Source organism: Vanellus vanellus (assembly GCF_965231255.1).
Source record: "Vanellus vanellus genome assembly, chromosome: 8".
NCBI classification, from domain to species: domain Eukaryota; kingdom Metazoa; phylum Chordata; class Aves; order Charadriiformes; family Charadriidae; genus Vanellus; species Vanellus vanellus.
This window is the reverse complement of record NC_138913.1, coordinates 18,258,571-18,330,659: the sequence shown is the minus strand read 5'-3', so window position 1 is coordinate 18,330,659 and position 72,089 is coordinate 18,258,571. Positions and strand designations below refer to the sequence as shown.

Here is a 72,089-nt window from a genome sequence, read left to right as displayed (position 1 = left end):
GGAAAAGACTAAAATTTAAACTGTTCTCTTCCTTTCTTCAAATTTCTGTTTTGATAAATATAGCAGAGATTTATGTGTTTCTTCCCCCTCCTTGTATATGTGTTTCTTCCCCCTTAAATATCACTGCTGACTACTTGTGAAATGTGTTTGCTGCTGCTATAAAATGGTAACATTTAAGTGGGTTTTGAGTCTCGGGGGTTATGAGATTAGGTTTAGATTCCTGCTTCTCAGCCTGTTCTTTCGTTATGAATCGTAAGAAAGCTTTCGGGATTGTTTTAAGATTAGGTCCCAGTTTTGATGAAATTCCATGTGAAAAACAGCTCTCAATTCTGAATTGGAATGGTTTGACATATCGGAGGAACAATAGGTTTCTAGACTTCTTTCAGATTGAGCTGGATCTGCTCAATAACAGCTCAAAATATTTCAGTGCTACTAATTTAGAATGTTGAAGTTTAATTCTTGTTCACAGTAACCCTATCCACAATCTTTCCCTTCAGTCTGAAGGGAAGCTGTTTGTTGGTCCATCTCTTATTTTCTATTAAATCATGGTCCTGCAGTCTTTTTGGTCTGTGATTATGGTCTTGCTTTCTCTGTTCTTGAGAAACATGAGTACTGTATAAAAGCACAGTGTTCTTCTGTATGGTGTGACTTACTGAAAGTTTTGTGGAAAACACACATGGAAGAGACTGAAGTTACTTGACTATTTCTTTTGAAAAAACAACTATGGAAGGAGAAACGCAAGAGGAAGGAAAGAGAGATGGTCTGAAAGGAGCTGCCTCGAGACATGTTTATGATCACAGAATTGTGACTTGTCTTGGTCAGATTTATCCAGTTCCCGTATGATGCTAAGTTGAAGCAAAGTAATGTCTTATCAGAAAGACCATACTGTGCTGTCAGGGTACACTTTGATGGTGGTATGACTCATCAGTTCTTCAAGGCATTAGTGCCCCAGCTTCATCTCAGTAAATATAAGAATGTGTATTGCTTCCCAGAAGTACATTAAAAAAAAAAGAAATCCAGAAGCTTATTTAGTGTCTGTGTTCACTAACCTGCAGTGAACTCTGTGTGCATCTTTTTGTACCAAACTTCCTCTACTGCTTTCAACCCCTCCTCTCCCTTCCAGGTTTCACGATATTCGGAGGCCTGATGGGTTCTGTGGTCCGTATTTGAGCACTTGTCCTCATTTCTGAACAGAGCAGTAACTGTATATAAACATGTGGTACTGTCAGGGTATCTTTCAATATTAAATTTTACTTAGATAAATTCAATGCAAACGGTACAAATTACCTGTGGAACAATATCAGCTGCTGCAGTGCCCATACTGCTCCTTTGTACTTTCGTGGGTTTAGTGAGGGAAGCAACAGTTTGTTTTTAACCTTTTCTTTTGTTTTTAGCCTGGCTGATATTTCTGTTCTTATCTCATTTCTGCTTCTCAACCAAATGGAAGATTTTGCTCTATATCCCTAAAAGTAAAAAAAAAAAAAAAAAAAAAAAGGAAAACAAACTGAATTTAATTTTCTGCCCATTAGGCTTATGTTGCAATTGATGCTAAGGTGTTCCCTCTTGCACACATTATTTACAGTAGACTATATGTCATAATGTGTAGTGGTGTGAGCTAAAGTTTACAGGGAGACCTGATTCAGATATTCTGTGCCTAAAGTTGCAAAAATTAGAGGAGTTACCCAAACCCCATAAAATAAAATTCATCTGTTGAGCTGTGCTTTTTACAAATATAATTGGCCCAAATGAGGTCTATTTTTAGTTACCTTTATCTAACTGTTTTGCTTTGGAGTGAATCTCTGTCGCTACTTGTGTTCTGGTAGCAGAAATGATGACTATCTTGAATAACCTTTGGTGGGATTTTGCACAAACGTAAGTTTTCATTTTATATCGTAATACTACTAATACATCATTCCCAGTATTTAAAAAAAAAATATAAAAGGGGTTCAAGCAACTTCTGGCGTAGTTATCACTGTTAGCTGAGTCTGCTAAATCTATAAAATAAGATATAGCATCAGATGCAGCAAGAAATGTTGGGTCTGCTGAAATAATGCTCTTTCAATTGAAACCTCATACCCTCAGTCATGTAACAGCGCAGCAGAAAGTGTACAGGGAGGTTGACCTCCTCTCTTCCCTCCCAGGTGGATCAGCTCCCTAGAGAGAGGCAACAGGAGCTATTTCGAACACTGTCCCCCAGGGGGAACGTGCCAGGCCTGGCCTGGGAAGGAAGCAGGCAGATTCCCCTCTCAGAGTGGTCCCTTCTTCTCTTGGAGAAGGGTCCATTAGTGCTGTATATAGTAGTAGTCTTTATTCAGAGAGCATTTTTCAGTTAGGAAATATGAAGTTGTTCTTTTACCTGAATGCATTTAATCTACTAATTGTAACTTTCATATTTTTTACTTTCTTACAATGGTTTTAAGAGTTTTTCTTGGCTCTTGATGGTATTACTTCCTTCCAGAAACCAACAGGGAGTACAGGTCAGCTACCAGCTTGATGAGAATTTTCTCATTGGCAGCAGACCCCTGTGTTGGACCGGTTATAACCACTGAACGGGGAGGGAATTGGTGATTGACTGATTTTTGTCTTTTTTTTTAATCTTTTCTAATTGTTTGCTAGTTGTGTTTACAGGACAAAGCTAACAACGTAGTCTTCAACAGGAAAAACATTAATATGGAAGAAGAAAGCAAGCTAACATTAATTTAAAAAGAAACCACTTTTAGGTAGAAATCGCACAGACTTTTCACCTTTGAAGAGCATATTTAAGACAGTTTTTCCCATATGCTAAGACGTTTAAAGACAGATATAGTCCATATGCTAAAAGAGAGTTATACCTCGGAGTTCTTAGGTTAAAAAATATATCAATTATACAGAGTTACTAGACACAAAATATATCAATTGTATTACCAATAATTTTTAAGAATTATAGACTAGTCTGTTTAATTGTATGCATTTCATTACTGACACTGAATAGTAAATCTGTCTGTATGTTTGCAATAGGCTGGGACAAATGGTTATATGGCTCCAGAAATCCTGAAGGAAGAAGATTACAGCTATCCTGTGGACTGGTTTGCTATGGGATGTAGTATTTATGAGATGGTTGCTGGGCGAACACCATTCAAGGATTTCAAAGAAAAGGTCGGTAAAGATGAGGTTAAAAGAAGAACTCTGGAAGATGAGGTGAAATTTGAACATGCCAACTTTACAGAGGAAGCAAAAGATATTTGCCGACTTTTTTTGGCTAAGAAAACAGAAAATCGTTTAGGAAGCAGGTATGCCTTACTTCTCAAACTCAGTAAAAGCCAGATTAAAGCTGCAAACAATGTTATTATTTTACATGTTACACAAAATGAGGTTAGATCTTGGCTTTCTGCAGAGTACTGAATTTTCCCTTTCACTTCTAGGGAGAAAGGTGGAAAGTTTTGAAGATAATATGGAAATAAGGAATTTTGTTGCAATAGGGTGATTGTCCATCCTCACCTACTCGTAGAAGTTCCCTTCTTGGTATTTTGTGGGGTTAGACTGTATAGTTTTGGGAGAAGACAGCAGCCCATTTCTCTTGCGTTTTCTTTCGTAAAGGATATTCAAGTACATACCTGCTTCTTATGCTAATGCAGACTGAATTGCACAATCTTAGGCTGTATCACTTACTGGAATTATGTGGGCAAAAATCCAAATCTGCAATGTGGATTCTCTTCCCTGCAGATATCTAACTTGCAAGGCTGCGTCATTGGCTTCTTACTGAAGAAGACCTTAACCCCACTGCATTACTCAAGGGCTTAAAAAAAATCTTCTGGGCTTCCTGAGTCATCCGAGGGAGAAATGGGAGTAAAAGAATATTTGCCACAAATTCTTACAAAGCAAAATATTTCGGGGGACTTCAGAGGTGGCTTTGGGTTGATGCAGACTGATGGATGCGTCCCTCACTTAGCAATTTCAAGTAAATGTTTAACAAGAAGAAAATCGGAAAGCTAAGCATTGTAATATTTGGCTGGTAATATCTCTGATCCCTCTGATATGTGTAGTGTGTGTGTATATATATATAAATAATTTAGTCCATTTCTGAGACAGATTGGGTGTCTTATGTTTGCAATATAGACAAAAGAAATAAAATAAAAATGTAAAAAATGAGTATGAAACTGATAGTACCTATCTTTAGAATACAGCGTGATTTGAACCACCTGTGGATATGAATATATGTATCAGGTGTTTTTCTAGTCTAAAGGTGGAACAGACACAGGGACTTAATGAAAATACAGTCTTCTAAATTTGTTTCATAACAACGTGGAACACTTTTGCAAAATGTTGGCCATGCATTTTCCTGAAAGAATTAACTATAGTGAATGGTAATATATCATTAATATACATATTCTTATTATTCTAGTGCTAAATGAAGACAACTACTCTTTGTGCCTGATGAGTTTTCTCAACAACTCTGCAAGGCTGCAGAAAAAAATATATTTTCAACAGCACATAGAGTATGTTTGATAAAAAAAAATCTGTATTATTTTTAATGCATTTGAAAAGCTTATTTTAAAAATAAATTTAATACAAAAACACTTAGAGCATTCTACCTCACCAGTCAGCATGCTTTGCAGACATTTAGTCTTACAGCATTTTGTGAAATAAACAAATTTCAGAGTAGGGGAAAATGAAATTTAAAGATTCTAAGTGACTTGGTCAAGTTCATTCAGCAAGTCTGAAGTCAAACCAGCAACAGACTATTCACTTACTGTAACCACATTCCCTTTGCCAAGGGAATCATTTACAATCATTCTGTCTGCTTACTGTTACATTATTTCTCAGCAATGGGAGAAATGTACACAGAAAGGTAACTGCACAGATTATTTTTAATTTTCTGCTATTTAAGGTATTCTTACTCTTATGTGCTGTACTTAGAGAAGGAAAACAATAGGATGTATATCGTGCCTGGGCATGATGCAGGCTTTTATTTTGTATGTACTTTTTAAACAGGGCGATACTATTCAGGACAGCTCATCCTTATGTAAAGATTAGCAGTGTAATTCTACTAAGGACAAGAAGACCTTGGGTTATCTACATAAGTGCCTGTTGCATAAGTTAAAGCTGCTCAAGGACAGCTTTACTTTGTACACCTGACCTTTTTAAATAGTCTGCTCTTTTATTGAAGACTCAGTGTCACTGGCTAACTCAGGAAACATTTAAACCTTTTTCTCCAGTCAAGCTGTTTGGCATTGATATCTCAAATACCAAATCGGTAAAGTGATTTTTTTTTTTTTTTTTTTTAATGAAGGAGTGCAAAATTGATGGAGTTTAGATGAGTTCATTTGCTCTTTCTATTTAAGTTACGTAAACATGCAGTTCAGACAGGAAGAGCTCAAGTTCATCTCCAGCTAGTTGGAAGATGCCTCAGCTGGTTCCAGTAGATGGCGTTCCTGTAGCTTTAAGTTTTTTAACTTTTTATGGTTTTGGTGGTGTCAGAAAATACATTAGGAGGAGAAACACTGCAGCAATCCATTCTGGAGCCTTCACCAGCTTCTAGTGCTTTTTGGTTTAAGTTACAGAAAGGAATAGCAAAATAAAATGAAAATTTTGTGAGTGCACGTGCCCAGTAGGATTGTCAGCACTACTAGTCCACTAGTGTCCCAGGACAGTAATTAATTTGAACAGCAACTCTAATGCGCTTCAAGCTAACAGTGAATGTAAATAAATCACATCAGGCTCAAGGGCTGCTCATCTACTTGTTTATCACCAGTTAATTTAGGAGATGATTTTGCAAGACTCTGTATATGCAGAGTTCATGATCCCTGTTGGCTTAATTTATACATTCATAATTGTGTTCATATGGGTCTTTTGGGTTGAAAATGTCATTTTTTCATTGCCCAGGGTGCCTGGATGGCAGCATCTATTGTTCTTCAGGCTGTGATTTAGCATCCTGGTCATGGTGGTGTGCAGTGGTTAGTGGCTGGTGGTGACCTGCTCAGAAGCAGAGGCACAAAATTACAATTTTCTAATGAGGGAGTTGAAAAGGGCAGCTGGTAGTTTCGTCTCAGCTGTGCCTGGATAGCAGCAAGGCAGGCTAGAAGCATGGGAGGGCAGCATGTAAGGAACTCGCAGTAGTGACCGGCTGGAGGAGCTGCTCTGCATACATGGTATAAGGTCTTAAAAAAAGGAAGATTTTCTGTAGTCACACAAACCTGCTATTTCTATATGGTGCTTCTACACCATAAAGATAAAAAGAGTTGTTAAAGGTTTGCGTTACATTTTGTTCATAGAACATTATCTAGAAATACAAGAGGGCTTACACTTTGCTAATATGATTTTGAAAGAAAGTGGGAAAAGAAAAAAGCAACAAGTGAGCAACTACCATTTTCTGAGGCTAAAACCGTTTTCTCGACCAGTCCATCCATAAATACATAAAAAGAGAATGCGTAGGTGTAGAAAATACAGTGGTCCTCTCTGCTCTTCCTTTCACTAGAATTCAAAACAAACTTTGCATGCCTTGACGTTAGAGGCGCAGTTCAAAAGATGTGGTCCTTGGTTTTGCTTTAACGAGCATACATTTGGGGTTCAGGTTATTCTTATAATCAGAATATTCTGCAAGTCCCTCTGTGTGTCTATAATGAAACAATTCACTGCTGCTTTTACAGCAAAAGTTCTCCCTGATGTCTGCAGTTGTTTTTCTTAAGATGTATTTAAAATACTTATTTACAATTATTTTAGGTCTTTCTGGCTTCTGTTCTTGGGTTTTAATAATATTCATAAAGGATTGTGTTTGTAGCTGGCACACGTACTTTTGCTACTGCCATAATTTATGAATCTCGTGCTTTAAATTTTTGTTCATTTGTAAGAGTAGTTCATTTGAATGGGCAGACTCACTAAAGCTGGGAGTGTATTACAGCAACATAACTGAGTTTTATCATGTAAATGTATAGCTGCTTTGAATTAAGACAAAACCAGAAATGTAATTTGTCACCAGTTTTGTATTCAGACTGTTGTTCCTCAGGGTCAATTCCTAGATGTATTAACCCAATGTACCCCAGTCTAGAGTTTAATAGATATTCTTATCCTAGTTAATATGGAGTCAGCCATTGGGCTTCCATCATTGGACAGTAAATTCAATATTTGCCCTCTCCATCCTGCTGTATCTTCCGTTCTGGTTAAAGTGTGTCTTTGGATAAGAGTGTCTCTGTGCGCTGCCAGAAGCAGTGCTGCAACTCTTGCCTGGCAGCTCACCCAGATTAATTTACCCTGAGAGGTAAAGTAATGAATAATGGGATCAGGATGTTTTCTGCTTCTCAGCTTCACTCTATTGTGCAATGCAGTGGGTTTTGGTTATGAAAAAAGGAATTGCATTGCATTGTGTGTGTATATATCTTCTTACTTTAAAATACTCTTGTGCATACGACAGAAAGACACACCTGAGAGCAAAACATCGTATTGATTAACAAATTTTTGCTTTATTGCAGAAATGAAGATGATGACCCAAGAAAACATAGTTTCTTCAAAACAATAAATTTCCACAGGCTAGAGGCAAACCTTATCGACCCTCCATTTGTGCCAGATCCGTCAGTTGTCTATGCCAAAGATCTTGCAGACATTGCTGACTTCTCTGAAATACGAGGAATTGAGTTTGATGACAAAGATAAGAAGTTCTTCAAAAAGTTTGCGACAGGTGCTGTCCCTATAGCCTGGCAGGAAGAAATTATTGAAACGGGACTGTTTGAAGAACTGAACGATCCTAACAGGGTAGATTCTGGGGGATACGCAAATGGAGGTGAAGCTAAGTCAGGAGTTTGTTTGTTGTTGTAAATATCACATCATTAACAAAAAGAGTAGAAACCACCCCAGAACTTTCCATATTGTGACACTGTTTCAGAAACTCAGTGCATCTGTTTAAGAAGAACCAGTCAGTGTAATATGGCATTGACAGGTTATGTAGGACCACCAACTGTGTAGACTATATTATTTCCTTTGCTCTAGCAAAGGAGATAATATTATCAAGATGAAGAACCATATCTCTCTAACAAACTTAGAATGATAGAAATTCTGAAATACAAAATGCAATAATAGAGTGAAGAGGCAACACCTTTTGAAAATGACTGACTACCGTTTTGAATACAATAATTTGTTGGTTTTCTTTCTATTTTCTTGTTATTTCTACTAACATTTCCTCTTTGTTCTACAGTTTCCAGGAAAGATTTTTTAATTTTTAAGTAATATTCCCAGTTAGACAAGAGAGCTCATATACCATGTCAAACTTGGAATCTTATTGGTTAGCCAGTCTGTCTGTTGTTTTCTTAATTTCTGTTAGTTTTTGAATGGTTTCGTTGTAATATGTTCAAATTGTCATAAAATGTAAGAGAAGGCTCTGCATATCACTAGGAAATAGGACCAACAGGATCAAACTCTTTTTAAAGTTGATTTTAACAAAGTGAAGATAAGATTGCACCAAATGAATTGAATAAAGCATTTATTTATTATTATTAAGTGTATTCTTTTAAGTGATAATACCATATACAAAGAAAATGTATTTATAAGTTCTTTTTGACAATCAATTTTAAACTTTTATCAAATTTCCCGATCATTTTTCTGTATTTCTGTGGTGAAGTAAGCTACAAATAGACCAAAGCAATTTGTAACTGGCTTTTTACAAGACATTTATTTCAATGCAGTTGTAGTTGCAAAGTACATTATACTATTAAGTGCTGTAGTGCTGGAAAGATTACATGTGCAAGTTGACACCACCTTCAAAAGTTCATTCTCATGCAAATTTTGATGTGTTTTATTTTTCAATTTTATGACAACCTAAATTGAATTAATTGGAAACATTTCTGCGAATGCTTGCTACCGCTGTATTACTCGTGAGATGCATCCTACTGATTATCTCTGGTAAGAAAATAGGCAGTAGTTGCTTGCAACAACTTTTAAAACTGATTCTGCATGCTGTTTACTGTCATCTGTCCAGCCATAATTTCCATTGACTGAAGTGGAAGTTGAAACTGCTCCATTCCTTGGAGTCCTGGAGGCTGCTAATACCCCGTTTCTTAGTTTTCGTAGAGCAAACCTCCTGCTGAACTCAAAGAGTTCTTTTGTATAGACACTGGGGTTGAACTCTCACGTCTGTTTTAGAAGAGGAAAACCAATAGATGCAATGTTTTCTATAGTCAGGTCTGTCATGTGTAACACAGAGCTTTAGTGTTTATTTATAATCTAATAGCTCATCCCAAACATTGTAGTAATCAAAAACTCCTTAGTTGTAAATACTTTAAGTGATTTAGTCACAGGTAAGTAATACATTTGTAATAGTTTGTGTTGTTCTAAGTGGAAAAAGGATTGTTCCTTTCTTTCCTTTTAAATTTGCTTGTCCAGTGCTTTATATAGTTAATTTTCAAGTGAAAATCATGAAGAACAGTGTTACTTAGGATTGGTGGATAATTCTGGATAATTGTCTGCTTTTTGAGGGGAGGCTTTCTGTCAAATAGTTTAAAACAATATAAGCTGAATTCTGACTTGGGCTTCTAATTGACAAGGATGATCCTGAAAGATTGTGAAAAGCAGAGGAGGTCGAGAGGAAAGAGTCGTGTGGTACTGTCACAGCATTGGGAGAATGCTTCTACTCCTGACATCCAGTGATTTTATTTCTCATTGGTCCCATCTGTAGAAGACTCTCACACAGTGGTTTTAGGCCAACACATTTAAGAAACACAGGCAGAAAACTTTATTATATATACAATTAAAAAGACCCCCGACCTTATTACAGCTAGGAGAGACCTATTAGTGCTAGTGGTATCAAACTTCTGTCCTGAATTGGTACACCTCAAATCCACAGAAATGCCATTTCACAAATCCTCCAGAGCCATAAAGCAGTACTCTGAAATGGCTGTAGATTTTCTAGTGCATAACTAATTTTTCAGTATAGACATGTTCCCATATGGAAGGAGGTTATGAATAGACAGAACCAGAATGTAATGTCATGTTAGAGTTGTATATACTGAATGATACCAGGTGTTGCAAGTGTGGGTTTTTCAAAATGTATTGCAATGCTGAGATCTGTGAATTCAGGACATCATATGCGCATAACATCAGGTTATTTAGTTTTAGAAATGTTAGTGTCAATAAATCCCAGCAGGATGTATATCAGTGAGGTATTGTAATGTTAAGTGTTCCATGAATCATTCAAAGCAGCACATCAGTAGTCTGATAATGCACAATTTGGCATAGTGTATGACAGAAAAATGTTAGTTTGAAATAATTAATTTTAATTTTCAAAAATTCTCTTATTTCAGAACATGGACAACTTGTGTTTGTACTATGAAGAGATAGAGCAGAGCAAAGAGTACTTCTGTATTTCTGTTAGCGTTTTCAGTGCATCTTTTAAAAATTACTTTCACCTTCTTTTAAGGAATCTGTGAATTGCTGCGTTCTTTTCTTCTTCCTGCCACGGTAAATTTCCTTGTTAAACTTTCAGGAGCAAAGTTATTTTAACATCCTGCTTCACCTTAACAAAACAAAGCTGTCAATCCTAAAAGATTTACAAGTTTGATGAATTGTCTTATTGCAGCCAATGATGCTACTCATGTGAGTAAACTTAGAATGTATACATGAGTGTGCAAGCTCTGGGACCAAGTCATTGGATGTTTATGATAGAAAATGAGGGATGAAGTTGTGGGAGGAAAATAACCTTGTGGTTGTGGAATACTTAAGTTCTTGTGGCAAGAGAAAATGGTGTAATTTGAAACTGCTATTTTTTTCTTCTAGCTGTTTCTCTTTTCCTCCTTTGCCAGCTTTGTGGCATCTCACTTGCCTGCCTCTTTCTCAGGCAGATAAGGCATTCAAGTGTTAATCTAATCCAAAAAACTAAATTGTGAACTCTATTGCATTAAATGCCATCTGTGAAAGGTTACTGAGTGCCCTGGCCACTCTGCAGGGATAGTACTAACAGTGCTGTCTTTCCTGCACTGTTTTCTTAGTGCTGCTATTAGAACTACTGGATAATTTTAACTGAAGAAGGCTGAAATGTGAGATTCGTAATGACTTGAAATCTGTTCTTATAAGAACTTCACTCAAAGTACCGTAGACAACACTGAAGAAAGGCTGCTGGCACCGAGGGCATAAAAGGAAAAGCTTTCCCTTGGTATCTCCAGTCCAAATTTTTGTTAATACCATCCCTGTTACCCCCACCATTACCCCACCAATTTCACTGAGCACCAAGAGACAAAATGAGGTTTAGTATTAACCTAATGAAATCATTGTTCACAGAGGTTATTTCTTAGTGGCAATAAAGCTCTAGCTGTGTACCTTCAGTTATATCATGCAAAGGCTCAATTCGGTAATAAACACTTTGTGTTGCAGAAGTAGTTCACTTTTCTATTCCAATATGAAATAGATTTAGTAATTGGAACTTGCGTGCAATTTCCAGTCTATCAAGTAGCACCAGCATCAGGGAAGGCAACTTTAAGTTAAGAGCCTCTTGGCAAACGTAATACTTGAGATAGTTATTTCTGCAACCATAAACAAATGTACATACAGAAAGCAAAATGGAACTAAGATGAGATCTCTGGTTAGAGCAGATGCCTGTAATTGTGCAGTGTAGCTATAAAGTGATATACTTTTAATATCAGCATTGATTTTTTAGAAATAAAATGCTTGTAATACTGTATTTAAAATACTATTGCTTTCACAGCTTTTAGTGACATATATGTAATATTTCTCTGATCTGAATATCCACATCTGTGATTAAGATAATTGAGTATCACAGAATCACAGAATTATCAGAGTTGGAAGGGACCTCTAGAGATCATCTAGTCCAACTCCCCTGCTAAGGCAGGAATTGCCCAGAGCACATTACTCAGGACTGCATCCAGGCGGGTCTTGAAAATCTCCAGGGAAGGGGACTCCACAACCTCCCTGGGCAGCCTGTGCCAGTGCTCTGTCACCCTCACCGTAAGGAAGTGTTTCCGTGTATTTGAACGGAACTTCCTGTGTTCTAACTTGTGCCCATTGCCCCTCGTCCTGTCACTGGGAACCATTGAAAAGAGCCTGGCTCCATCCTCCTTCAACCCACCCTTTAGATACTTGTATGCCAAGTATGCTCATGTCATTTACCTTAAAAAGTATAAATTGCTTCTTTTACGCTAGGGTAATAATTTGTATCTTTTTATAATTAGATTTTTAATACCCAAAGATTTAAATTCCTTTAATCTATTTATGCAGTAATTAATTGTAAACAAAATTATTTTAATTATGCACAGTGTTTTTTCTCTGTAATAGGATTTAAATTAAGAATTAAGATCTTGGCAACTGGTCATAGCACCACAGAAGTACTGAAAATCCTACCAGTTCTGGGTTTTTTTCTAAAAGCAAAGCATACATTTTTTCAAGTGACAAACCCATCAATTTTGAAATCTACGGGTAGCAGAAATTACTGGCTTTTTATGGTATGAGACCTACCACTTCTAATGTTGTGGGTAAAGGTCATCTGTGATCATTGTGGCTTAGGAAGTACATTTGAAACACTGCATTATGATAGCCTGAGGGAGCTTCAGAGACTCATTAAGGAATGCATGGAAGAAACTGAAAACAAATTCAATTAAGCATATGACTTTTTGTAATTAGGCATTGTAAGTAACTCTAAATCTAGTATTTAATTTAAAAAATAGACCACAGGATTAATGTTTCTTTGGAAATAATTGTTTGGTACTTCTCTTGACTTTCATTTATATAGTTGTCCGAACCTGAGCAGAGCTAGTATAAAATTCTTGCCAGTTAGCTCTCTGTTTGCAAAAGCATGAATAAATACTCAGTGTTCATAAGGGAGTGTAAATCTTTTAGGTACCTGGAAGAGAGGAAGAGCAAGAACCCAGGGGTGTCACTGTGTCTCTTACAATGCAAGTACCTTCATTTGTGGGAAAATATATCTGGTGGCATCTGTAAGTAGCACCATTCACACCATTCTCTTGAGTTCATTTCCTTTCTATGGCACAGTATATTGTTCTTACATTGATCCCACATCTGTACCTTCTTCTGTCACCTCCAGAAGGCTGGCACAATTCTGGACAAAGCCACTTTAACTTTCAGGGAAACTTAATGTTAATTCTGTAGCTTGGACAGACAAAAAGTGCCATAAAGAACAGCTGTCAAGACTGTTTCAGTCAAGTGTTACTGCGAGTGGTGAAAGGCTGGGCAGGGGGGTCATGGAAAGCCTTTTGAAAAGGCTTCTGGATATGTTAGTTCTGTTGCTTTTCCTCCGACTACTTTGGTGCAGCTGAAGTGGTTAATTCCTCCCTTTCCTGTTGACCAAGTGTTCTAGTAGTTATTTTATCCTGTTTGTGCTCTTTATCCATGCTTTTCAATGTCTGAGCTTTGTTAGTTGGCCAATTTCTTCCAAGTGTTTTTTTTTCTGATTAATGTACACCAACATGGTGCTATTGCAATGTTTGGTAGAATGACTTATGAAGAAAGAAAATTTTCATTTTTCTTCTGCGCCCAAGCATTACTAAAAGCTAAACATAACTAATTAATTTTGACATGTGTTTTATCAGAGTTCTTCTTTACCAAACCTACGTGTTGGCCTGTATGATTCATTCAAGTTGTTCTGACAGTTACATTTTACAGAGTGGAAAGATACAGCAAGGCTGAATGACACACTGTATACATGTCCTTATGATGGGAGTTCCTCATGATGAATGTTTCTGTGATTCATGTTTTTATAAAGAATGCCAAAGGGATGACTATGGATATATCAGTTGTCATAACTTGTAGTTCAGTTAACAATAGTGGAGTAACTGTTTAAAAAAGCAGCTATTGTACAGGAATGCTCAGTTCTGTTTTCTTTGCAAGACTTCATGCAAGCATGACATGGGATCTGCTAGACATGTCTCGTGACTTTTGAGTCGCTGGGGTAAAAGGTCTGCTGCAAGCAAGAACAGATTTGTTGTTAATCAGTCCTGCCTGCAAGCATTCCTACAGTAATATATGCGATTCTGCCTGAACACCTTTTGAACAGCGGTGAAAACTTTAACTACATTGCTAGCCTGCAGTGCTTAGTTCCATGTCCGTCTATGGAAATACATTGATGGAACTACAAAGAGATAAATTGTTCTAATATCCTGGGTGTCTCAGGAGGATGTAGAGCAGAGCATGTTACCATAGTGGTTGCATCTGAGGGCTTGAGCCTGCTTCTGTCACCACCAGCACATAAGGCAGAAGTGGCTTTAGTAATACAAAAGCGGAGGAAGAGAAGTCCGGTTGCGTGGTGCATTGAGTCAGTCAGTCAAACTGTTAGGAACTGCTTCTCTAGATCAAATGACACTTGAGCTATTTCTTGATAGAAAGGGATGATCAGAGTAGAACCGGTGAGATGATGTCTGCAACAATACCAAACAGGGAGGTCTCTAAAGTATTCCTGTCTGTGCACTTCCTTGTATGAAGGAATTAAATTCATAGTAAGAAGTATGGATGACTTTTGTCATGATCAGTAATAACATCATGACTATAAAGAACCATTAGTACCGATTACCAATTTAGTCTGTTCCTCTGTAGTGAACTGTCAGATGCCTGATTTACAAACAAGCCAAAAAGAATTGTGCTTCTATTCCCAAAACATAATACCAACAGGATATCATGAACAACAGGAGGAAGCTCTCTGTTGAAATCGTACAGACGGACAGTTGACAGAATAGTAATCTCAAATAGGGTATCTGGCTTGTAAATCTATTTTATTCTATCCTAGTTATGCAAGAACTATGAAGCTCGTTCAAAAACAGTCATTAGGTGAAGGAATTTATTCTGATGAATACAGGAAATTTTTTCTTTTTGTTCTTTTTGAGGTGTCTGTTTCCTCCCTTCCTCCAGACTGACTTCTATACTGTCTCCCATTAGGACTTGATATATTAATGCATTTCTGCAAACTGATAAGAGACTATTTTTGACTGCAAAACGATCACGGAGTTGGTAAAAACAGAGCTACCCCGAAAATGTAATGAGAGATCAGCAGTTAAACGGTAGGACTGGTGTCCAAAGAGATGAAAAATATGAAATCAACATATATTGAAAAATAGGCTATAGTTTAAGGAATATTTTCTTAAGCAAAGAGGGGCTGATTTTAACTCACATCAGTTCCTTTGTTCAATTACTATGTACAAATTACTTTGTACAATTACTATGCATGTCTCTAAACTGTATCACTGGTACAGGCTATTTTAATCAGCATCCACAAAGAAATATCCTAATATTAAGTAAGGTTTGAGAAGACTGATTTAAATATCTTGCTGCCCAGAGTGAAGGCAAAGACTTAATTCTGGATATTTGATTAAGACAGCTCAGCTGTGCTGCCAACACTATGTACAAGTATGTAAACTTTTTGTTTCCCACGCTAACATACTGAAAGTGAGAAATGGTAGTGCTGAAATCTGGAACCTAGCATCAAACTAATGAGCTGTCAGAGCACGCTTGCATAAAAAAATTTAAGATACTGCATTAAAAGGGACGAACTCTCTGAGAGGCTCTGAAAAGGTTGTGTAAGGATTAGATTATTTATGCACCTGTTGGTACACAGATCTGGTTTTATTTGATAAATAGTAAAAGCAGCAATATTCTCAGCACTTTTTTAAGAAACGTGGGCAGCTATTTTCTATATTGCACAACTGCATCTTTTCCTCTTATACAGAGGAAGAAATTAGAAAATGTGTGCTGTACTAAATGGTAAGGATGCTTTGTATGTTGCTTAAAATAATCTGATAATGACACAGTCCGATACAATCTAAGAATCAATAGTTTCTCATGCTTTCGTCTTAGTATAAGACATCACATAATGAGAATTCCTTTCTATTAAATCAAGCAATGGACAAATATTCAGATACTGTTTTGTTTGAATTCCCCCCAAGGTGATTTTTCTCATTTATGCAGCTCTGTGGTGAACGTGTTTTTGCTTCTCTCGCCATTGTTCCATGTCAACACTGAATCAAAATGTTATATTCTTTTTGATGTGACTGAAAACATGGTGACAGATGCTGGGTGAAAAGTCCTGTAATTCATGAATTCATAGTCCTAATCCAGGATCTACTACCCACGAGAACTAAAGCTGAATATGTACTCTGATATTCGGTCCTCCTAAAGACTCTTACGTTGCACCAGTTCCAGGCAGGGAAAGGCATAAAGAAATGGATAATCTCTTCAGAATTTTCCGTGTGCCTTGTACAGGGAATAGTGGATCAAGTGTTTTAAACAAAGGAAGGAAGGAAACTTTGATTTCTTGCCAAGAGATTGAAACCTCCTGATCTCTTACCAAGCGAGGTTATTTTGCTGCCAACAAACAGTTTCCTTACCTTAAACAGCTCCTTTTCATCTGCAAAACTACCAGCAGTGAGGGAAACAGGCTCTGCAGAGTGGCAACACTGTAAGAATCTGCCCTAGTTAATGTAGGGACTGATTCACATTCAAATTTAGATATGCACCAGAAAACGCACACAGTTCCAGGTGTGAGGGGTCCTCAGATGGTTCCTAACCAAATTTTACTTTTTTTCTCTAAGTACATGAAAGTTGCTGACTTTGCAGATGTTGATCTCCTACTGCACAAAAATTAATTAACTTCCTTTGCTATTGAATACAATACGACCCCAATTTTCAGGATTCCATATATTCTGTTTTTTAAAAAAATGTTGAGATTTACCAAATTTAAGAAACTGAACTCCTTTGAAATGAACTGGATGCATCAGTTCTGAAACTTGGCCTCGCTCAAAACTGGTGAGTTAGTTATGATGCAGTTTACACCGTATCCTTAGTGTTTATGTTAGTGATTTCAGAGCAGTCTCAAAGCAGCTGTGGACCATGAGTTCTTAGATATTTTGCTTATCTTCTTTCAGTGAGAAGGAGAAGATGAAGATGTTTGGTACAGTCAGAAGTCAAAGGCTGCCGTGGGTACCATACAACGAGGTGTTTGGTTTTATTATGCTAATAAACCCGAGACCAGATGTGTGATGAAATTATCTTCTGTGTAGCAATGGAGCTTAAATCCTGCACATCCCTTCAGCCTTTTGTCCAAATCATATTTATGCAGGGCTAATTAATTGAGGGATTAATCAGCCACAGGTATCTGTTTAGTCCTAAGTTTAGAACTGAAATAGAGGGAAGGTTTTTAATTTGAGAATTATAAATTAAAACAATAATGGAAATTATTACTTTTGAGAGGAGAAAGTTGTAATTAGTGAGCTGCATTATCAAACATCTTCCAGTTTTTGTCTGGATGGACACAGGTATAACTTGTTATTCTGAGATCCATGAAACGGCTGCTGCTCCAAACTATAAATTGTTGTTCTGAAATTACCATGATCTTGACATTATCTGAAAAATAACCATTTTAAAATCAGTTTAAGACAGGATATACAGGGCTTTAAATCTTCATTTTAATCGGGAACAGTAGCAAATACATTAATTGTGTTTTGTTCCTGCAGTTTTCCGGTAAGGAAAAAACCAGACTCATTCTATAAAAGCTATTATTTTAAATGAACAATGATTTTTTTTTTATTTTTTTTTTTTTACAATAGCAAGAGAGGAAATGCTGTTTGACTTTTTTTTTTCCTCGCAAATAATTCTAATTCATAGTAAACCAAATGAACTATCCTCTATTAATTTGTTTTTTCCTGTATATAGCTGGTAGACTGCAATTAATGCTTCTACCAGCAGAACTAATAAATAAGAGAATGAAGTAATAATGTTTCAGACTTTGACATATATGTTTGGGTCACCTAGATGATATGAAAATATGTGGACTGTCCAGAAGAAATTATTTTCCAACAATAAGTGGAAACCACTTACATAGCCTACAACCATCAGGGTAAAACTACTCCATCTAAGTTACCCATGCATACTAAGCTAATTGCAATGAAGTTTTGTGTATTCATCTCTAGAGGGATGGTTTACTTACCAGTTTCTCAGTTGTTCCATGTACGATTTAAAGATTATTGCATAGCCCTTTGTATAGTTCTCTGTTTCTAGTGAAAACATACATGTTTTCGTCAACTTAAAGGGCTTTTATTTCATTAAAGAAACAAAGCAATGGGGAGAGAGCCACAGAAGGAGACACTTGAACAGCTTGAGAGCACAGTATATGTGCTCAGTAGAACTCAATTAAAAAAATCTTATTACAAGAGTCTCTGTGGTCACAGATGCTTCTCTGTGTAATTCTAAGTGATACCCTAAGGATTTTTTTTAAGGCTGTTCTGCTGCTTTGAGTTCAGACAGTAGTGTTTTTATTTACTTTGTGTTTAATATAAACCCTCTTTAGAGCAGGAATAAGTCTTACAAAAGACAAAGTTAAAAAGAAATATTTTAAACTGTACGGTAGGAAATGTCTTTAGGATTGCACATACCCTTATGAAAAAACATAGTCCCTCTTTTCTTATTTAAGCAACAGTCATGAGGTCCAGTGAAGGAATACTTCATATTTCCAGATGCCAAAAGGATTTATTCTGAAATAAATTGTTTAAAAATGGAAAAAAAGAAGTGTACTGAACCCAGCACTACTTGACTCAAATTGCACACAAACGTAGAAAAGTAAGTAATATGAAAGAAGGATTTTTTAAATTAATAGGAACTAGAATCAGCTAATTGTTTCTAGAAACTGATTTATTATGTATGATTTGACCCAAAAGAGGGGGAAATCATATGTCTAGGAAACAGCAGAGTATGTATGTCACAATGGAATTTTATATTTGGTGTTACAGAAACCAAGTTAGAAAATAAAATATTCTAATTTTTTTTTTTTTTTTTTTAGAGTTTACAATTCTAACATTAAAAACAGGGAAAGTTTCTGTATGATTAACAATAGAGGTTGTATTTGACTATTCAAGACACCCGTTGTGGGAATTTATCTCCTGGGTTTAGATTTTAAATGAGCCTTGCTGCATTTTTCCTGCTGCTAAACCGTGCTGTTGAAGAACAATGCAAATAACAGAGGTCGTACTGAAATAGAAAAGAAAAAACGGCAGCTGAAGAATTATGGCTAAATTAATTTTGGGAATTAAATTTACTCTTATAGGGAATATATATCATAATACATCTCATCATTTTTTGCTGACTTATATTTACATATTCATATATATCATTTTCATATAATGTATCATATATATATTTATCACTTTTAGCTGACAGACGCCTGAGTCACCAAAGGCTTTAAAGCAGACCTGCTCAGTCTTTTTTTTGTTTTGTTTTGTTTTTTTAAAGTGAGCATGCTGAAAGAAACCAAAAGTTTCCTGTCCCTAAAGTGAGATGGTATTAGCACGCAAAATAGCAAACAACAGCAAGAGAGTTCTTTAGAGAGGCTTAACACTGGAGTCTGATTAAAGAGTTTGCAAATAACCTCCTGCCCAGTGTGCCTTACGGGATGAATCCCTCTACTCAATTTTGCCCTCCATTTGGGCAACTTTCAGCAGCCTCCTAATCCGTATGTAATTTACACAGCTCCCCATTAGGTTCCTATAGAAACACCCTTATTCCTGGGTTGGAGCCTTTTCCCTGCTGCAAGCAAACCCTTTTGTTCGTTCCAGGTTTCCTGCCCACTGTTCCCCGCTTGCTGTGCCTCTGCCTGCCCTTCCCACCCTCTGCTCCAGAGCTGCTTCCCCACAAAGGTCAGTCCTTCTCCAGGCAGCTCTCCACTCCTTGGAAAGCTGCAACCAGAATAAGGGAAATGTAGTCTACCACTCCGATCTCTATACCATTTAGATAATATATACACGTAGAACCTATACATAAGCCAGAAACAAATCAGTAAAAGAAATACAATCTTTGTCCTATCGTTAACTCTTCGGTGTTATTTTTCCACCTGCATGTCAATCACAGCATAAGAAATCTGCCCCAAATATAATTAAAATGGAAAGATGACAACGATAAAAATAGTAGAATACTCACAGCTTTGTAAATAAATGCAATGCAGGAAATTCAAATTAAATGATGATTTTTGCACAAAGATAAAACTTTTTCAAAGTTAACAGCTGAGGATTGCAAATGAGGTTTTGTGTCTTTCCACTTTAAAAATGGCACTAATGGCAATACCTGAATCCCCACTGGCTTCCCCTGAGTCCAGGGGTCTGTGTTCAAGAACACTGTTTAACAATAGTTACTGACTGTTCCTTATGCCACATAAAGAATTCCTCCTCCCATCTAAATACAGAGTTGCCAATTTGTGGCTTATTTGTCTCCTAGTTTACTTAAGGGTATGTATATGTAAGATCAGCATATGTGGATAAGATGAACTGGGTTTGTATCTTGGTAATTTGAATTCTTAATTATTAAGTGAAGAAGCCTAATTTAATATAAAAATTTGAAATTAAGCCTCCTTCTAAGAATGTTTTAAAATACAGAATGCGTATTCACAAGACGTATATTATAGCTACCGTACCTAGACTTCACTGTGGGTATTGACATAATGACTGAGGATACTAACAAAAACATCTGCCCTAATTGAGATCATCTCAACCACTTGACAATTACCCAAGTGGAGGGAACAGGAATAATTGTATTTCATGGTCAAACTTTAGGCAGATGTTTAGTATTTCCTGGTGTAGTCTTTATTTGAACACTGTTTTGGGCAGTATATAATGGATTTGAGAAATCTGCTGTATAGCATAAATTGTGTTAAGAATATGAATTCGTGGCCTGCTGTCCTCTGAAACAGCTTGTGCAAATAACCATTTCCTCTTCGGTGACTTCAATGTTTTAAATGTGATGAACTCTGTTTTTCAGCTGTAGTTATACAGGGCAACAGCAGTCATTCCTCTCAAGTATTGGCTAATAACCTTTAATAACCCTGTTAATGACTTTTTTCTATGTGCCAAATTTCAGTAGTTCAACTTGACGTGAAGTGCAAGGATAGTAGCTTTACAGCAGGCCTAACACTATAGGTGTGGTCAATGCAGTGACTAACTATGTTTAGTATGTGTTTAAATGCTAAGAACACAGCACTAGTCTTTATAGCACATATGAAGTACAGTTCCTTCATCAGCTTCATCAGTCATCTTCCACACAGGGAAACTGCACTGTGATTTATGCCAGAAATCACAACCAGATTTGCTCCTTAGGATGACTGTAAGTACTTTGTTTTATTCGTATTATGGAATTATTAAAAAAAATCCAATTTCTGTGGCCCCAGATTTGTTAACAAATAGATCTCTTGGATATAATCGATACATTCAGACTGAATGTTAGAACGTGCAATTATGTTTGCACAAATCTATGCAGATGGGCTTCTATTATAAATTATCTTCTCTTTCCTCTGTTAGCAAACAATTTAGCAAATAAATAAAAAATGAAGATTGATTATATTATAACAACAAAATACCCATTACCATTAAAGCAGCAGAGAACTGCAATAAAAAGTATGTAGCACATTTCAGTCTATTTTTTAATACTCGGGGTGGGGGTGTTGCAGTTTAAGATTTTATTTTCTCATAGGCTCTGTGATTATAACAGACCACGTTTTGACAGGGTTTTCTCTCAGATTTTCAGTGGACTAAATCCTGCTCCTTCTACTCAAATACTTCCATTCCTGTACGGGAAGTATTCCATTCCTGCATGGGTATTATCTCCCCATGCACAGGGGAACAGTATGGGAAGAAGACACAGCAGCATTACTTATTATGTGAGCACTTGAGTGTGGATTTTTGTTGGTTTTATCTGCAGTATGAATCTGAAAAAAAACCCCAAAACTTTCCCCAAGGCACTATGTATTTTAAAATTTGCATTTTATCTGGTAGTAACCACTGTTGCCCTTTAAGTACATAGAGCTCTGTTAAATGCACTGGCTTAAGTATAGTTTTCTTTCAAAGGATTGCATCTGGCAGTAGGAGGTAGAAGGAACATTTTAAAATTGTATTATGATTAGGGAGCAATGGAAAGGGAGGCCTGTTGTATGTGGTTGTTCAAATATGAGAGAAATTGGAAAATACAATTTAAAAATAATTAAAAACCTTTATTGGTGGCACTTTTGGGAAAATCTAGTAGCATTTACTGGGAATGAAACTGCAGGAGCCTGCAGAATCAAAAGAACTGGGCATATGGATCCTATGTAGCTCTGATCCTCTTTTATATTATTCCTATAGTATTTGTTTATAAAACTATTATTATAAATACAAAGTGTATCTACTGCTCTTTCAAAACCACAAATAGTTAAAAATCAACAAAAATCAGTTGCTAACAGGTTATAATTTTGTTTAAAATGATTTAATAATTGGCTGTAAGGGTAGTATAATCTTACAAAAAATGCTGAAAAAAGTCAGACTTGAGTAATGGTGGGATTCCCACACATTCAGACTAGAAAAAAAATGCTGACTGTCATTTTCCATTTTCAAAAGTTCTCTTTTTTTCCAACTTCCTCTTTCAAAATTGTATAAACAAACAGACTGACTGCGTAACATAAAAAGTTGACATAATCTCAATTTGTGAGCCTTGTGACTTTGTGTGGCCAATCCACAATTGTACTATCTATAGGGGTACACCCTACGAATGAATCTATCAGGAACAGATGGATATAGGACGTCACTGAAAAAACACTGAGCATCTTCCCTACCATTCGTGGTCAATGAGAGATGAAGGTGGTTAGCCTTTTAACAAATCTAGCTCTCATGGAGTGGCAGAAGTATTCAGAAAGAGTTAGTAAATAACCTCAGATGAATGTATCAGTCAAGAAGCTGTTCCTGTATACCAGCTGGTTAAATATTTTCGGATTCCAGTTCAGAGCACTGGAACAGGCTGCCCAGGGAGGTTGTGGAGACCCTTTCTCTGGAGATTTTCAAGACCCGCCTGGATGCAGTCCTGAGTAATGTGCTCTGGGCAATCCTGCTCTAGCAGGGGAGTTGGACTAGATGATCTCTAGAGGTCCCTTCCAACTCTGATAATTCTGTGATTCTGTGATTTTTATAACTTCAGTTTGATGCCACCATCACTAAGGTATATAACATACGCACTATTCGGATTAGGAAGTAAAATGAAACATACCCAAACCAAGTAGGTTACAATATATTTTTTTAACAGTTAAGGAGAACTACATGGTAATGGTTTATATAATACAGTGAACTTTCTGCTAAACAGTACATAAAAGCTAGCTTGCTGTATTTTTTTTTTAACTAATGTATGCTCAGAAGGACTAATAATAGGCCTTATGAGTCACAAGCATTCATTAAGGAAGCCACTAGAGTTTTAAAAAACATAACAGTTGAGAGCTAGTCTGTTTGAAGTGAACAAGTAAATTAATATGTTTTAAAAAACAGTGACTCTTTTAAAAGCACTATGATAATATACTTCTAAATATTTAAGATCCTTTATTCTGTGCAAAACCAGCATGTTAATTACTGGATTAGCAAAAATGTCTTTCAAGACCAAACTTGAACCCATCTTCTAGGTTTTGAAATGCATTTGGAATGCCTGACTCCCTCATGATGGTCCCAAGGGAAAATGTGTTAGTCTCACCCATGTTTGTTTACTTAGGAAGGCACAGTTTAGGCATAGCATTTGGTTTTCAATGAAGAGCTGCTTTTTACTTTAGTTATCCAGCTGGCTTGATACGGGTACAATTAAATCAAATTATTTGTTCGAGACCACTAAGGGAATCGGTAACTCGACTGGGAGAAGAAAGTTGGACTGGGAAAACTGAAAATTCTAGTTCCCATCGCAGAACAATTTCTCGGTAGCGTTTAAGTAAATTAGAGCGGCAACCTATTGTATTTCAGTCATCTGCGCAAGCTACCAGCATTGTACAGACTAAATTTTCCTCAGTAGGGAAATGTAGATGCAGAAGGAAAACTGAATGAAAAACAAATTAACACTTTCATGTGACAGATCTAAACAGACACACCGGATAAAAAACAGGAAAATTTAAATGAAAATTTGTCCTCCAAAGCTATTTGGTTTTGTAGGTATCACTTTTAGGGGAGATGTTTGGCTGTCTAATGAGTCTTTCTTGCTTGTCTTTAGTAATTTATTAACCAGTCTATATGAACTGTAATTCTAGGATTTTTCTAATTTAAAGGTGTTCAAAGTTCCTTTGTGGTTTTTTTTTTTTTTTTACTTAATTATCTTTTCCTTTTCCCGTATTTTAACAAACTAGACATGTCAGTGCTATCATGGCACCATCAAGTTGGTATGATACTGCTGCTTTTATCAATAAGGTTAGATTACTTTAGCCTGTTGCAGGCATTCATTACTGATAAGAGTAATAAGTTGTCATTGTCTGTGATAACAGAAGACAATGAGACGTGCACATTGGCTTATAATTGGCATCACAAAATTTGGTGGTAAAGGAATAGTGAAATTTAGCATTTTCTAATTTAGTTTCAGGGGCAGGACATGATGCTTCAGCAAGGACAGAGACTCCTGCAATTGCTTTCCACCCTCTCCTTCCTTCCAAACCCTACCTCATTTCTCCAGGCCTTTCATTCCCTCCAACATCAATTTTTCAACAGTTTTCTTTCTTCATGGGCTCTTCATTTCAGCCTCAGTCTCCTGGCTTAGCCAGTGCTGGCTTTCTCCTCGGCTTGCTGCCCGAGTCCCCTGGTGAACTCAGGATGTGGTTCTGCCAATCTAATTGTGGGCTGCTACTGAAAGGGGTAGTCCCATTCCTCCTACCGTCTGCCCTAGTCTCCCTTGTGAACCAAGTCAGGGAACTAAACTTGTAAGATTCATTTTCTTTCAGTTCAACTCTCTGAATCAGGTCATCTTGGGGTAAAATGAAAACCAATGCTAAAAATCACAACCAGGGTTGGAAGGGGCAGTGGAATAGGGAGAGGAGGGACCATCTCTTTCAGCAGCACTTCACGATTAACGTGAGTTTCCTCATTAAACTTCATTTTCAGCCCCAAACTCCTCACCCTGCCTTTCCTGTTCTTCGTCTTCCCTCTTTAGCTCCTCTTCCTAATGGAAGGGCATTCCTAAATGCCCTTTCTGCTCCCATCCCAGAGTTACCCATCGGCTAACGCCAGCTGTCTTGCCCAGCTCCTTTATCTGCTTCAGTCCTTGTACTTCACTGGTCTGCCGCGGACAGACCCTATCAGTAACAGTGCCTGTGGGCCCTCACTCAATTGCTGTTTACAAAGTGTTAGCTCAAAATGGGAGAAAAATGCTTCAGCAATTAAGACAGATACGTTATTTTTCTAAACTCGTCTCAAACCAGCTTTAATTAAGAAGCTCTTTTACTTGTCAACAAAAAAAAACTGAAACTTAACTCTGACTGCATGTGTTACAGAATGGATAAAAACCCTAATAGTTATGAAGTAAAATTCCTACAAATTGAGCTTTCCTCCCTTTGAGCCCTTTGCATTAAAAATAAGCAGTGAAATAGTTTTCAACAATATTTAGAGGCTCTTTTTCCTACTGTAAACAAATGCTAAATATCTGGGCAGAAGTCTCCTCTGCGTAGTGCAAGTCAACTCCCATTGACTTAACAGGAGTTGTCGTGCTATATATGAGAGCAGAATCTTCTCTCTGTGAATAAAGGAGTTTTTTCAAGAGTGAGGGGGCTCTGCACAATGAATGCATTTTTACCAGCCTTTTCTGATTCATTGGCAAACTACCAAACACAAGAACTGTTTCTGTAGTCTTTCTGCTCTCACAATGACAGACATTTTCTTTTTCATTTTTAGTGGGAAGTCTTTTGTACTTTTTTTTTTCTCATGAAAATTTGTGTCTTATGTTTCTTGGTATTTTGTACGATGAAGTAAGTATTTCTCAGTCATATTTTTGAAGTTGGTCCTTCCTGATTTTATCATGTATCTTCTAATTCCAGTTTAAAACTTAGCTGAGGATAAAGAAGCAGATTTGGGTCTAACTTACGCATACGTCTTTTGCAATTCAAAAGCTGCTTTGAAAGTAGAGCGGGCAGACCCCTGTGGAAGTTCCAGCAGCCCCCGGGAGCTATCCAAGTGGTGCCAAAATTGTGTCTTGCTGTGGTCCACCCTGGACTCACACTAGAAAAGAAGAGGGTGGTTTTCTAGGAGGAAATCCTCCAATGGGCCAAAGTGAAATTCCCTTTAGCAACACAAAAGAAATTTAGCTTGTGCTAAAGAACTGCCCTCTGTAGAGTTTCTGTACTGTAAACTGCAGCGAATGTACTTCCTATCATATTTTATTTTTTTCCTAGAGTTCCATGTGACAATTAAAAAAAACCAAACAACCAAACAAAAACTTAGCAGGTATCTTTGTACAATTAATATTTTAAAAGGTTGGAATTCTTTGTATTGTATGGTTTACATTTTTATCATCATCATCATACGTTATTTTCTTGATAGTGAGTCAAGGTGATTTTCTTCCTGTTGTACTTTGGAAAACACAGATTATCAATTACACCATTACAAAGATCAGCGATGCAGAAAAAAAAAAGTCTTTCCAGAGAAACAGAAAATTGTAAACTGAGGATCATTCCTAGTGCTGAGTGGTCTGTGAGGCGATGAGCCCACACCTGACAATCATCAGATACCCATATTCAGAACCACCAGGGTCACTCGTTCATTTCTCTCCATGGAACAAACTCAATTATTTCAGTAACCGTCTGAGCAAATGTGGGCAAAATCCCCGTGGACAGCAGAGACAATTGGTCTTGCTTTCTGGATGGTGTTTGCAAGTAGCGGGTGCTGCTTCTGACAGAGAACGTTGCATTGCAATGTTATTTGACAGTAAGCAAAGTATTGCTGCCTGTCTGCACACAACTGGATTTCTTGCAAAGCTGCATTAAAATCTGTCTTTAAAAAGTGTATCTAATCTCATGTTTAAAACCCAAGCAAAGGTGTACCTGCTATCTCTCCTGATATAAACTACTTAAATATTTAATTGCTCTCACAGTCGGGATATGTCAACATTAGGTTTGTCTAGCTACAGTTTCCAGCAAATAGATACCATTGCCTTTGTCAGTGAGGTTGAAAAGGTCAAACTATTAAGATCTCTCTTTTATATTTAAGTACCTGTTCGAAGTAATCCAGTGTCTTGTCAGGTTCTTTTCTTTCAGAAGCTGAATAAGCTGAAATGTGGAAACTTCGTGTTGTAAGTGACCTTGTTTTCTGCTCCCTGGATCATTTTTCAGTACTCTTTGAACTATCACTAATACTTCAATTTTCTTGCCAGTGTAAATATCAGAAGTTGGTGCAGGTTTTCTTGTAGTGTTTCTTCACCAATGTGTGCACAGAGATCTTTCCTAGAAGACAAGTTTTTATACGCACTAGATTGCATCAGTTCTTTTTGCCACAGCATTGCCTGTGCTTTGATGAACCAGTGAACACACTGATCTTTCTATCCTTTCTAAACATTATCACCAAAGTCTTCATACAACCCCCTAGACTGCTAACACAAAATACCTTCATCTTAGGAATCAGCATCCTGAAGGATCCAGCTCAAAACATGTCAACTCACTGATATCTTGCCACTGACAATTACATTTTGAAATGTCAGTGAGCCAGTTTTTAGTCCAGTTATTTCTTTATAAATGAGGTGTGTTGAATCAAAATGTCTTGTGGCACTAAATCAGTAGCTTGGAGAAATCCAAGTTTAAAATGGAAGTGCAATTACTTTTATCAGCTGAACATTGAATTATTTAAAAAAAACCCAAAGATGTTTGTTCTACTCGTCAGGGCCTTGAGTGCTCTAACAGGTCTTAATTGCCCTGACCAGTCTGACTTGACCCTTGCCCTCCACGGCCCTGGAGCCCCGTTTCACTCGACCTGGTGCCGTCAGAGGTGTGCTTGTCTCTGGCCCCGACTGTGCCTACGCCTGGCCATGGGCCCTGCCCATCTGGACCCCGACTCCAGGGCTGATGTCCTGGCCTGGCCTCAGACCTGGGCTCTTGCCTGCTCCCCAGGCCTGCCCCGTTCCCTGGCTGGTGGCAGTGGGACAGGTGCTGGCTGCGAGGCCATGTCCTGCTGCACCCACCCCATGGGTCCCCTGTGGCCACCAGTCCCCTGGGAGCCTCTGGCCCATGCTGCACCCTGACGCTGTCCTGCATAAGAGATGATGTAGGTTGGGAAGGAGTGTAGGCTGTCAAACACTGCACTGTGATTGCAGCTCATTGTGTAGTAGATCATGCTATTGCCATTCATTACTTCTTATTAACAAAGACTGGAATATGGGTGGACCCTTCCGTTATTTTATCTGGGATCGGTGTCTAGCTGATGGGTTTGTGTGTCCATGAGTCAAAACACTTACCCTTTTGCATCTCGAACACAGTTTGATTTTCAGTGGGGATGAGGAACTACCCCTCCATCCAAGTCAGGCTGTGCTGCGGGAGACCACTGATTTTTGAAAACAAGTATAATTGTTGTTATAGTTAAACTGAGCCTCTGAAAAAATTCTGATGTTTTATGATGAGCGTAAGAAGAGTTTCAGTGGTTGCTGGATAATGTTAGGTCCTCTAATACTTTGGGTTACATTTTCTTTAATGTTTTTTTGAATATTAATATATTTAAATGTTGAAATTTCATTGCATAATGTAGGTCATGGTCATTCCTTACAGGCAATCTGATATTTTTTTTTTTGTCTGTATTAACTCCCCCAGTCTTTGCATCTAGTAATCTTTAAGGTTATTGAATCAATATGGTGCCCCATCCAAAAAGATGGCTGTAGGCACATTTTTCTGACATATTATTCCTTAAGAGTGTGGGATACCTATTTGAATAAACGGGAAAAAATAATTCAGCAAAGCAGTTGTTAGAATGGAATGACGTTCAGTCTTTTGCTCGGTGACATTTAGAAGAAAAAAGAAAAATGGAGATGGCTTATTTTTGGCCTGAAATGGAATATATTAGCTGATCAGTGTGACACAGAGTAAGTGGTGAGTGATATGTTATTTTCTGCTGTTGTTTTACAGCAACTAAGAATGATTTAGATGATGTACAGTAACAGAAGAAAGAGACTTGGAATCAGGCATTCGGGTTTATTCTATTTTATGCTTCACATTTACCTCTTTCTGGCATGAATAATACTGCAACCATCATAAAGATTTAAACTAACCATGCTGATAAATACTTAATTCCTCTTGTTTAAGACATCTCTTATATTGTTGCTCTTACATTTTTAAGATGTAGTCTGTCTTAGCTTTTTCACTCGGTTTTGATCTCTGGCCTATTGACTGACTATTTTAGGAACTGCTTTGATGTAGTAGCTCTCCTGGTACACGTGAGTTTTGCAAAGTCCCCAATTAATGGTCCATTATTTACACTGGCCGAGCAGTATAGGAGGGGGAATAGGTTAGAGCTGACCCACAGGACTGAGGGGTGCTGGTGGTGTGCCCCGGCTGGCACCGCCCCCTCCGTGCCGGGGAAAGGGGGCATCTAAGGGGGCAAGCTCCCCATCCATGCCGGCGAGTAAATGGAGTCTGTTCCTCTGCTGTCAGCTGAGAAATGGAGAATGCTCGTTTGTGCTATTCTTACTTTGACCTTTAGGAGGGTGATAGCAAATGAGTTTTTGAGGTCTTATGCTCAAAGAAGTCTTATTATCAGTAGCTCTTCTATAGCATTTTTACACCTTTGTGTTCTTTTACCAGGGGTTTGGGGGTTGTGGCACAATTAAAGGAGGTTCCAGGATGGGAATTACACTTGCTAACCTTTCTATCTTCTGATATTTTTCTGTCTATATTCTGTATTTTTCTGTCTTCTGACGTTTTCCTGCTGCTGTAACAGCTCCCGCAGCGCAGCATCTCTCGCTCTACGGGGGCCCTCCCACACGGCCCAGTGTCCGTTCAGAGCCGTGTCACCAAGTAACGGACCGCAGGGCCAGGGGGGAACGAGGCGGGCCGGTTCCGCCGCTCGGCGGTTGCCCCGGGGGAGCGCGGGGCTCGGCGGGCGGCTGAGGCGAGACCCCCGGGGGGAGCTGGCCGCGGCAAGGCGGCGGCGAGAGGCCGCAGGTGCCATTTAGGGCGCGATCGCGCTGCGGCACCTTTCCCTCTCCAGAGATGGCGATGTCTCAACCATCTCAGCAGAGCCGCTCCATCCGCCCCCCCCTCCCCCCCCCCCCGCTCCGTGGCGGGGAGTGAGACCGGCGGGTGCGCGCAGCCCCCCCGTCACCAACGGCCGCCGCCAGGGGGCAGGCGCGCGGCGATTGGCTGGGGAGGGCGGAGCGGTGCGGCGGCGGGCCCCGCCCGGCGGCGGAGGAGGGAGGGAAGGGCCCTGCCTGACTGGCCCCCGCCCGCTCTCCCGCCGGGCGCCGCGGCGGCATTACTTAGCGCTGGGGAGCGGGCGCTCGCTGCGGCTCTCACTGCCTGGGAGGCTCTGCCGCCGGGGTGCGCGACGCAGCCGCTTCTCGCCTCGCCATGTCTAAGGAAACGAAGAAGCCCTTCCGCCAGAGCATGGCCGAGTGGCGGCAGTTCATCTACAACCCCAACAGCGGCGAGTTCCTGGGGCGCACGGCTAAGAGCTGGGGTAAGGGCTGCCGCGGGCGGCGGAGGAAGGGAGCAGCGAGCCTCCCTGGGCCGCCGGCGAAGGCGAGGGGCAGCGGGGGAGGAGGCGGAGGGCGGCGGGAGGGCCTCCGCGGCGATGCGGAGGGCTGCGGCGGGCAGGTGAGGCGGACCGCCAGGCCGCGGCGCACGCGCCCCGGTAACCGTTACAACCGTCGCCGCTCGCCGGTCTAAAAATAGCTCCGGCCCTGACGGAGGAGGGGGGGGGAATAGGGCGCCTCCCGGAGCAGGTGGGGGTCGGGGGAGGAAGAGGAGTTTCTGCGAGCGCGTCCCGAGCTGACTCACCCTCCCGCCTCAGTACGCAAATGCAGCAAATAGGGCCCGCAGGCTCCTCCTCCGCCGGGGGGGTGGGGGGGGGGGGGGACGCGGGACGAGGGGGGGGAGAAGGGGGGGGGTCCAGCGGCAGCCGCGGTGCGGCTGTGACGGGCTTCCGCCGCGGAGGTGTGAGGCCGCCCCCCCCCCCCCCCCCCGCGCTTCTCCCTCCCGCTTGACGGCAGCCTGCGTGCATGTCAGTGCCGTCGCTCTTCACATCCATTACCTACGCCCCCCACCCCCCCGCCAAGCATCGCAGGAAATCGAGAATGAATGAGCGTGAATTGCCTTTGTACTTCTAGGCGGTAGCTGCGGGTCGGGGGGGGGGATATAACCCAGCAAACCCCCCAAAAGTTCGTGAGCCTCGATTCCAGATAGTCAAAAAAAAAAAATGATCGTTGTGCGTCATTGGGCTAAATTTGTTTCAACGTGGGGCTTCTGGGCCTTTTATTTTACTTAGATGAAGCTTTTAAATGACAGTTCTCCAGTAAGGCTTGTGAAGGCAGTGTTTGTTTTCCTACTTTCAGGTAGTCTTCCCATTGCTTTCCTCTGAGCTGGAAAGCATGTTATCATAATCTTGTTGCTTCCAATAAAAATATTTGGATTTTCTGAGTATGTTTTGTCATATTAAACAGTTGTGTAAATGCTTAATATTAGGATGTTTCTTCAGTCCTCATGGGACGTATTTACAGAAAATGCTGCGTCTCCTCCCAAAACTTGGATGTAGTTAGGATACTTAATAGTTGTGCTTACAAAACCAACAAGAATCTCAGTGTGGCGTAAAGGAACAGGGCAATATATCCTTGGCCTTGATACAATCTCAGTGAATACTAATGTTGAAATAGTGAGGAGGAGCCTTAAGCAGACTATGCATAGGGTGTGCTTTCTTTGCGGTGCCAGTGTCTTCTATCAAGAGAGGGCCCTAGCTCTGACATGAGTTCTTCTCCATTCAGATGGAAATAAGAGCTTGCGAGCTACTCTGCCAGTTGAATAGCAAAGGAGAGGAAATTTCCACTATGCCGTTGTCTAGTGATCTTTCTGTACAGGCAGGTTTCCTGAAGCGTGTGGGCTGGATGAATGGGTGTATGGATTGCAGAAGTCTGTCTGTGTCATGAATGTGGCAAAGGCTGTGGGCACATTAGAAATAGCTTCTAACATTTTAAAGAAAGCAAAGTTGAAACAACCTTCTTTGTTTAAACCTATCTAGTAGGATAAGTCACTTGTAACATTACTAGTCTGTGCTAGTCAAAGGCCAGTAGATGATACTTGAAATTGATGCTACTTAGTTGGTAATTGAGTTTTTACAGCCAGCTCCCTTGATGAAAGATGTTATTCCATATTGACAGAGTGTGCATAGGTTTAGATAGCAGTTTGAATAATTTTACTTCATTAATAAGTTTTCTTAAGTGGTTTAGGTGATTGGTATGTGTTCAGTGATATATACCTTTTCCTTAGCCTGGACATTAAGAGGTGACTGTTCAGCAGCACTATAAATTGTCATTGTATTTTTTTGTCAATATTTATTTGTCCTCGCATTTTGTGGTTAACATATTGTCTTTCTTTAGTTAATTATATATACTAAGTAAATTATAATCTTTGACTGTTTTGGGGGGTGGTGTGTGGCTTTCTGTTTTGGTTTTTACTTCTTAATTGCAGAACACTAATTGAGTGGCTCTCTTGGCATGTAAGAACGTGCAGGATTTGGTGTCACTTCTGCTCTTGCAGTACTGATGTGAGCTTAGAACAGTATTACTGACTTGTTCCTTTTCTGTTGCCAGTTGCCCTTCTGAAAGGCGGAGAGGTAGGAGAAGAGAGCTCTGGTTGCCAGCCTGCTGGGCTGTAGTGTCTCCAGGGGCAGCACGATAGGAATTCAGTTGGCTGTGATTCTTCCGTGTGTATTTCTCTTTTCTCAAGACAGCTTCCTCACAGAAATAACGCAGAAACAGTAGAGAAGCTGTTAAATAATTATTCACAATGTGTGCATGTTTTGCCCTAGTCTGAGGCAGTCCTGGGGGCTTATGTAAATTGTAGCTGCAAGGCAGTGATTCTCTGTAAATTTGAGTGCTATGGCATTGGAGCACTTGTCTTTATAAAAAGATCAAATGCAAGCAGCTCCTGTACTCATTTGTCATGTAACAGAGATGTGTTTGGTGCCTTTTAGAGTTTGGTAAAGAATTGCCATTTTACAGTTTGGTAAAAACTCTGTGCTAAGTCTCCTCTTGCTGGAAAAATGGAGAAATGTTAACTTTTCTTTTCCAGACTTGAGGGATAATTCAATTTGAATCTTTCACAAATCGGTATCCAAATCTAACAACTCCCCCCTTACACTTTTAATTATCTGGCGTAATCATTTGTTGTATTAAAGAGACAGAAAATACTGGAAAAAAAACTCTGTTGGTGAGTTTGGTGTTCTCAGCAACAAGGCATAAGGGGAACTAATAGTCCTTGTAGAGGTGATGGTGATAGGAGTGCTGGTCCTGGGGTTCCACACAGGGTGTAATGAGGTAGGGTAAAGAGAGGAGAGCTTGGAAGACTGCCACGTGGCCTCTTCTTGTAAGTAAAAGGTAGACTAGCATCTGGCTCTGCCTGTAATGGCAAGGTGCTGTGCCTGCCTAGAATTAGAGGAAGAACAGAGTGAGATTGTCATGAAAATATTGTAATGATGCTCACTACACACTCAAATGTGTGCGTAATCTTACAATATAGACAGGAAACTTTTTACATGAGGTTACAGAAAAATAAATTGTGCCAAAAAAAAGCACCAAAACCGCAATATAGAGTCTGACAATACTTCATTTATGGTCACACTAGATGTCATGTCAAGCTTATTTAAGCCTTTTTGTAAAGCTAGTTGTGTCAAGGTGTTCAAGGTAGAGATAACATTGTCTTTAAGTACATAGAAATTTGGACCTACTGAATATTCTTTTGAATGCTTAGTGCACAAATATGTGCTTGAAATTAAAAAACCAACCAACCAAACACAAAAAAAACCCCACCAACAAAACCCAACACGTTATTTTTAGGAGAGCTTTCCGTCATGTCAATGGATATACAGTCCTCTCAGTCACCGTCACAAAAGATCAAGTTTTGCTTCTGTTTAGTCTTTACTGAGTTCCTGCTGGCACATACAGTGCTGTCAAAGTTTTAACTGCTTTTCTGATTTGATTCTTCTGTGTTCTTTATCAGTGTTTTAAGCAGGATTTTGTTGTGATTGAGCTCTCTTCACAGGTATTGTATTATTAAACATTCTGGCATGACTGTCTGCCATTGCAGTAGAAGCACTTACACATTCAAGTTGTGAATCAGAGAGAGACACAGTACTCCTTTTTTGTATTGTGACAGATGGATAGTTGATGTTAAAATTCCGGCACAGCCAGGAATATGACTGCAGTCAAAATCTTACTAAACTTTTCCATGATACTGCCTATCGTAAGAAGTGAATATTTGAGAAATCAGCAGAATATTTTATTTTCCATGACACAGATCGCTCTGAAGAAAGAAGGCTTGCCTTCTCTTGTTGCACGTATCAGTAAGCTCTGGTGGTACAGGGAGGGTATTTTGGGGGTTTGGGGTTGGGTTGGGTTTTTTTGTGTTGTAAATGCTTAATCATGACATTAAGCATTGGCTTTTGTGATTATTTGCAAGTGTTGTACTTCACAGCTTTTAGTTTCTGGAAGCATTTAGCCAGGTTATATGTGGATCCCTGGCTTATTGTGAAACAAACTGTAACACAGGACTGAGGGTTTATTTCTTCCTGAATTCTTCCTTACCTCTTTCTTCCTCTTCCTACCATCCCCAAAATTTGGAAAGCGGTAATTCTCAAGTGGCTAGGGAATAAAGTTGAAACGTGGTTAGTGCTTATCCAATATGTATAGTTATCTTAGTTTAAGGCAAGGAAATCCATAAGGTGGACCAAAAGTCCTTCTTGATGTTGCTGGCATTGGTTACTTAGATATTTAAATCTAGTTAAAGATACTGAAGAGTGATCATGCAGGTGATAGGATCAATGCAGCATGGCATCCAACAAACCATGAAGACAGCATTTCATTTTCATTGTTGCATGTAATGTTGAATAGTTGCTTCTGTGTCTATTGCGAGTGTTTATATTGATACCTGTATATATCTACCTATGTGTTACATATAAGTAGATCTGCCAATCTGCTTTATGCCAGATTGGCATTCTTTTTGGCACTTTTGCCATATAAGGTTTGGAAAGGTAGTATCCCTCATGGAAATGATGGCCAGGTACATGATAGCTTGCATTCATCAGAGTCAGAAATTCTAATTTTCATAGTGGAAAAGTGTTTTTATTCCTGCAAATGAACTCCCAACTAATGATGCATTGGCATATTGGTTCAGAAGTAGCAGGTTTTGATATTTGACTGTTGCTCATCGATGTGGTTAGGATATGAAGGGTTTTGGGTACTGTGATGCCCTGCAAAAAGAAAACAAAAACAAAAACAAAACACCAAACCAAAAAACCCAACTAGGTAAATTGTAATGCAGAATTTTGGTTTTGACAGTTTCCCTTGTGTGATAGTTTTGGTGTCAAAGACTGAGAGACTCAAAGGGTTTGGTGTAGCAAGATGTTCTGCAGCAATTGAATTGAGTTGCGTGTTAGATGTGGCAGCTGTACTTTCCTTGGAGTAAATGTGGAGGATAGCATTCCACTGTTGCTTGAGTTTCCTGACAAGAAATCCAGTGTTATGTGAAGTTATTTTGGCAGAGCTTCTTGACAGGTTATGGCTTGTTCACTGCGATTAGCTTAGGATAATTAATACTAATAGGCTCACAAAGAGCAGCTTACTCAGTTTGGGGCCGTGTAAAGCTGCAGAGGGGTTTTTTGTTGTTTGTTTTTTCCCTCTTTTTAATGTGGCAAAGTAGCATAAATGGGGCAGTTTAGTCTATGGTCAGTGTTCTGCAGTATATTTACAAGCTATATTAAAATAAAGATTAAAAATAATTTGTGTGTGTGTGTCCACACTCATGTTTTGCTGGACTGGGGGAAGTTAGTGGAGTTTCAGGGCTGTGCAGAGAAACAGTCTTTCTAGCCTTGTCACTGCTGCAGCCCTGGTGGGTATGATGTTCCTGGGAGAGACAAGGACTCCCTAAGGGACTGTTCACACTGCAGGCTCCACCATGGAGTCAATCACTGTGTTTTAGACATTGGGGTCCCTCTTGATTTCCCCAGTATTGGGGCTGCCTGTGTGGGCATGAGGGCTCCCTGGGGTCTGCCTACACATAGCAGTTCTGCCCTGCTGCACCCCTTGGCAGGGGAGGGGGACCCCAGCAGCCCCCTCCTGGCTGGAGTAGAGAGGCTGTGTAGGTGGGTAGGCACGGTTGGCTCAGCTGAGGGAGCAAAGGGAGAAAGCCACAGCAGGCTTGGATCAGCTCTTCAGGGTGCTTCAAAACGGGGTGCAAGGCCAGTATTGCAGATGTTATGGTAGTATTGGCCCAAAGCAGTACTATACGGTGTCTGCTTAGAAGCGCACCACCATGGTGCTGTTGTGCCCATCAGTAATAAACAAGTGGGCAGGGATTTTTCTAATTTGTTCTTTACCCAGTGAAGTTAGGCATCATCTTTTGGAAATTAAAATACAGATGCAGTCTGAAGTAGCTTAATTAAAAAAATTTCCCTGACTTTCTTGCTTTTATGCTAATTGCCACAGAAGGTGCTTGTCTTCTCTTAAACGTCAAACTTTTTTTTTCTGTTCCATTGGAAGAAATGATTGATGTCTGTCTTGGTCACTTGATGGAAAGTGTACTCTTTAGACAGCTTTATGAGAGTGTGTTCAATAACTGATTAACTTGTAGGGATCAAAATGAGACCTAACCAAAGTTTTTGTAAGAGAGGTGTTTTGTTTTTGTCATACCCAAAATACATTGGTTACATCAGAAGATCATTGCTCTGTTCTGGATGCAGTTAAAGCAATTTTAAGCTTCTAGGTAAAGCAAATTGCTGGTGTGCCAAATACAGATGGAACTTCTGGAATGGCTTTTGTTGATTAAGATTTCTACTGTTCATTTTTGTATGCTCTTTTCAGCTTCTACGTAGCTTGTAAGTAGCCTTAGAAACAGTTTATAATAGACGTCTGCCGTCTTGTTCATTACAGAGTAAGCTTGTTCTTGTGTTCCTGTACTTTGCTAGTTAACTTCTAATCTCTGAGTTGTATCTTACATCTTAGTGGTTCCCAAATGTATTTTAAATAGCTGATCACTATCAGAGTATTGCAGATTGGTAAGTAACATTCTTGACATGTGAACTTAAAAACTAAAACCAAACCAAAATCCAGTAACATTCAGCTGGTTGCTGCAGAGAACTTGCGTTATGGTAAAGGTAATTTGGGAACCACCTCATTATTTTGATATACATACACTGAATTCTTTCAGATTTGGTACAAGTACTTGCATCTTTAGCAGTCATGAATTACTGGCAGCTGTAGTACACTAGAAAATATTTCAGTGCAAAATGCAAGTGTAGTTTCTGGGACAGGAGCCAGGGGATAAGCTTCCTTCTGTCATCTTCCAGTGGACAGTATTCATCACTGAGGTACAGTCATTTTTGCTTTTGCCTTTTCCTTTTCTGTGGAAGGGTGAAAAATACTGCAATTGATTCTCTCACATAATCAAGTGTCAGTGGTAGAATGTTGCATAATGGTTTTGATGTGCTGAGTTATATCTCTTTGGCTTCCTGATAGCAGCTTTATAGCTAGAATATTTTATAAAAATTGAATTTGCATCATCGTTTGGTTATGGTTTTGAATTAGAAAGATGGCGCTCTGTGCAAGCATCTGAGTTCTTTAGTATTTGTATAGCTCCCATTCTTTTTGACAATGTCTATGCATGTGTCCTTAAGCCTCAAGTGTTCAGTCAGAGTTCACACACTGAAGCTTATCTGAGTCCCTGTCATCAGTAAAGTAAGATTTTAACTTTGGCCTGTCTGTTCCTTTGTCTTTTTAGTAAACAGATGATCTGTGTATCCAGACTGCATGTCTGTGCATGCATAATGAAAAGGGGGGGGGGTGGTGTGCAAGAACAAGGAGGAAAAAATAAAACCACTTAATCACAGTAAGTTTTCAAGCTGTTTTCCTATGTAGTGTTTTCACTTAGCGATTTGTTGACACTAAGTGATGGAGAGGTACCACGTCCCGATAGGTTGTTTCTTCAGGCTGTTTGCTCAGGTTTTGAGGAGCTCTTCCTTAAACAACTGCCAAGTTGAAGCTAGTAACATCTGTGTAATTGGTGAATTCCAGAAAGGTTGCTGGGTCCCTGAGGTAGATTGGTAAAGCAGGTGGATGTGTTAGACGACGACTTCTGATAAGTCTGAATAGAAGACTTCGTTTGCTTTCAAAAATATGCATCAGAAAGCATTTTCACCTTGAGAAGTCTCTTGTAACGGGGCGTATGTGTGAATGAATGCTCTGTGTGGAGTTCTCTCAAATATCAACTATGTTATTAAAGCACCAGTTGCTTCCTACCTGTTCTGGGTCCAGTGTAATAATTTTATCTTTTCACTCACTTCTTTCATCTTCCCTACAACCCCTTCCATTCCAGATACACAACTATAATTCCCCTAGACAAGTGAAATTATTTTTTTTCTGATGGACTGTTTAGTCATCTTTGCCAGCTTTTCTGTGTAGCCCAAAGAGTGGTTTTTAATGCTTCTCTCACAATTAGAGATGCCAAGGTGCCCTTTAAATCTTAAGAGCCAGAAAATATGAAGAAAATGGTTTTCCATGCATTATTCTGCACTGTGCAATACATATGTATGCAAGAGGCATATTGATTTATAACTACAATTAGGAGTGGCAAGGGATTGGGGGGGGGACACGGGACAAAACCAAATGTCGTATTGCTTATTCCCCATATTGATTTTTCAAATAGGTAATGGAATTAGGTGAAACAAAAAGTAGTAATTTTAGCTTTTTCTTTCCAGGTTTGATCTTACTATTCTATCTGGTATTTTATGGCTTCCTAGCAGCACTCTTCACATTCACAATGTGGGTTATGCTTCAGACACTGAGCAGTGATATACCAAAATATCGTGACCGGATTTCTAGTCCAGGTAACAGTGTATTTATTTTTTCATAAATCTCTGTCTGGTTTAACAGCTAAGTTTCATTTGAGAGTTTGTTTGAAGTATGAACTGCCTATGGGAAACTGTGATTATTACTCAATTACAGGTTTCAAAGGTAAAACTTGGTGTGAGATAAGTTATATATGTCTACAGCATAAATTCAGTCAGTAGCTTTTAGTGTGTATGTGCTAAATTTTGCTGGATTTTCTCTTAAGTTCCTTTCAGTTGAATTTTGCATGTATGTAGACCACAATTTTACCTGCACATCTACACAACATGCTGTTGTAGAAGTGGAATTATCATTTAATCGAGTTGCTTTAAGGGTACTATAAACCAGTTCTCTGAATCAGATGGAAGGCCACCTGTGATTAGTATTTGATACTTTGAAGAAAGTACAGGAGGGCTATACTGTGGGGGTGGTCTGCTCAGGAGCATGTAAGGCATTTCCAGAGTTTTCATTATAATATTAAATAGCTTTTAACCAACATGGAATGTCTGGATTCCAGGGGTTGTTGATCTATTATGTAGGGATCCACGGAAGAGAGAGTGGCCTGTTTTACGATTAAGCTAACTCCATGTAACATGTAGCTGCCACTGGTGTCTTGCTTCCTGGGACTACTGCTTCCTTTGTGTCCATTCACATCCATTCCCACTGTTGGCTGGTTCAAAGAGCTGTATGTGACAGAAAAAAACTCCTGCACAAATAAAAATGAATAATAAGGTGTTGCCCTTTTTTCTTTTTCTTTCCTTGTCTTTTTAAAGATTGGTTTAAATATATCACAAAAATCTGTCATAATAGACTTTATTTTGGTGTTTCTCCATATTGGTAAAAAAACTAAGGATTTTCACTTTGAAAGATTTAAAAGATGCTTCTGCATACTTTAACTACACCAAAGAGAGTAGTGTTTTCTAGTTACCGTTTCTGGAGAAAGTATAGATATTTGATTTATATATGTAACTTAAATGATTGGGCCACCTGAAAATTTGGTGAGATATCTCAAATTTTATAAAAACTTGGCTTAAGGACCAAATTTATGTTTAAATCAACGAAACTAAACGAGTATGCAATATTAATGTTTTGGTGGGAGTTAGATGACATTATTTTAGAAATACTTTTTCCTTTTTTTGAACTCCAGACTTAAAATTTACCTGCATCGTGCAGCTGCATGAACACTTAAGATGATACAGTAATCTTTGTGTGAGCAAGTTGCAATTGGGCTAATGTGACAAATGTCTCTGGATTCTGAACAGAATTTGTTTTGATGTAGTGTTCAGGCCTTCTCTAACAAGTGTCGTCTTATGAGCGATTCTTGAGTATTTGTGCTCTTTTTCCAAGGTAGGAGTGGGCTAAACACTGGAAAGAAGAATAATAAAAAAAACACCTGCTTAGTTTGAAACAAAAAAAAAAAAAGGGGGGGGGGGGGAGAGGGTGGCTTAGTTGACCATTTCTCCCCATTTCCTTTGTGGCAGTCAGAACTGTGGTAGTGGATGGAGCTAGGGGTAGCTGTGACTTATTACTGGACTTGAGTGACATTTTTTCTTTTGTGCCTCTCGCAGTTCTGGTTATTAATGTTCCTTTGTTTTGAAATAAGTCATAAGGATGTTTGTTTAAAAAAGTACATATGACACAATTAGTTTTTAATTTAAGAATTCCTGTAAAATTTCTGACTTTTTTTATTAACAATGCCTTTAATTACTCATACATAGAAGTTAGTAAAATTGCTTATTTCTGTTTTAATGTTTCTCTTTAACTCTGTCATTTTTCAGTTGCAGTGAAACATGTCATGTTCCTGGCTGTAAAACTTTAAATTATAAAAATATTCTACAAAACCTGGATGGCGTAGGTCAAAGGTTTTACTCTTGTGTTAAACATATTTGGAAATCTCACAGTTAATTTATTTTATAATTTATATTTGACTTGCATTGTACATTGGGATATAATAGTATCAATCAAATCCAGATGATCTAAAAAACTTTTTAAATTCCTCTTGGAATTGTAGGATAATGTAATTTCTGTTACAATCTTAGATGTGAACCTAATGTTGAGGCTGCTAATTCTGTTCCTCTAGAAGAGCTTAAATCCTGCATCTCTCAGTCTATGCATCAGTCCTTCAAATGGCTTTTTCTGTAGATTTTACACCATAGTCTCTAGGCAGACTGTGATCCACTGGAATTGGAGCAGTCCCTTCCTCTTAGAATGTTTTTGAAGTTTCCCTGAAGCAATAATTCTCTTCAAATGATTGTTTCATTCGTTGATGACTAGTTTAGTTACTTTGTCATATTCACTTTGAAAAACAGCATCCAAGTCCTTCATTTACAGGATAATTTTATAGATAATAACAATCTCTTCTTCCCCCAAAACCCCTTAGAGTGTAAAACCCCTTCAGTGATTTTTCAGTCCTGTTACTAATTATCTTGTATTTTGTTAAATCCCAGTTCAGTGTGGAGGCCAGAAGATGACTGTAATGATGCAAAATAATTTGCAGTCAAAAATGGTATTTGTAGTTTTATATGGACTGTCAGTCATTAAGGCATTTAGTTGTGGTTTGCCTGGAAATTATTTAACTGTTGCTAATGCAGAAGGGAAGATTTAGGTTTATTGGAAATCCTACAAAAAAAGGTAGAGTAAAAGAAGCATTAAATTCTATCTGGGTTTTTTTTTTTTTTTAGAATCTAAAAAATGTTTGTCTATGATAAATTTCTAGTATATACCTTTATTATTTCCCAGTTTAAAGTATTTGTAGTAATTTCTGCCTTCAGATGAGAAGCTTGGCCATTTCTACAGGTAAATCCTTAATGGACCTGGGCTGCTTAGTTGCACTATCTATATGCTTTCCAAAAGCCTACTCTGATAGATAAACTACAGTAATGTATTCAGAATCCAACATTAAGACAACTTATCTGACTTTATCCTTCACACTGTAGTCTTATCTTCTTAAATGTTTATTTTTTATAAAGAAGGCCTGATTTTATTTATTGATTTCAGGAGATGAGTTTTCTGCCTTAAATTTTTTTCATTTGGGAATCTAGTTTTAACTGTCTTTGCCCCAGTATAGGAAAATACATAGCATCCTAAACTGATACAATTAGTTACTGCTGTAATTGCAACTTCTTCCCTTATGCCAACTTTGATTTTGATCAAACCATTTTAATATGCTAGCTTGAAAGAAAACTAATCAGATAAAAAATAGGTTGGTTGTTTTTTTTTCTTTTGTGGAACTGCAATGTCAGTTCTCGGCAGTACTTGAAGAGACAGATGCATGGACACTCACATGTTAATCGCAACTGCAGGGTTTTTATCCATTCCAATTATTTATATTAAATAAGAGTTACTTTAAGGTAACATGAATAAAGCAATCAATCTTACATCCTTTTTTGAACAGATTTAATCTCCTCTGCAATATCTGGTGGTGTAGTGCTATTTCATCTGCTACTGAAGCTGTGATGAGTAATAGTAGCATTAGGTATCTGTGTTAGTGACAAGTCCTGATGGTCCATGGCTGTATGTATTAGCAGAGAGTGTGCCTTTTGCTTTCACCTGCTACAAAAGAATCCCTGAGATTTAACTCTGTACCTTTCTTTACCCATATCCTCTGTAAAGGGTCCAAACTCCCTGTCAGCGTCTGACTTTTTCATCCTTCAACACAAAGCTGGACTTCAGCATTTGGTAACCTGTGTCCATGTTTCTCCTGCCAGTCCTGGCTCCCTGGCTGTGGATTGCTCCTATTCCTGTACCCCCAGCCAGCAGCTGAATGAAGCCAGCCGTAGGCCCCCGCTGCAGTGGGTGGGGAACCCTGACTGCTGCTGTGCCCGGTGCTAGCAGCCCGGGAGGCAGCTCACAAGCGTTCATTGATACCACAGCCTGACTAAGGCAAACCCGTTTCAATTGACACACAGTGGTTTAATAAAGTTTCTTGTATTCTCCATGAAACAGATGACATCTAAACTTTCTGTTTCACGGAGGAGGAAAGGACTAACAACTGACTTGGCTTGTCTGTTTCGATCCATCTTCATGCATTATGAAGTTTTTAAAAATACTTTGTTTCTTGTGGATTTCTACGAGATTAATACAATCATAGCTTCAGTCTATATTGCCTAAAGCTTTGAAGCACAGCTTGAAGTGGAGATTTTCTGGGTGTGGTTTTGGGTATTTTTTCAATTACTTTTTGAGTTTAATTTGCTGGGTATGGAAAGTAGGAAGTGAATTGGTTAAATTCTTTGATTGAAAGTGATTAAGTTGCTGATTTTACTATTCCTAATCAGTTGGGTTTGGTTCGTGAATTGCAGTTATATGTTGGGTTGAATTTAGGTATTAATTCATGTCATGTTGATTTTGATAACTGACTTCAAACACAAATTACATTCTGGTATGGTGGAATATAGGGGTAACATTGATGTATCTTTACAGATAGGTATTTTCCAATTTATGGATATGGTTTTTGACTAGGTTAGAGTGGTCTAGGGAAGAGAAGCTGTTTAGTTCTTTACTTGCACTTTTTCTTTTTAAGGACTTATGATTTCACCAAAGCCAGACACTGCGTTGGAATTTTACTTCAACAAGAGTGACACCCAGTCATATGCAGAATACGTTTCTACACTTAGAAAATTTCTTGAATGTAAGTAAATTACTTACAACTGCCCAAGGAATTCAGGAGTCTTAATGTTGAGTCCATTAGTTTACTTTTTTACTTGTAGTTACCAATTGCACATGAAAACTGATGCAAGTTCATGCTTACTCTAGACATGTGCGTTATTAGATTATATACTTTACAGAAAAAGGTAAGTATCAATACCTATATTGGACAGGGATCCTGAGCATGAGGAATAGTGGAGTACATAATAAAGAGTTTTGCACCCTAGTCCGGTGTTTTGGTGACATGGTTGTTTAAATACTACACGATGTAGAAATTACATATGCCAAAAGAATTCAGTGTAAAATTACAAAGTCTGACAAGACTTAACTGACTAATCATCATCTGAATGGTTTGGTAACTGAGAATCCTTTAGTCTTAAGAACTTGAGTGTTTGCCTGTTTGAAAGCGGGGCTCAGAAAGATTAATTGCGATTTATTCATTTTCATCCTGATAAGTAGTATTTATGGGCAGAAATATTAAAACACTGAATTTAGAACTTGGAGAAAAGGTAACACAGGACAAGACTGAGCAATGGCAAATTCACTAGCTTACATTACTTTTATATATATTACTTTTTATGTATGTGCCTGTATGTGCACTTGATCTAGGAATACAGAAATCAATGTAAAATACTGTATTATTAAAATAATGTTTAACCCCTCAAAAGTTGTAAGTCAGAATTGAGGAGGTGCTGTAAAATCTCGCCTGTGTACATGAGTTGCTTTGTTAGCTACACAAGCTAAGCTTGAATCTGTCTGGATTTGTAGTTTTGGTGCATACTAAAAGCTCCTATGTGTAGGCTTTACTTTCAGAGCTCTGCCAAGGGTTCCTGGGAGGAATGCTGCATTTAATGCTTATCTGTCTTTCCTGCAGTTCAGTGAGTTTTGGACTCTCGCATTGAGGATGAACTTTCATTACTCTTTTTCCACATTACTTTGTTTATGCTTAGTTGGGGGCGGAGCATAAGGGGGGGAAACAAAGGGGGGAAACGAGGGGGTCTTGCACCTGGGGAGGGAGAACGTAAAGCACCAGTATAGGTTAGGGGCAGACCTGCTGGGAAGTAGCTCTGAGGAGAAGGATCTGGAGGTCGTGGTAGACAGTAAATTATCCATGGCCCAGCAATGTGCCCTTGTCGCCAGGAAGGCCAATGGAATCCTGGGCTGCATAGGGAAGAGTGTGGCCAGTAGGTCGAGGGAGGTCATTCTCCCCCTCTACTCTGCACTGGTGAGGCCACAACTGGAATACTGTGTCCAGTTTGGGGCTCCCCAGTTCAAGAGGGACAGGGAACTGCTGGAGCGAGTCCAGTGAAGAGCAACTAAGATGATTAAGGGCTTGGAGCATCTGCCTTATGAGGAAAGGCTGAGAGAGCTGGGACTCTTTAGCCTGGAGAAGAGAAGGCTGAGGGGAGACCTTATTATGGCATACAAGTATCTAAAGGGTGGGTTGAAGGAGGATGGAGCCAGGCTCTTTTCAATGGTTCCCAGTGACAGGACGAGGGGCAATGGGCACAAGTTAGAACACAGGAAGTTCCGTTCAAATACACGGAAACACTTCCTTACGGTGAGGGTGACAGAGCACTGGCACAGGCTGCCCAGTGGGGTTGTGGAGTCCCCTTCTCTGGAGATTTTCAAGACCCGCCTGGATGCAGTCCTGAGTAATGTGCTCTGGGCAATCCTGCTTTAGGATCTCTAGAGGCCCCTTCCAACTCTGAAAATTCTGTGATTCCGTGAAAACCCCGAAACATGTTAAATGTGAATAGATGAGCGTTTGTGACAATGTGATCTGTGTACTTGTGAAACACAAGAAAGTGAGAAACAACTTGGGATGTTAGTTATACTGCCTGGTATAAATGTAATATTAGTCATTGAAATACTTGAATTTTTCCTGTGTGTTTATAAAACAAACACGTGCAAAGGGAAGACTGCTTTATTTTCCAGGTAAAAACTTGATTGTTTATATTTTAATACATTATTAATTTAGAATACATAATTAATTTATATACAGACATTAATGAAGTTGTGATTATTTGTACGATTTGAGAAGTAAGACAGCATTATTTTTTTAGTAATACTGTTTTTGTACTTTAATTCAAGTTATCTTCTTGATAGGCTTTGAAAAAGTAAGTGGTTAAGATCGATATGAGACATAGTGCTCTTACAGTAGCACTTTTCCTTTGAGAAAACTCCTAGACAAGTAACAATTAGATATTTGTGTAGGCTTCTGCAGTTTTTGTCTAATTGTATGCTTTATACCATTGATTTACAACCTACTTGTGTTTCATAGCATATGATGATTCAAAGCAATCTGAAAACATAAACTGTACACCAGGAAGGATTTTTGATCAGAATGATGTTGCTGTTAAAAAGGCATGTCGATTTAACCTCTCTGAGCTTGGACAATGCTCTGGAAAGGAAGATAAGACCTTTGGCTATTCCAAAGGAGCTCCCTGCGTGCTTGTGAAAATGAACAGAGTAAGTGCCTATTTATTTTATAATTCTTAGCATAAGTGCTCCCAACTACCACTGTATGAAAAGTGACTGTAGAAAAGGACCGAAATACGTGTTCAGTTTGCTTCTCAAGACATTTGCATTTCTGGAAATAGTGTAATTTACTAAAACATCTAGCAGTTCGTGTGTTTCAGAGGGTAAAATGACGTGCAGAGAGTAAAATGAAGTGAGCTTTTTGAGCATTCTAATACTTACAAGTATTGACATTGATCACTTGCATCAAAGTATCTGAAAACCCTGTTTTAAGCAGTACACTGCTCTTTGGTTTTGCTTACTGTTCTACGTAACAGATTCCAAACCACTGTGCAGGTAAAGCGCGTTTTACTTCATGTCTACATTCTAGAAATGTAATTAGAATGTCATGCATTCTGTAACTCCTAAACTGTCTAAGGTGATGAAAATTTTACTGAGTGAGTAAGTTTTTGACTTTTCAGTGAAGTTATACATTACTTGAACTGCTAACTGGTACTTGCTGAATGTAAAATAAGAAAATAGTCCTTTCTGTGGCCACTAACTATTTCAGCTTTAACTTAACAATGCTTTAAATTTTAGTCCTAGTCTAAAATTGTGCTTCATATAAAAATAATACTAGATAGATTTGCTCCCTGTATGAACTCTGTCATATTAAGTGGGGGGAAAGTTCAAATTCAGTCTGTAAAACTGGAAAGGAGAAGAAAGTCTATAAATATTTTAACTTTCTCTCATTTAGATAATTGGACTAAAGCCTGAAGGAGAACCACATATACAATGTACATCTAAGGTCAGTTCTGAATGTAAGAAATAAGTGTGTGGTTAATTTTCCTTGTGATTAGGATGAAAAGTGAAGTAATAGACTGTGTCAGAACATTTATTTCACTCCCTTTCTTGTTAGACTTTGTATTTTTTTCCTTTTTTTTCATCTGCTGTATGTCTAGTTTAGTTTTAGTGTATTTAATTTCTTCAGTGTACTTATGAAAATACTTTTTTGTTGTTGTTCTTTCATCTTTAGATGTATTTGAGCTACCTGACTTGCTTTAGAGTTGAGGAAAATGCATACATGTAATTTGTAGTCATGTTTGTTTGTTTATTTATTTATTTATTGTGAGTTGTGTTTTGTTTTCCCATTTCATAACCTATATTTTTATTTTTTCTCCATGCTGCAAGTGCACCTTAGACAATTTTATAAATGATGGGTAAGACACAGTGTGGAAAGTAATGTTACTGTGCAAGTAAAAATTGCCTTCAAATCAAGTATAAACTACTTTTAATAATGGCTAATCTGTGCATATTTGTTGTGTACCAATGGATTTACATGGAATGTTTTATGGCAACAATAATGATTACTTTGACTTCTGCATATTTTTCCTAGGCTGCTTGGGGAGCAGTGAAAGCCTTGGTGAGTTAGTAGCTTAAGCAAGGGATGAGGTCATGGCTTTTAGCTCGAGTTGACTGATAAAAATGTAGGCTGGGAAATCTCAGTAATTAATGAGGCAAATACTGTAAGCATCTTAGGTACCTGTGGTAGGCCTAAATTTTAATACTTGATTTTTGTGGAGCCTTGTAAAGTTTTGATCTCCCCATGACAGTCTGTTGCAAGTAAAGGTGATTCCTTCTCTTATGTGAGGCTGATTTCTTTGTGTCCACACTTAAAAAAAAAAAAATTGTTCTGTTGGAGGAATGATTTGTTTCTTTAGAATAAAGGAATTAAGTTCCTTGTACTTTTACCAGTACTCATTCTTCTTTGACTTCTCTAGTTAATTATTTTTCATAGTGAGGTATCCCAGACTGGACAAAATTTGCCTCTAGCTGAGGTATTGTTAGTGACGATTTTTCCCTCTGTCATCAGATTGGAAGTAATAATATCTCTTGAGGTGAATTTGCTGTTTGTAATACATTGAGTCTTTACTTCAATTGTTTTACTACTAAGATCTTTCTTTTGGTTATTTCCCAGTCTGTATTTGTATATGTGATTTCTTGAAGTTCAGAGCTTTGAATTTCATGTTGCTATTTTTGCCCCCCGCTCTGTAATTCTTCATGATCACTTTAATAGGATCAAGATCTCTGAAGTGTTTTGAACTACTTATAGCTTAGTACCATCAATGAATGAACTTTCTTTTACATCCTGCAAGTCCTTATTGAAAACACTGAATAGGGTCCAGGACAGTCATCTCAATTTCCGTATGAAATGCCTTGTGAGGTGTTGAGAACTAATGTTCAAGTGACTTATAAAATATTGCTGGTAATCCTATTTTATGGTGATCGTATTTCTTCAGCTTTCTTATACAGCCGCTCTATAAGGCAGTGGTAAAAGCTATACTGAGCAAATCACAGGTGATGCTTTATCTTATCCTCTTAGCTGACTAGCAAAAGAATAAGTTTGATAACAACTTGGTTGATCATGGTGGAGTTTTTTTGCTATGTTTTTACCCTTTGAGGTACTTGTATGTTATGGTATGTATTTTCTTGCATACTCTTTCTTTATATATATGAAGTACTGCTTTTTACCATATCCAGTTAGAATTTCTCTGATCTACACAAGTGAGGTGTTTGTAAAGTTTAAGATTATTAATCTTACTAGTTCCTCGGGGACTTTCAGGGAAAATATTTGTCAGACTTTGCCACTTTGAATACATCTATTTTGTCTTAAGTTAGCCTATTCTTGCTCTAGCTCATCAAGATTTACCTGCTTAGGACAGCTTATGTGTTGGTTACAATTCATTCTTCTCTGTAGACAACAAATCAGCATCAACAACTTTCATTTTCTCCTTTTGTCTATGCTTCATTTTTACAGAACTTCTCCTTTCTGTTATGGCCCTTGCTTATCGAAACTCTTACTTTAAACCGAAAGGATTACGCTGTTCTTTACATCAGTTTATGAGGCCTTGTTTCCAATTCCTTTTTTATTTCTTTTGATGCTTATGACCATATAGGATATGAGTGCTTCTGCAGTGGAAAATGCAAATGCTTACCTGGAAATAATATCTTGTGGCTTTTCTGGATCTTGGTGATGTGTGGATGTGAATTGTGTCCCTCTTGTGTGCACACTGGAAAGGTGGAGAAGGATAGCCAATAGGCTTTTGTGCATTTTGCAGACAAATTTATAATTGCATTGCATCTGCCAGTGTATTTGAACGTTCCCTAAATACTGGCTCATAACAGAAGTTGAAGTGTAGTGGTCATTTGAACTTCTCTACTGTTTCTCTTATTCAGGGTGTTTACCTAGTCTTTAAGTAACTGGTTTGTTTTGTTGTAGGGTTTTGGGTTTGGGTTTTTTTCCTTCTGCGTTGCTGTTGGGAAATGTGGATTACAAGAATTCAGGGTGTACTGCAAAGTTTAATCCAGGTGATAATGCATTTCTGAAAATAAACCCCACAATGGATATTGGCTTCATAGAATATATGAGTGTATTTGTGCAGTTCATAGCACAAATGCAACTTACTAGTAATTTTCAATTTTATGTATTTTAAATCTTTAACATCTGAGTGACAAAGATGGATTTTGCTTAAAAGGTGATTTAATTGAGCAGAGTGGAAATCCTACTTTCATGTCTCTTAGTTATAGAGAAGATTTTTTTTTTTTTAACCTGTAGATTTGCTGTTTAGCAATTTTTCTTTCTCTTTCACCTGTGTTTTTAAGTGTTTCTTGTTCTTTATAGTTAAGAGCTTTCCATATATTGAGAGCAATTTGGAGAAGTGTCTGCCTGGACTTAACACAATCTGACTGTTAAATGGGAAAAAAAAAAATCTTTTAATTAAGAGGACAAGGCCCTCAGATACAAAATAAGGTTAATAGCTTCTGTCTGCACATGCTGACAGTCTTTGCAACCTGAAACGTCATTTAAGTTTTTCAGTTTGATGTTTCTGTTCTTCAAGCATTCCCCTGTGAGGTGATTCTTCTTTCTTGTCCTTGCACTTTTCCTACGGGATTTTTTAAAAATAGAAAAATTTTAGATATATCTGTGGCTTCAAAGTCAGCACACTCGGTAGCTGGGGATGTTCCCCTCTTTGCCCCCACATAGTGGTAGCTGTCATCACTGTAACTTCTGTCGATTAGGGAAGTGAGTGTTTGCCCTGTCAGACACTAATTACAGCTGGTTCTTCCTCCTACACATTGGAGGAACTGATCTGATGTAGTCTTCAGAATCTCCACAAACAGAAACAAGCCAGAAAAGGATTGTGTTTCCAAGAAGTTTGAAGAGCAGCATTTTAGGTCTTTAGTTGGGGCTAGAGGTGCACAATTTCATGTGTGCTGGAACATCTTGCATTATTCTTTCAAGTTAAAACTAAATTTAGTGAAAGCTGGTAGATTTGATGCATGATATTTTTTTTTTAACTACAGAAAAGAAAAATAGTCTGAATTCCAGAATATATATATTTCTGCTTTTTAGTTACCCTCTTGACTTGGTATTAGGTATTGCTTTCTAGTTTACAAGAATGAAGAATGGCTGCATGAATGACACTACATGCCTTGCTATTGTCAACATACTCATCATCTGAGTTACCCTGCTTTTTGTGACAGAAATCTTAGATGGTTTACAGTCCCTACAAATGGATACTGCTCTTAGCTTGTGCAATGATACCATTTCTTCTTCTCAAATGATTACAGACCAGTCTTGCCCAACCAAATTCTTTCCTTGGGTCTTTGTGCATTATTTTAACATCTGCAAAACTATTCTTTCTAAGACACAGTCTTAATAAAGACCCAGTAAGTGAGGTGGAAGTCTATCTGTCCAGCTAAGTGGTCTGAGTTTTAGATTTGCTGACTGCCTGCAGCTCTTTGTGGAAGTTGTAAAGTGACCCTCAGTTATGGACTGATTCCTGAAGCTCTTCAGCAAATGCAGCTTGTTTAGGTGTAGGTTTTTTTTTTAAATTGTGTAGGGGTATTAATTAATTAAAGAAAACCCCAAACCCCACAGCAGTTGCATGAGACAGGCAGTTGCATGTCCTAGAACCTCTCTGCTATTGCACTGATAGCCTAATGTGTATATATTTATGACTGCATGCATGCCTTGTGTTTAGCTGCTCCAGAAAGCTCTACTCATATTTATCTTTCTTATGTTATTCTGTATTCCAATTTTTCTAACCATTATTTCAGAAATATATTTGAAAAATGAGTATTTTCAGCTGCATGAGCTTTAAATAAAATAAAGAATAATGGTGAAAAGCAACAGATTTCTACTTAACTATTAAATGTGCTAGCTCAAGGTCCAAAATACTTAATAAACATACATTGGAGAATTGTAATAATTTAGACCATAAAGGAACAAGAATGTGGCCATATCCTAAACAATATATTGTATGTTCTTTTGAAGGGGCAAGGAGGACGTGTTCTTGAGCTGTGGTTTAGTCTTTACTATTTCTTGATCGTTGTGTTCCTCTTTTACTTAGTTCTATTACTGCAATTGTTGTCTTAACTTCATAGTGTATCTTTTTCAAATTGCAGCTCTTTTATATGGCAGTATAGAAAAAACAATAAAAGTTACCAATGCACTTTGAACTTGTGAATGACACTGAACAAGCAGTGATGTTCTGAAGATACATTTGGCATTTTGGGGGGTTGTTTTAGTGGCATTTTCCTTTATCATGGTAATATGTTTACCTTATTATAGAAAGTCACATTAGATGTGGGCATTTCCTAGTGGTTTGGACTCGTGGTAGTTTGACATCCTGCCAGGATACACAGTCCTGAGGAATACTGTATATAGGGAGATGTGTCTATGTTTTGCTATACTGATAGCCTGTGTCTGGGACAGCTCAATCGTATATACATGCTTTGTATATCTTACGGATTGGGTGACTCCTTAGTCAGAAATTAGGCAGCAACTCTGTATGTAGCTGCTCCTTATTACAAGATTTGGGATTATAGGTGAAAGTTTAGCCATAAGGCATGCATATGTATATTGTTACTCTAAGGTAGTGATGACACACAGAAACTCTAGTAACATCACCATTTTAAGAGTTTTCTTTTCGGTAGCCTGTGTTCCAAGGCTAACTGAACAAATGTTAGGAATTTGTACCATTGCAGGGAGGCGGCTACAGTTCTTTGTGAAGGGTTGTATTGTTCTAAATCTGAGAAGCTTAAAAACCTGTCTTCAGACAGAAATTCAGCTTTAACTTTAACTTAAATACGGATGTGCTGTTGCTTCACCAAAACATACAGGCTTGCTTGTGCGTACTTGGGATTTTACCTTATATATGGCGTTGTTTTGGTCGTTGTTAAATTACTCATTGCAATGAATATCCTTTTCTCCCCTCCCTTTTTCTTTGACTCGTAAGGGAAACATGAAGGCAAACTGTTTTGACTTGATTACTAATTTAAATACTACTGTTATTAATCCTTACTGTAGCGGATGTGTACAGCATGTAACTGCTAAAAAGATCTTTTTTTGGAAGTTATTCTAAGACATTGGAGCTCAGTTGCCTTTTTTTAGGGATTTTGCACTTTATCATTGGGTTATAATTCTAATTTTGTATTCATTTTTATGCAAGCAGATGTTAACTTTTAACTTTGTTGCTATCTCCAATTGTAGGAAGAAGGCATGGTTGAGATAAATTATTTTCCTTCTGGTGGCTTCATTGACTTAATGTACTTTCCATACTATGGGAAAACCTTGCATGTAAGTATGCCTTAATGATGGTCTTCATTTTGTAAATGTGTTTGTTTTTTTTTTCTGTCTACATTTACAACTACTAATATCAGATTGATTCTTAAGTTTGAACTTTGTAATGAGGTATGCGTAAGGAATATTACACATGCAGAAATCTCAGTGCTTGATGAGATTAGAGATACGCTTTAGCAGACACAAGAAAATAAACTGGGCATTGTCCTAATAAAGAAGAGGCTGTATACTAGCAGCATTAAGGGTCACTGCTTTTTGGTCACTAATATCCTTTGGAATCTTTTTGATGCAGGGAAAGGCAGCAAAAGTGAACTGGTTCTTTGGATTGCGGTACAGTTTCTAATAGTTAATCCTTGGGGTTTATGTATAGCATATTAAGGTTATAATTCATTATGGTATTGTTGATAAGATTTCTTTGTGGCTCTGCGGTTATGTTTTCTATTTGCTCTGTTTTATGAAGAATCACTTCAAGGTAGCAGATTTTATTTTAAATATTCTTATCTTTGTTTTTCTTTGCTTACTCTATCTATCCTTATTGTATTCTGACAGAAATCTTATTTATCTAATTGAAGAACACTTACGTTTTAAAAAGCCCCAAAGCTCACTACTTTTTGGCACAGAATACATAGAGTTAAAACTCTAATTTCTTTTCAAACTTGAATTTACTTATTTTTTTCTCTTCTTTTATCAGCTTGTGATAACTACATACAGAAAATCTGTACCTTCTGTAAAATATAAAATTATATTGCCTTTTATTGACCAAGTTATTTAGTCTAATAAACATCTTCACTGTTCACCACTGAAGATAACCCTATTAGATCCATAGTACACCACAGTGGTTGGTTGTAATTTCCCCCAAGTGATTTTTGTACTAAATTATTCCTTCATCAGTTATTTTTCCAGTGTACTCTATATTTACTTGCAGCAGTTCATGTAAGCTTTTTTATCCTCACATGGCTTTTACTAATGAGGAAGGAGTTTGTTTTTCTTCAGCATTTGCTTTCATGTATTTATGGATAGTTCTGTGTTTTCCATTTTGTTGCCAGACTTTTCGAATTGGTAAACCTTCTGTTTTCTTAGACATACAAGATAGAGAAAGACCGTCAACCTGTGCTTCCAACAGGCAGAGTCAGTATGTACCCTATCCCCTTCTTGGAATGAAAGAATAGGGAAAGAGAGCACTGCTTCCCTAAGAAATGCAAAATACAGCCATCAGTAGACCTTGAGATGTCAGGAGGTAATCTGTACCAAAGACAGGATGAAGAATTTTCCTGGCAAAATTCCTGTCTTGCTGCTATACTCATGGAAGAGGAAAGATTATGAAAGTAATGAAGTCAGGCAAAATTCATTGCTATTCCTTGCTTGACTTAGGTGATTGAGAAAAAGCTTTACCTTTTTTTTTTATTAGCTTTAAATTTTTTTAATTCTTTTTTAGTTTTTGGTTCAATGTCCTTTCATGTTCATTTTGTCACGTGGGATAGGGTCTATGGTTTGAGGGATTCTTGCTTAATGTGAGGCTCAATTCTCATAACAGTATATTGTGAAAAAGAAGAGGCAATAAGAAGAGTTGCGAGAGGTTTGAGGTATTTGACTAGGTCTCACGAGACTGGATAGATTTCTTGGCTATACAACAGAATTTTAAATTATATCAGTGTGGAGTTGTTGAATTACTTTATCCTGTAAAGGGATTAAGAGGACTCAACTAATCTTGCTGCTCTTGTGCTAAGGTAGGAGCCATAAAAGTACTAATATCTACAGTTTCATAGTCCAGAATGGTTTTCCTTTTGCTGCTCAGCATAATGAACCCAACTCCCTGACCTTAGGGAATATTACCTTTTTTAGATGATATGTAGTACTTAATGGGGATGCTGATTCTCTTCCCCTTTCCCCCCAAATTTTATATTGAGTAAAAATCCATTCTGGTATCATCTGCCTTCAGAACATCACAGAAATTTGTGTACCTATTTGGAAAATGTTGGTGATGAGAGGATTTCTCTGAGGAAAATTAGGAATTTTATTTCTGATTTTTTAGAAAACTCAGTACCTCAAATGCAGTATTACCCTTAAAACCAAAGAATTTTAACGGTGCCTTCCCTAGCTGCATTTCCTCCTCCCAGTTTGATGTTCATAGGAGCACAGGAAAATCTCTGATCTACTAAAATCACCATCCAAGGAAAGCAGTTATTTCAATCTACTTCTTACTAGTAGTTTACATTAAAGGTTTTTGCACATCAGCCTCCATGCCATCATTCTATGAAAATGAGACTTTAAGTATTCTGTAGTGCTTTCTTTGGTAGAGAAGTAGAGGAGAGGATAGCCTAAAAATAACAGGAATGTATTAAGGAGTCTCTTAAGTTATTGAGGGGGGAAAAAAAAACAAACTCCTAGCCCAAAATTTTGTTCAATTACAATTTAAGGCTTATACTTGTATAATACTGTAGTGTCATATTTGGCCCACTGGCTTATACAAATTTTTACCAAGAAAATAATTTTGCTTAATCAGCAGTCAACAGTGTTGACATAAAAACTAGAATAAATTATAGAAATACTTTATGAATATTGGATGAAATGCTGCTTTAACAGTGTATGATAAATAAGCTCTTATTTAATTCATAGGTGTTTTACAAAAGTATACAAGTTGTCCTAATTGAATTGGACTTGAGAAATAACATTGGGTTGACAAAAGAAAAAATAATTCTGAATTCATTCTTAAATTTTAATTTTTGTTATAGGGAACGGAGTCAAGAACTGTAATTGTTTCACCAAATATGATTAACCAAGATACTGTCAGAATGTTCAAGGAAAGGTTTCTGTGTAAAGCTATCAAACAGATAACACATTTTAGAATGGCCTGTTTCTGAACAAGTAAATGGGATAGTGTGGACGGGAAGCTAGTTTACTAGTATTCATTGAATCATGCTTTTGCTAAAAAACCCACTTAAATTAGTAGATAAAAAAAAAAACAAACAAAACAAATAGAAGAGACAACGGAATGGATAGGAAGGATGAACATAATTTCAGAGGCTGCTTCAAGTCAAGGTTTCTAGAAAAATTGGACCCAATGCAATAGAAAGGGGTAAATTCATATGTCTCTTGAAGACACTGTCTGTGACTTAAGTTATGTTGAATGTATTAATTAAGAAACGGTATGAAGAATGTATACCTGACTATCTAACTTGGAAGAAAAAGTCTTACCTGGGTCAGACTGGGCTTTGAAAGGTTGGGTTCTTTATTAGCTTTTCTCTTAACTGTTCTGATGGATTAAATGTTAATTTAAATGCTAACTTACTCTGATATCTCAAATATTTTCCCCATCTTTCTGTTTACTAGGCTCACTATTTACAGCCTCTAGTGGCTGTTCAACTAGCAATTAACTCCAACAGTACCAAAGAAGAAATAGCAATTGAGTGTAAGATCCTGGGCTCACCTAATTTAAAAAATGAAGATGACCGTGACAAGTTTCTGGGACGAATTGCCTTCAAAGTTCAGATGACTGAATAGCAGGAGTAAAAAACTCTCCACAAAGTAAACGTTGTGTTGTCTGTTTTGTATCAGCTGGACATGCCATTCTAGGATATGAGACCACCTTGGAGAGTGTTAAGGTGGTTTATGGCATTCAGGGTAGCATAATAATATGCTTCCAAATCGTATGTTTAAAATCCCTCAAAATAAATGCCTATCCTGCTTCTGCCTGCCCCATTGGAACAGTGTACAGACTATAGTTATGTTATAGGGACCTGTAAATAGCTGTTTTCAAACACATAATGATGACCTTTGTCCTGTTCTAAAATGTGGTTTTATCCCCCAAGTGAGTGTCTCAAGCTTAATGTGCTGTGCTATGTAAATATTGTATTGATTTAACACTGGTTTAACTGTCATATCTCAATGCTGACACAGTTATAGGGATAAATAATAAATGGTACCTGATTGACATAGTGATTTTTTTTTGTAAGAGTAAACACCTCCAACGTAAATTGTGTGTATGGGAGAGGGTGGGTGGGTGGATGGCTGGCTGTGTGGAGATGCCTTAAAATGTAGACTGGGTGGCGTGGGAGAATTGAAATGGATTTTAAGGGTCGGTATGGATTTCTGAAAGGAAGCGCTCAACTAGTACTTTCTTGTGCTTGTCACTGTGCAAGTATTGTGTACATGTAATACTTGGTATAGAGTTTGGTATTCTAGCTGAGGAGTTGAATCTTTCTTCGTGTTGTTAATTGCTTGCGATATGTGGAGCACAAATAAAATCTATACAATATTTTAAAACTTTTTAGTTCAGAAATATCAATGTACAACAATTTAAATTGTTTAGGGTCCTGGTAACAGCTGTACAACAGAGCTGCTCTAAAGTAACGGCCTCACTATTGTGGGAATAGGCTTTCATTTTCCAATTAAAACATTTCCTTAAGAACCCCTGTTTAAAAAAAAAAAGAAAGAAAAGGATTGTCTTGATTAAACATTCCTGTTTAATTTATATACTCTGTTTCGTTGCATCATTTTAACATGCTTCACCTCTTCGTCTGCTCTTTCATCTTGGATTTTCTTTGTATTTCCTTATCATCCATTTAGAAAATTGGTGTCATCAGCTGCTTTATAGAAATATCCTATTGACTTGGAGTGGATTACTTTGCAGTGTAACTTAAGTATTTTTATTAATCCAGTTGCTAAAATGACTACAAATAGAGTGGTTTATTTGTGACTGCTCCTCACATTAAACCAAGTTGACCCATTATATTGTGTTCTAACTTTGGCAGTCTTGTTGACATGGGTTTTATATTACTCTTCCCCATGAGTCTTTGTTTGTTCTGGTCTTGTTTTTTTTTTTTGAGCTCAAGGTCCACATTCTGATGTCTTCTCAGTATGAAAGACCACAGCAAATCAGCATTTGTGTAAATACCTATATGTCCTGCTAATTAGGCCTAGATTTGTTTATTAACACGCTTTTATACCTGATTCTTCTGGTGGTTTTTAATATTTTATTTAAACAATTTGAATGAATGATTACTAAAATTCCAAATCCAATCTTAATGCCGTGCTTTGAAAATGTTTGAGGCCAGTCTAAGCCACGTTAGTGCAAAACTTTAATACCTGTGCAGGCTTACACTGGTGCTCAGTTGGAGAAAGCTGCTCTTTATGGGACTTGAATAGTGTGTTGAACCTCATTAAAAATAGATTTGTACTGATCTGATACCATTCAGCATGCTTTTTTGTTGTTGTCCACAAAAGAAAAGTTGTTGTTCCTTACAATATGCAATGGGTATTTTTGTAATAATAGCATGCATTAATACTGAATAAGAATGCTCTTTTGAAATATTCCATTACTAATGTTTTAAATTGTGCACTTTTAGAGCTGGGATACCTGGGTTCTTGAAGATACAACTAACTGCTTCTCTGTATATTAATACTGCCTGAAGGTATTTTAATAGTCCTGAGGGAACTTAAAGTGTAGATATTGCATCTGAAAATGAAAAGGACTAGCTTAATGTAAAAAAATATTTCACATTTGTGTTCACTTAGGAATGGTAAGAAGTTCTGGAGAAACACTCAGTTTTCAAATGAGCTGATTTTTGCAACAATTTCTCTTTTGACTTACCTATATAGACAAAGCATGAAATGGCAACTCTTCACCAGCACTTTTCAGACAGGTAGAACTCAATAAACTCCTGTTCTCCTTAGATTTTGTAGAAGTGGTTTTGTTTTGTTTTGTTTTGTTTTGTTTTAATTTAATCACTTAAGGATTATCAGTTGGGGGGGAGGGGGGAAAAGAAAACTTCTGAATGGGTTCAGCTATGAAAATTAGCATGTAAAATGTATGTATATAATGAGTCTAATGTTAAACTATCACATTAAACTGAACTATTTCCTTATTTTATTATTAAATATTTAATCATAATTTAAAATTCAGTCCATGAAGAATTTCGCATGAAGAAAATCAATAATTTTATCACGTCTTAATAGTCATTACATATGTTTATAAATAACTGCTAGATCAAAATTCTACTTACTCAAAATTCTTACGAACTTTCTTTACAGATTTTCTTCTTGTGAAATTTACAGTAAACGTTCCTTGGACTGAATTTAAAATTCTGATTAAAGATTTAAATTTACTAACTTGTTATCAGAAACCCAAAATGTTTAACTTTTATACTGGTAAATACTTACTTGTCTTATTGGGTAATTTTTAGTGCCTTTGAGTTTGGAACAAGGACTTCTAAACATTGTGGAATTTCCAGTTGTTGCAGGTGCTGTTTCATACTACCATGAAAACCTACTTATATCCAATTCAGCTGAGGTACCTTCTTCTCTTTGCCATGCCCCACTCCCCCTCCCCTTGCCACCCCAACACATGGAGGTATGCACGCAGGGTGTATGTATGTAAGGGAGGCTGAAGAGAAGATTGTTAAGAGAAAATGAGCTGAAGGTTTTATTTACACTAATCATGCAGTAGATAAGATGATCCCTTGAGGACAGATTACATTTAGCACTGACCTGCAATTACTTCCTGCTGGGGACATGCTGCTTCTGGGACACTAGTAATGAAAACAGACACCCTTTCCTTTTGTTCTGAAATGGCTTCTTTAGTAATTCCCGAGCAGTAGAGAGAAAAAGGAAAAATCTGGATGCAAATGAAGAGTAGAATAAAAAGTTGTAGACTAAAGGAGTTGTGAATCTGTAAAAAGACAAAGAGTTGGGGGGTGGTGATGGTTTTTGGTTTTTGTTTTCTTTAATCCCCTGCATCCTGCCTCTCTCAGTAGGACATTTGGAAAGGAAAAATACATTTCTCTCACCGAGCCCTGCTGACTGATTTCCTAGAATGTTTTAAATGCAGTGTTCTTGGGAACCTGGCACTGAACCTGGATTTTCCCTATTTCAGGATTTTTTTCCACCTCTCGGTGAAGCTTATTCACCATAATTCACCAAGCAGATAGAACTTGAAGCTGAACATGAAGTTTTGCATACTTAAACATTCAGAAGTTATGCTTTGGTCATCTTACAATGGAGAAAGATGTCTTAATTGTATAATTTAAGGCTGAACTGAAAAATACTAGATTTAGATACTAAGAGTATGTGGGCAGCTCTGAGTATAGCTTTCCAAACCTCAGAATGCTTGAAGCTTCAATCTTAAGTTTTATCTTTTTGCAATTATTCAGAGCTTTGACTTCCCTGCTAGCAAAATGTTCATCTTCTTGCTAGTTAGGCAGTTTGTTAAAACTCATCAGCATTCATGCTAAATCTACTGTCAAATTACTGATGCCTTTTTAATTAATGTTAATGTTTGTAGTCAGTATACCTGAAAACTAGTACTTTTTGTCTTATAGAAGAAATCATTATGCCAATACCATCTACCATGAAAAATCTTTAATTTAGATTATTTTTTGGCATTGTATTAATAGAATATCAAAGGCATAAATGTGTTGAGAAACAACTCTTCAGTTTTGCCTGTAGGTCAGCTCTTGCTCTGTACCTCTTGAGGGTTGAAGAAACTTCACCTACAACAGTCAGAACCCTGGTCTCCCTTTGCTACAAGCTGTTGCAACCTTGGAAATGGTCTGAGGCCACTGTGCTTTCTACCTGTGCTGTACGCTGGGGGAATTTAATGATTTTATTTAGTTTAGCGCACCCTCTACATCAATACAGAGTTGTTTTTCTGGTTGGGTATTTGTTTTGTCCTTTTTGGTAAGAATAAAGAATACATGTGGGGTTTCCTTCAAGCTTACTTTTGAAAAATATCCCTTCTGTATTGGAAGCTTTACTTGTATTAGCTATGCTGGGGGGATAAATAGTTTAAGTAACTTCACCTCAGCAGTTTTGCATCATGAATCTTTGTCCTGATCACAGTATCACAGTATCACAGTATGCTAGGGATTGGAAGGGACCTCAAAAGATCATCTAGTCCATGATGCTTGTTTGGTTACAGGTATTGGGCTACACACCAAAAATGTGACTCCTCTGCTACCTTAGAACTTACCTGACTATGAAGTCAGTGTTGCTGTAGACAAAGATTCCATCACAGAGGCTTAATTTTACAGTACTCTTAGTTGCCTTTCAGTTAAAATGCATAAAGTAACTGTCATTGTCTTGTTAGAAGAAGCATTTTAATACCAAAGATCAAGGTGAGTTCCACTACAGGATACTTTCTATACTTCTTCCTGCCTAAATGGGAGGGGAAAAAATCAGAGAAAAGCTAAGCGAAAAATTCAGGTTATTGCAGTTTGAAGTCTGTTAATTTGGTGACTGTGATTCTTAACGTAAAATCAGTGCAACATGAGGGTTATCAGAAGCTTGCATGTCATTGTGTAGTTTGTTTGGATCAAATAGCTCTAATAATTCATTACTAAAAGTAAGACTTTTTTTGTCTCTTTAAATCTCAGGCAAGCATGTAAAGAAGCCAGTAGAGGAAATTTCAAAGTTATGTTCACTAACGTGTACTTAAATCTTTTTATGTGATGCAACTCTGAACAGTGAGTATTGCATGTAGCTGTGGAAGCGGTGCCTCATTTTGATTTTGCATTAACTGAAGGGAATTGCTAAGAATTTAATCTGGATTTGGCAACAATTCCTTAGAAGGGCTGATAGGTATCAATGCATTTGAAACAAAAAATGCAATCCCATATCTTATTTTAGAAAGTATACTTAGCTGTGTATATTATGTGTTAGAGAGGATTATAATATTTTGAATTTGCTTTACAGTTGTATGGAATAAAAATTTATCGTTCAAGTACCTTAATATTTTGTGACTTGTGAGCATGCTATTTCTATTTTCCTGACACAAGAGAGCCCCTACAGTGATAACTCCTCCAGGGTTTATTGTTCCTAACAAGGGCTTTCTTAAACCTCCTGTGGCTGTAGAGTCTAACTTCAGAAACTGCCACTTCACTCCCAATGACAAATGAGACAGATGCACTTACTTAACGCTTTAAATATTTATATAGCTGTTACATAGTACCAAGTTGTCTGAACATTTTAAGTTTTCTTGTGAATGAGAAAAAGCATAATGCGTTAGAGCTTGGGTGAGTTTTAGTGTAAGGAATGTTTTTTAGTTAACTTCTTTTTGCTCCTTTTGCCTTTTAAGTTTAGGGAGAGGTTAGCATAGAATTAGTACAGCATCTGTAATTCTGTAAGTTTCTCTCTAAATTTGTTTGGGTTTAGAAATTGCTTAATTTAAACACTACTTACAAGTGGTGGTAATTTTCAGCCTGATTGATTTAAATGTTAGTTTAAAACAAATCTGCAGATAAGGTTACAAGTCTTAATCTACTCCTAAGAAAAGAGTGGCTCTGCCTTCTTTTGAGGTGGCAGGTATAGTAGTAGCTCATTATTTTGTCATCTGATTCCCTACAAATCCCTAAGCAAACTGCTCAGTAATTCATTGAGCTAATCACTTAAGGCCAACTATAGCCACAGGTGTAAAGTTAGGAGCTTACTGAGACTTTTTCCCTTGTCCCTCACCCTCAGCATTTCAAGTGGCTAAAGCCCACCATAGTGAGCCACTAAAGTATAGAGAAGTTTTAGCTGCTGAAGAAAGTGAAATGAGATTCTTGATCTGAATCTGTTTTGTTTTGTTTTGTTTTTACTTTGAAAGAAAACAAGAGAAAACAAATCCACCTCTGAAAAAGTAAAGCTGAATTCAGATACATTTCTCCAGGTGGCTGGGAGCATCTTGGTTACTTCACTTGGCGTTTTATATATTTGTCCTTTCAGTGTATGGTGCATGCCGAGAGCAAGTATTATCTTCTGAGGCCAGCCACACAGCGTGAACTGCGGGAGCTTGCGGTCATGTTGACAAGGCTTGCAGGTTCATTGTAGTGCAGTCTCGTCTTCAGGCTTACAAGCCTTGTGCTGTGGAAGAGAAGGGAAGTTGTGTGGCAGGAGGATGCCGGTTTTGAAAGAGGGGAAATGTTCCTATGGGTAGTTCCCTCAGTCTAGAGCGTTAGTTCTGTATGCTTGTGGATTGAGGAAGCTTTTTCCTTAAAGATGACGTGATAGCTGTTAGTCCATGTCTGTAATGTGGACTGGTTGGGAACTGTGTGTGTGTCGGGCACAGGACAGGGAAGGTTTGTAATGCTTCTGTGATTGTATAGTAACTTCCTTGTTGGGTATAAGGAAGCCTCTTGAAGCTCCTAGAGATTGTTGGGAAGGTCTGAAGTGAATTATATGCAAACCAAGAGCATTATGGAGAGGAGAAAAGCTAAAGAGGGTTTTTTTTTGAGAGCGAGCAAGCTATATGATCAAATATTAGCTCCTTTAGTAGCCTTTTTGTGAAACGTACCACATAGTTTAAAAAACTATATAGAAAAAAGGTTAAATTTAGGAAAACAGGGGACAACTTGCAGGACAAAAGGAATATATTTTCCCAGTCTAAATTCCAGCTAGAACAGAACAGATCTGGACTTCTATCAGTTAAACAATTTTCAAATGGAAGATGGGAATGAAGCTGATATAAGTGTGGAAAGGTTTGCACTGATGTTCAACGTTATGCATTAACCTAGAGGTGAAGTCTGAAACACCTCTTAATTTTATTAATTATCTTAAAGGATATAAAAACAGAACACAGTGAAGAACCACCTTCATTACATAAAAACCCTTTAATATGACACAAGTAATTGATCCCAAATCACATGTATACCAAAATGCTTGTGGTTTTAAGGGTTTGCCTGTAGTAGCAATATCCTCGCTTAAAGCCAAGGCATTTCAGAAAAATAGTAAAAGAAAGATCATCAAAGGCACTGTAGTAGTAAGGTACAAATTATACTGGAATGGCAGGGCAGGAGTGGTAACTATGTATTAAAGAAACACGGTAAAATAGCTGTCGGTGAATAATACTGGATGTTGTTTAAACTTAATTATTTTGTCTGCATGGGAAAGTTAAAGGGTTAAATTAGTAATCAGTTATCAAGATTGTATGGTATCAAGTACATGATATTTTAATGTCAAAATCGTATCTAAGTCTTTATAAACTCTTAAGGTGAGAGAGCATTATTCCATTAATGCAGGATATAGAATGACCAAAGAAGATACAGGAGGCAATAAAACCACTAGGTCAGAATAGGGAGTTGTTCTTACCACTGACAAGGAATACACACGTACTGGTATACAAGTCAGATGATGGTGTGTGTTGTGTTTGCTTCAGCCACGCTTAAACCTTTCCTGATGTCTTAGTAACAGAAGAGGGGAGGACAAGCAAAACCCCAAACCTTTCCAGGATTGTTCTGAAAAAGTGCTCTGTAGATCTTGAACTTTAACTTAGTTTGCAGTGACAGGTGTCTGCAGGCCCCCTCAAATAACTGTGGTCAGATGCCTTAATCAGATTACAAATCTGAAATGTACACACCGTGGAATATGTCTTGTAACTTTCAAAATCACTATATCAGAGTCCGGTTTCTCATGTGGGAGAAGGAAGATTTAAGGGGTAGTCATCCCAATTTTTTCTTGCTACTGTTCAAAGATTAGTTCTGATTAATAGTGGGAATACTTCTATTTGCTAACTTTCCTTTAGTAGTGGTGTTTAGCTGTTCACGTTTGGTAGTGGAATAGGTAAGAGTGCAAAGATCCTCTTTGATAAGACCTTTAGTTTCTCAAAGACCTTCGGTTTATTGTTAGAGGTTGGGAAGATGTCTGGAAGACAGCTTTCTTCTCCAGCATAGCTGTCTGGTGGGGCAAAGGAAAAGATCTACGTATCGCTAACCCTGGAGTGTTTTGTCAGAACACAGAGAAGCCCTGATTTGAGGTGTTAAGTGATGGTCTTCAGGAAACTGCACCCTAGAGAGATTGAGAAAGGGCACACAGCTCGGTCTATATGTAACAGCTTACTGATTTTGACCGTTTGATCTTTTTGAAATAATGTGTACAGTCTCTAGCTGAAAATAATAGGTATGATGATTGATCTGGATGCTCCTAATGGTTCGACAAGTACCTTGAAAATTAAAGTCTATTTTTCTTTGTCACCTGTATTTTAGTGAATGAATGTATTTGTCTAAAGACTTGCTTTTTGCTGCAGTATAACACAGTCAAGCAGAAAGCTGCCGCAGTGGATCTCGTGTTTCCAAGTGCCCCAACGCGTTAAAGTAGGTCAACAATTGCATAAGATGCCATTACTGGAAACTGCTGTAGGCTGACTTGCGTATAAAAACTCAGGAGTGCAACTAGCAAATGCGCTCTGACAAACAGAAATGCAGCCGTGACTTAAAATATGACAAGAGAGCTCTCTGAAATCTCCCTAGGACGTGAATGGCTGTTGGAATGGTGAGATGTCTTTGCCCTTTAAGTTCATGTTCCTGCTATCTGCTGAGCCAGAGCTGCCTGCCTGTGCTTCCCAGAGGTTTCACACTGTTTTTGTCTGCAGGGAGCCCCAGGCACAAGTCCCCTTAACTCGTTCTGGATCGCAAAAGATGTATTCTGTATTTTCCTGCTTACCAAGCTCCTCTTAAGAACAAATGTACACAGCCCAGTGAAAATCATGTAAAGTTAAGAATCTGTAATAGCTCTTGCACTGATTGAACTGTTGCTGGTGATTATTAATGACCAATGGGAGCTTATAGAGATAAGTGCAAAAGTCTTTGCAATTTCTGTGTGCAGGAGCAGCCGTTGCTCTTCAGTTCAACACTACTGTGCCCTGTGGAGCACTGAGCTGAGTACAGTGCTTCTGTTTTCCCTCTTTTGAAGCACTGTTTCATAGCTTCAGCACAGAGGGGAATACATGCCTGGGTATCCAATTTATGTAGTATTTTACCTTCTTTATAGAATTACAAAAACGTGTAAATGGAGAAGGGAAAAAAATAATTCTAGAAAGATGTAGTGTCACCTTCCAGAGCTCACCAGTGTGCATTCTCTTTTGGGTGTGTGGGTCCTGTACCCATGTAGCTCTTTGCTGTGTGGGGCAGCACTGGGAACAGAGCATGGCCACTTCATGTTTTGTATCTTTTAAGAGTCTGACCCCTGGTGAGGGCAGTCTTCTGTATTTTTTTTTTCTTCTTACTACTGATATTTTCATAAAATTTTTTCTAACACAAGTTTAACTACTTGAATAGAAACAAGAAAAAAGCTCCCAGTTTGAGGGATTATATTTATTAGCAATCAGAGCAGGGTGTATTTGGCTGTAACTACCTTTTAGTGCAGTATATTTCTTTTAACTGTGAACGGTTTGTTAGTCATAAAATACACCATTTGGTGGATGCATTTTTCCAAAGGTTTGAAATAGGGATACTCCTCTATGAAATGAATTAATGACCCTTATGTCTGAGTCCGGCAAGAATTCTTTGGACTCTGCAGTTATTTGTGAAAATCTTCAGCAACCAGTACTGCTTTATTTCCCGGCATTGTTGCATCTCTCGGGATATATCTATTTGTTATCACACATTTCCTATATTTAAATAGATAAATAGATGGCTCAATACCAGTAATCTCAGGAACACACACAATCGTACAGTTACATGGGCTGGAAGGGTCCTCGGTTAACGTACAAACCTGATCAGGTCTCTGCCTGTGCAAAAGCTTCTGCCCCTCGTTTGCTGCTCAAGGGCCAACAAATACTGATCTGATAAATGGTCTGATATAGTTGACTCAGTGATTTGGCGATGGACCCCAGACAGAAGAGACCTATCATCCAATCTTGATTTAATACTCTTAATATATTGCCTGATGTCAGAAAACTGTAGGTAGGGGCTTGGCAGAACATAAATAAACTTTGTAAGCCTAGAATGATTCCAACTTGGCGTTAGTCATGCTAATGAGATGAGAAAATATCAAAGGTGAGGAGGTTCGAAAGTAATAATAAAAATCCTGGGCTTTCCTGGGCGTACATCAGAATGGGTAGCCTGGCTGCAGGCTGCCAACGGCTGTGTTCAATTACATCGTGTACAAAGTTATCTTATTAGCAACAGGTATAGTTGCTTCTCCCACAATTTGGTTAATTTACTATTAATAATACTTAATTACTTTGTTATGGTAATGTGAATGTTATCTTAGTGTGATGGAATGAAAAATGAATTTTTTTAAAAAGTCTCCAGCAAAGGGTATTTTGTGAGCACTGGATGTTTTTCCATCTTCAAGTTTTTGTCTGCAGATTCTCCAGAGCTGCTTGTATTTTTTAACTCTCCCATGCATTTAAAAAAGTTTTTTCACCTTCAGAGGTTCACTCCCCATTACATCTGTTTAGCTGAATCACTTCCCCCCCCAATTAATACCATAAAAATTTCACACACTTGATATTAATGTATTTCCTTGTCGTGATTATTCTGCATGACTCTGATTGTATGTTCAGAATTTTGAAGTAACAAACTCACCTCACGGTGAGAGGCCCCTTTCTACGGGAGCAAATCCCATCTGGGAGCCCGTCTGGGGGAAGGCCCAGGCACTGCTGGGGAGGGCTTCACTTTTTTAAATTCTTTTTTAATAAAAACAGATTCTCCAATTCTAGCAGCTGAACACGGCTGACCTACAGCATGCTGCAAACTCTGGAATTTCATATAAATTCCTAAAATAATTCTAATGGAGACTTGTGACGCAGCGCAGACAGTGGCACCAGGCAGAGGATGGGACACTGCACTGTAGCCTCCTCCGCTGCTCCTTTCTGTCGATTATCAATAGAAATTAAACTGGACTTTAAAAAAACGCATGTGACAACCCCCGCTGCTCGCTCGCGCCCCCCCCCCCGCACCTGCCTGGCCCTCGCGGTGGGGGGCGGCGCTGGCGCGCGCGGCGGCCGTTAACCCCTGAGGGAAGGCGCGAGGGGCTCTCCCCGCCGGACCGCCGCCGGCAGCGCAGGTAACGGGAGCGGCGGGGGAAAGGGAGGGCTGGGCTGGCCGGGGGAGGCAGCGGCGGGGCGGCTTGGCGGTACGGGAGCTGCCCGGCGGCGGGGCCGCGGCCGGGGTCACCGGGAGGGGCAGAGCAGGCCAAAGCCTGGGTGTGCCGCACAGAGCTGGAAGAGGAGGCGGGGGGCAGGGGTGGTGGCGTGGGTCCCGGTGGTGCGGTGCGTTTCGACCTTATTCGCTGCAGGTGTGGGGAAGATGTGCAAGATAAGCGTAGCCAGGTGATAGCACAGGTGTGAAAACTCAAAACGCGTCTCCGCAACCAACTTGGAAGCGATGAGGCAGCGGCGGGGTGCACGACATCGCACCGCGCCGTTGGAGCCCGATGCGGCTGTTCCTGCCTTCCTCAGGAGGACAGCCCGTTGTGCCTTTACGTTTCTTTATTGCCACAGTACGTGTTCGCGGGGACCGTGCCGGGCCTGGCCGCGCGGGAGGGCGGCGGGGCCCACCAGCCGACAGTGCCTGGGCGAGCCGGAGCGCCGCCGTCCTGCGGCTCAAGAGCCAACTGAGCTGGTGAGCATGAATTAATTCCTGTGCCGCTGAAACAGGAGCAAAGCAGATAGCAGCAAATAGGAGATATATCCTAAAGAGAGGGGTGTAGTTTTGGGGAAAGGAGAATAATATGGCTGGTCTGGTCATAAGTTGCCGTTCCACAACAGTAGATTTAAAGCACGAGAACTGTCTCTTAACAAAATATATGAACATGCAAATACCTGTTTTTCTGGTACTTAACTAAGGTGCAGCCTTACAATAATGCTGGCAACTGTGGAAGCTTCTTTTTTTTAAAAAAAAAAAACCAAAACAACAAAAACAACCCAAACCAACAAAAAACAACAGAAAACTACCTTTACCACAGAGACTGTTTCTGTGGGGTGCAGCATGGGCAATTACAGTGTGGGAACTATCTGTGGTGAGTTCACACCCTGCCTTACCTTGCAGTAACTTGTACTTGTCCGTGCCCTCATACACGTTACTGAGAACTCTGAATGCTGTTTAATTTCATTCTGGAAAGCCGGAGGCTTAAATTGTACATGGGTAAATGCTAAGACGTTTTCCCATCATCTGTGTGGTTTACTCATTTGAAATGTTTTTTAAGTCCTAAATGTGCCAAGAAATTTATGTCTTTGTGGTGCTTATTTATTAAAAATAACTATCTTGTTTATGCTAGCAGCTGCTGTAAAAATGTAGTCTGCTGATTTTTATGTAATAAGGTCTTAAACAGGATTTTTTTTATTTAATATTTGAAAAATAATGTTCGATTAATGGTGATAGATTATTAAATGTAATATTTTTGTATTGTTGCTGGACTCTAATGTCAAGATGATGAAAACTTGGGTTAGGACAGGTCATTTGAACCAAAGCAGTATTGGTTTTATGGTTTCACATGTTCTAGAACAATGGTGCTTAGATAACTTCGCCATTTTGTAACTCTGTCTGCCACCTTCTGCTGGAAGAACGTGATCCCTTCTGTTTGCCAGTACTTCTTCCTTTTGATGTCATCTCATTGTTGCAAGCTTTTACATCACTTCCTGCTGAGCTATTCCTGAGACAATGGTTTTCAGTTATGGTTTGTGGATATGAGTTCTCTGACTGACTGGTGAGGGATTGTTGAAATGTAACAAAATAAAGCCTGTAATGGGTTGTCTAGGGAGCAGCTGTAAGAACCAATAGGGAGGAATGCAAATCCTTCAACAAGTTGTGGTTGTTTCAGTATGACAGACTTGTGACAGATAAGTACTGTTTATCTTGTGAAATATATAAGAACAGTTTTTTTGTGTTTTGTTACCTTGAACAGTGGTTTCCGCAAGGAGACAATCCTAACAATGTTAGGTTTTTGAGTCTTTTAAACGATCTACAGTTGGAGCAACAAAATAGGAATTTGATATTAAGTAGGACCCCAAGAGCAAAGATATGTTGTTCAGACAAAGGACAGGCGCACTGCAGTAAAGCTGAACCGTGTTCAGGAGCAACCTACACGAATCACACGCAGTCAGGGACATGACTCGTGACAGTGGACTTCCACAATGAAGTATTGTTCAAATTTATCTCCTATCCTACACTTGGGGTTGAGACAAAGTTTAATGAATAATAAACCTACACAAATTTGGTGGTTTTCTTTCTCTGATTTCTGTGAATGTTTTGAGATCTTTTCACTTTTTAACAGAATGTGTGTAATTCAGCAAAATACAATTTTTCAGCCTTTTTTTTTTGTAACCGAGGAAAAGATTTCTTGTTGCCTTAATGTTTCTGTTACTGTTAGCACAGAGCACCTTAATGCTGCAGCAGTTACCATTACTTGATTCCTTTTTTTAAAAAAATACGGATTTATGTGAAGAAAAATATAAAACAGTTTGTATGATGCTATGTTATTGGACAGACAAAGAAATTCTAACTAAAAGCATTTGTCATTTCACAGAGCCATTTGCAGACTTCTCCATTCTTGGAGAACCATGCCGAGTACTTCTTCCTTTGAAGACAAAGAACAAAAGGGCTTTTATGTTTTAACGTTTTCTCAGTCTCTCTGTTGGTTTTTTTTTGGGGGGGGAGATCCCCAGGTGAAAATGCAGCACAAGGAATAAAGTAGCTTACAACAAAACCCTGTCCTTTTAGATTCTTTAGAGGAGAGTATTTATTCCAGCCACCATCACCATTAGCTCAATGTTCCAGAATCCTTCTGGCAGCAACTTATGTAGCACTTGCACAAAAGGAGGTACAGATTTTTAGACTTTTTCTTTCAAATTAGCAATATCTTTATTACTGAGATAGACTGTACCCTCTAATTTCTTCAGTTGTGTTTCCTGTCCATAAAAACCACGTAACAAGAGTTTTAGCTAGTTATTTGGGGCTAACTGGAGTCTGCCAAATGTATTTGTAAAAATGTCATCCCAAATACGCCAACGCATTTTAAATGAAAGGGGTCTGTTCTAGAGTTTCTGTTTATTACACAAGAATTAATTTACAGTTTTGCAAGTTGTTTCCTATTGTCTTTTAACCTTTACTTTCAGCTGGTTTGAGATTAAAAATACTGAGTCATGTGTCTTCTGCACATGGGGGGCAAAACAAGCACTGTGAAATTACTTGGTGTTTTTGTGTTTGGTGGAGTTGGAAAAACAACACAGAGGATGAAGAGGGCCTCTAGTGCTCCCTAAATTCTTGTAATTTGGATTTTTGCTAACAAAATATGGGGAAGGGGGTTGGATGGATATACGTTCAGAGTCTATAGATATTTGAAGGGATTTAGCGTGAGACACAAGGGTAGCACACGGTACTGGAATACAGCATGCTGGGGGGAACACTGAATTCCTTCCTCAAAACGTGACTGTTAAATAGAAAGACCTAACACTTCTAAGAAAATAGAATTAAACAGTCTGTGTGAAACGTGCATTCAATCTGATGTGAAAATTGGTTAGCTGTTTCTGAGGCCTTTTGTTAGGTGTAGATTGGGTGTGTGTCTTGAGGAGACAGGAACAATAAACATTTTGGGAGTTACTTTGTCAAACTGTAACAACTTCAGTGGTCCGGTGCCTTTCCCTGGATAATGACATATTAAACTTCTGAGTGGTAAACTAACCAACGAAGCCACAATTGCTAGATTTTTATATTTATTTTCAAAACACCAAAGGATGCAATACTTCCTGGAAATAACAAAGTAGGCAGTCGTCCCGTCCACCCCCCTCCCCCCTTTTTTTTTTAATTACATACCTGTACTGTCAACATTAACCTTGAGCAACTTTTTTCTACAATGTTTTTCTCAAAAACAAGCCCAATCCCATTGCCTTAAAATTCTTTTATTCAGTTCTTCTACAGTTAAGCTTTATGTTCCTGTTTACAGAAAACTGGATGTTTTTCTCCAAAGCGTGTGTAGTTTTCAGTTCAGTCACTTGTCTGCTCCCCACCCTCATTTTGCAATATACAATTCCCACTTGCAGCATTTTCAGTAAACATGGGATCAACTGAGTATACAGAAATAGCTTCTTCTATAAAATTTCCATTTTAAAAAAATAACAAGTTTTTATTTACAAAGTGTTTGCTACTACAAAGTAATATTTCCTATCGGTTCAAATATACTATTTGCTAATGCCAGTGTTCCTATTAGGAAAGTAAAACTTTGTATATGCATTTTTCTTTATATCTTTGTCAGTGTTTAAAGCACATATAATACTACCACATTCTTTTTTACACTACACCTAGCCATGTACAGTGTGGTAGTAGAAATCAACACTATCTTGATCAGGACAAAAAATCAGCATAGCTTAATAGCAGTCTTTCTGCAAAAATAAAACTTTATAATTTAAAGGTATTTGGAAAGAAAGAAATCTATGGAGAAATCAAAAATATGCAGCAAATTGTTTAAAAGATGAATGGGCAACTTGGACTTCCCTGAAGACACAGCAGTTTAGCACAAGAAAAAGGAGAAAAATTTCTGCCAAAGTGTTTGTGCCAATACATATATTGGGGTAGGGGGAGAGTAAGATGAGTGGATTAAAAAATTATTTAAAATTTCAAATCCCATATAGTTAGCATCCTCATAAATTGGATTTGCCCGTGTGTCTTTTCCCACCCACCATGTTTACAAACCCTCCTTTGAATTCAGCATTAAAGGAGGTCATAAAATAGCTTTGGCCATGACTGGCCTTGTTCTTGGAAAAAAAAAATAAATCTTGTTTCATTTAAAAGTTAATGGATTTTCAAGTGGTTTCTGCATTTTAAACATAACAAAGAACTGTGTCTACAACTTCCTTCCATGTAGATGTTAA

The 72,089-nt window shown here is 38.2% G+C and overlaps 2 protein-coding genes across 4 annotated transcripts in view; both read left to right on the top strand.

Annotated features, from left to right (window-relative positions):
* The window catches only part of GRK7 (G protein-coupled receptor kinase 7), a 23,235-nt gene extending 14,618 nt beyond the window's left edge, over positions 1-8,617 (top strand). Inside the window, exons 3-4 of one of the 2 annotated variants that reach the window (XM_082486850.1) lie at positions 2,998-3,269; positions 7,446-8,617. In XM_082486850.1, coding sequence (XP_082342976.1) covers positions 2,998-3,269; positions 7,446-7,788 — 615 coding nt within the window. In that variant the 3' untranslated portion in view covers positions 7,789-8,617. Of the gene's footprint in view, positions 1-2,997; positions 3,270-3,702; positions 3,986-7,445 lie in introns of those variants that run through there. The other variant, XM_082486851.1, reaches the window with a different exon arrangement.
* Positions 8,618-30,175: 21,558 nt separating this feature from the next.
* Positions 30,176-58,165, top strand: ATP1B3 (ATPase Na+/K+ transporting subunit beta 3). Of its 2 annotated transcripts, XM_082487311.1 has the most exons (8): positions 30,176-30,365; positions 38,649-38,777; positions 43,298-43,405; positions 45,707-45,894; positions 46,640-46,690; positions 47,279-47,305; positions 52,439-52,525; positions 55,859-58,165. In XM_082487311.1, the coding sequence occupies exons 1-8, from the start codon at positions 30,257-30,259 to the stop codon at positions 56,027-56,029; spliced, it is 870 nt and encodes a 289-aa protein (XP_082343437.1). In that variant the 5' UTR covers positions 30,176-30,256; the 3' UTR covers positions 56,030-58,165. The 2 variants fall into 2 exon arrangements, with proteins under 2 accessions (XP_082343437.1, XP_082343438.1); XM_082487312.1 differs by lacking the exon at positions 47,279-47,305.
* Positions 58,166-72,089: the final 13,924 nt, after the last annotated feature.

Excerpts from the sequence above, each read along its gene's own strand:
- ATP1B3 (XM_082487311.1), top strand. The coding sequence starts at position 30,257 with ATGTCTAAGGAAACGAAGAAGCCCTTCCGCCAGAGCATGGCCGAGTGG. Across the intron at positions 45,895-46,639 it reads TGCTTGTGAAAATGAACAGA|ATAATTGGACTAAAGCCTGA; the intron begins GTAAGTGCCTAT and ends TCTCTCATTTAG. Across the intron at positions 46,691-47,278 it reads ATATACAATGTACATCTAAG|GCTGCTTGGGGAGCAGTGAA; the intron begins GTCAGTTCTGAA and ends TATTTTTCCTAG.